The sequence below is a fragment of the Macrotis lagotis genome, chromosome 5 (assembly GCF_037893015.1).
Source record: "Macrotis lagotis isolate mMagLag1 chromosome 5, bilby.v1.9.chrom.fasta, whole genome shotgun sequence".
NCBI lineage: Eukaryota > Metazoa > Chordata > Mammalia > Peramelemorphia > Peramelidae > Macrotis > Macrotis lagotis.
Genome location: NC_133662.1, coordinates 215147060 through 215219148, shown reverse-complemented (window position 1 = coordinate 215219148; position 72089 = coordinate 215147060). Strand labels below are relative to the sequence as shown.

General features: G+C 37.2%; 1 protein-coding gene and 1 pseudogene across 1 annotated transcript; both read right to left on the bottom strand.

Annotated features, from left to right (window-relative positions):
* Nucleotides 1–25331: 25331 nt before the first annotated feature.
* Nucleotides 25332–54856, bottom strand: LOC141490053 (acidic mammalian chitinase-like; annotated as a pseudogene).
* LOC141490052 (large ribosomal subunit protein uL11-like) lies at nt 29649–30169 on the bottom strand. The gene has a single exon (XM_074190325.1). The coding sequence runs from the start codon at nt 30159–30161 to the stop codon at nt 29664–29666; it is 498 nt and encodes a 165-aa protein (XP_074046426.1). The 5' UTR covers nt 30162–30169; the 3' UTR covers nt 29649–29663.
* Nucleotides 54857–72089: the final 17233 nt, after the last annotated feature.

Genomic DNA, 72089 nt, shown 5'->3' with positions numbered 1-72089 from the left:
TTCAGTGCTACCTATAGCTTGTCTCTTTTTTAGGTACTGAACTTCTGGCCTAGATTTCCTCTTCTGAGGACAGTTTTCAGTTTTTAAAATCAATTCCTTAGATTTTGTTTTATCAAAAAAAAAATCTGGAATTGGCCCAGACTGGTATTGGTTTACATTCAGTTGGATCCTGATGTTGACACAGTCTTTCTCACTTCAATAAAATTCTCAGGGGGCAGTTAGGTGGCATAGTGGATAGAGCACTGGCCCTGGAGTCAGGAGGACCTGAGTTCTAATCCAGCCTCAGACACTTAATAATTACCTAGCCGTGTGGCCTTGGGCAAGCCACTTAACCTCATTGCCTTACCAACCCCCCCCCCCCAAAAAAAAACAAAACAAAGCTTTGAAAAATTCTCAGAAGGGTATTTTCCTTATCTAGTCCCAATGCTTAATTAACAAGCCTCCCCACTGGAAGACTATTGCAGAATTATCTGACAGATGACTGATAATGATTGAACTGCATGTTCAGAAAACTTCCTGGAGAGAATTAGAGAACAAAAACCTTTATGACCTCCTGGAGCAAATATGAAGGAAGAAAATGTGGTTGTGGGCATTGTGTTTCCTACCTTGAAGGAAGGAAGTTGTAGTGAGTCACCCTAGCTGAAATTCTCTATAGAATTTTCACTAAGATGTTTTGAATTCTTACAATATCTACAGTTCTTTTTCTCTGCATATTCACCACTAACCAGACTAAGGTGGTCTTTATACCACTGTACTATCACTGTACTATCACTCATCTCCTAGATAAAAACCACATTTCCCCATGCATAAGACACACCTTTTTTCAAAATATTTGAGGTCTAAAACCTGGGAGTGTTTTATACAGTGGTTATAGAATTTTTAACTTGTATTTCCCACTTTTTTTCATGCTTGTTGTCTTTGCATTCATTGTTTTGCATTTGTTACCTGTATATTAGGTGACATTTTGATGCCTTCTGACTGTTTTGACACTTTTCTGCTCAGAAAATATTTTCATACAGTACTGAATTCAAGTTCAAAGTGAACTAATTTTCAAAAGTGAATGAAAATCATGCTGCTGAACATAAGTCTGGTCCTCCTCCAACTGAGAATAACAATTGAGACTGGCTACTGGAGGAAGAATCCCACCTGAAAACACCCTAGCCAAAGAAGTCCATGAGAGACAAGTCAGTCAAGTGGCCTGAGTTTGAGAGGGAACTGAAGAGATGGATTGAAGAGCAAAGGGCCATTGGAATACCTATGTTCACCAAGTTGGTTCAGCATGAGGCCAGAAGAATTGCTGATGAAAAAGAAGTTCCTGATTTCAAAGGACATTAATTGGTGCTTCAGGTTCATGAAATGGAATGGACTAAACATGTGTCCACACACACTAAGCTTGCCCAGGGAGAGCTTGTGGTCAACCACAGACCAGAGCACAGGCAGGAGAGCAGTCACAGCCTCTCTTAATACAGAGATTCATCATCAAACACAGATGTGGACAAGCTAAAGGATGGGAGTTTTGACAGCAATGTGGAGTTGTATGAATTTTAGGATGAATAAAACTTGAGTTCAATAACTTTTTTTTTCAAATTTCAGCCCCCTAAATTAAGGTGCATCTTATACATGGGAGCATCTAATACATGGGGAAATATGTTATCTCCATTTAGGCTCCTTTGAGAATCCAAGGGGACTAAAAATCCCATGACTAAAAAGATTCTTGACTTAATATTTGTGATATCTATGTTTAATATATTTCAATTCCTGAGAAACTTTCTTCATGCCCCTAAATGCTGAGATCTTCCTTCTGTTGATTATCTCCAATTTATCTTTTATGTAACTTGTTTATTTATATTTGCTTGATCCTTGTTTCTGTCTTCAGATTGTAAGCTCCTTGAGGGTAGGGGCCATCTTCCCTCCCCCTTTTTTTGGTATCTCAAATGATAACTTCAGTGCCTGACATGTAGGAGACATTAATGTTTATTAATTAAGAAGGGGTCCATTTGCCAGGCTGCCAAAAGTGCATTCATGAGTTAAAAACAGTTCAGAACCCCTGAATCACAATGATTATAAAATAGTCATGTCAAAAAATTGTTTCTTCATGAATTTCATATAGCATTTAGATTGCTCATACAACTATAAAGTTGTTGCCCACAACCTAGAATCTGTTTTTTAGTGCATACTAGCAAAAAGGTTGAAACCAAGGAAAAGAAGTCATGACACAGTGCCCCATGAACTGTACTATCCAAGACAATCTATGACTTATTGTTAAAATGGGATAAGAAATCTGTGCTTTGTAAACATTTATGTCTGTGGTTTTGTATTTACTCTCTAGGTTAGGGTTTGAAAAGGTTTAAAAGATTTGAAAAGGTTTTAAAAATTCTCGATACAGTTCAGTCATTTTAACCCTAAGTCTTTGTGTCCCCCATTTGAGGTTTTCTTGGGCAAAGATACTAATTTGATTTGCTATTTCTTCTTCCAGATTGTTTTACAGATGAAGTCACTGCAGCAAAGTGAAGTAACTTACCCAGGGTCACACAGCTAGAAAGTGTCTGAGAGTGGATTTGAACTCAGGTCTTCCTGACTCCAGGGCCAGCACTCTACCACTTGCCCTTGAAAGACTAATCTTTTTTGAACTAAGTGGAAAAGGTGTTCTTCCAAGAGATTTATCTATATCTGAGTTGGGATAGGCAGAACAATCAATTCTTCGAGGTCAGGAGTGGTGGCATCTATAGCATACTCAACTTTTGAGGTTCCCCCAGCCTTAAAACTGAGATCACAAAGCAGCAGATCTCCTCGTCTGGGGCCCTGACCATGGTATGACATGCTACCTCTTCCTGGATCCCAAGGCAAAATGGGATTGGGATGGTGTTTTGTCCTTTGTTGTTTTGTTTGTTTGCTTGTTTTAGTTTTTTTTTTTTTTTTGCAAGGCAATGGGGTTAAGTGGCTTGCCCAAGGCCACACAGCTAGGTAATTATTAAGTGTCTGAGGCCAGATTTGAACTCAGGTACTCCTGACTCCAGGGCCAGTGCTTTATCCACTATGCCACCTAGCTGCCCCTTGTCCTTTGTTCTTGAAGAAGACTGTGACATCATGGAGGTGATGCCATTACATCTATGTAAATTAGATTTGAGTGAGGGGGATGCTGTTCTAAGTCACCAGCCTCCCTTTCTCTTCCAGAGTCATCTGGGTCCAGTGGTCAGATATGAATCAGGAAGACTGGACATGCTCCTGAATGCAAGGGAATTGGGGTTCAGTGACTTGCTCAAGGTTACACAGCTAGTAAATGTCTAAGTTCATATTTGAACTCAGGTCTTTCTGACTCTGGGGACAGTGTTGCCTAGCTATACTTGGAGATCCCTGCATGGAACCAGACCTTCAGGGCACCATGTTACCTGTCCTATAGCCTTCACTCTGATTTCTCACCCCCAGATCTCTCCTAGCATTCCTGCTCCAGCAACCTCAATCTCTCCTATAGTAACTGATAAATGAATTTTTCCTTTCTCTTGCCCAGAGCCTGAACTCCAATGACTTTGTAGTCATACTTACACCATGCCTTTAACATTTATATAACTCTTAACGATTTCTCTACCTAATTTACTCTCTCTGTCTCTCTGTCTATCTCTGTTCTCTTTCTCTGTCTCTCTGTCTCTGTGTCTGTCTCTCTGACTTCCCACCTACCTACAACTCACTTCCCACCTACCTTCTTTTGAACTCTTAGATCAGACCTCAACTCTGGTAGTCCATTTTTGTAGTACTTCACTTTGTCCACCTAGCCCAATTTCAGTTCAATTCATTGAACATTTTATTAAGGCATATTCTGCAGATCAGGGATTGAAAGATAAAAAGGAAACTGCTCCACCCTCCAAGAACTGACATTTTGCCAGGGGTTACAATGTATACACAAGAGAAAAAAAGTATCTAAAGGTAACAATTTCAAGAGGGATCAAGAGTTATGAATTATCCCAGAAGACAAGATTGTCTACTGCTTGTGCTCCTAATGGTGTTGTATTCACACCACATTCTGTCTTCTATCCCAGGTAGACCCCTGACAGACCCTTTATTAACTGCTTAACCTGCATCCTGAAAACCTGTTGTATGAATGGAAGTGGTGGGAGTCAATGTATCTTGGAGGATATTATGCTTGGCTTCACAGGCAGGAAGGCAGTCAGAGAGATAAAGAGATCCTCCCCCCCCCCCGCCTCCCATTTTCCACAAATGCTTAGGTTATTTTCAGGACACCTATGGGATACAGGACTCTCCCTCCCTCCCCTTCATTTCCCTTCTCTCTCTCTCCTGTCCCCTTTTTTCCCCATTCCATATTGAAAAGTGAGTGTTGAAAAGACAGCTGAACTCTAAATAATATTAAAGTTAAGAAGAATCAGAACTGACTGATTTATTGTTCCTCCCCCAAAATAGTGATTTGTTTTTGACCTTTGTCCTCAAAAAAAGACCAAAGTGGCATCACCCTGTTTGAGACAAATTGCAATGTGTCTGAATATGACTGATCAGACCAATACAAGCTCGGAATGCTCTACCACAGGTTGGGCACAAATAGCGTGCCCATGTATACACCTGGGGGGGGACTCTAAACTTAGGGTGTCACATTTCTTTTGAGCTGCTTCAATTCTGCCTTCCTCATAGAGTGCAGCCCCCTCACTGATGGGGGCACACCATGCTGGGTGGTCCTGAGCCAGTGCTGTATAATCAATTCTAAAGTTCTTCAATGAGACCTTTAGGGTGTCTCAGTGTCGCTTCTTCTGACCTCATTGTGAGTGCTTGCCCATGTGAGTTCTCCATAAACCAGTTTTTTGGGCAAGCATATATCTGTCACCCTAACAATGTGTCCAGCCCATCATAGTTGCCCCCTTTGCAGTAACCTTTGAAGGCTTGGCAGTTTAGCTCGAGAAAGGACCTTGGTGTCTGGTATCTTCTCCTGCCAGGTGATCTTCAGAATCTTTCTAAGACAATTTAAATGGAAATGATTTGGTTTCCTGACATGGTGCTGGTTGACTATCCAGGTTTCATAAGTATATAGCCATGAGCCCTGCAAAAGGGCCCTATAGACCTTCACTATGGTAATCAGTCTAATACCTCTTCTCTCCCATACTTTCTTTTGGAGCCTTCCAAATACTGAGCTAGCTCTGGCAATGCAAGTGTCAACCTCATTGTCAATGTGTACCTCCCTGGAAAGGACACTGCCAAGTCCACAGTCCCCAAATTTTCTCCATTTTCTGTTATCAATGGTTCTACATATAGATGGTGTGGTGCTGGCTGATGGAGCACCTGAGTTTTCTTGGTTTTCAATGTTAGACCAAAATGAGCACAAACAGCAGAAAAATGAACCATATTTTGTTGTATCTCAGTTTCAGAGGCTCCACTGAGTGAACAGTCACTTGCAAACAGAGGATTATGCACCAACACTCCCTCCACTTTGGTCTTGGCTTGTAGCCTTTCCAAGTTGAAGAATTTACCATTAGTGCTGTAGCTGACCTTGAGGCCATGTTCATTCTCAGTGAAGGTGATTGATAACATGGCTGAAAACATCATGCTAAAAAATATGGGAGCAAGGACACATCCTTGTTTCACTCCATTGATGACTAAGAAATCTTGAAAGCATTGTCCACTATCCAGAACACAGGCACGCATGAAATTGTACAATACTGATTATCTTCTCTGGGCAACCAAATTTTGACATGATTTTCCATAAACCTTTACAACTGGCAGTATCAAAAACCTTGGTCAGATCTACAAATACTATATACAGACTTCAATTTCTGTTCCTGGAATTTTTCCTGGACTTATTAGGTTGCAAAAACCTTATCAACTGTTCCTCTACCTGCTCTGAAGCCACACTGGATCTCCTATTGAGAAGAACTCTGGCAATATCTTATCAGCAATGACTAAAAAAGAAATACCCCTGTGATTATCATAGGACAAAGCTATTCCCTTTACCTTTATAGAGATGTACAGTGGAGGCATCCTTGAATTCCTGGGGGATAACCTCTTCAAGACATATAATTTGGAAAATTTCAGTCATGTTTTTGGATGAGTAATGGACCTCCCCCCACACACACACACCTTGCAGAGCTCAGCAAGAATTGAATCAGCACCAGGTGTTTTGACACTAACAAAGGACCTAATGACATCCAAAACCTCTTCTTTAGTTGGAAATTCAGCTAGGGACTGTTTGACTTAAACTTGAGGTAAATAGTCAATGACTTCTGCATTGATTGATGATGTTAAGAACATTATGCAAATGTTCAGCCCATCTCTCTAGGATCACATCCCTATCATTAATTAAATGTGGATTCATCAGCACTGAGTAGTTGAGATGCACCATATGTTTTTGACTCATAAATAACCTTCAGGGCATCATAAAAATATTTTGATTTGTTACTATCTCCAAAAGATTAAATTTCATCTGTCTTCTGTCTGATCCAACAGTCCTACATCTCTCTAAACTTTACTTGTACTTTACTTTTGATGGAATTAAATGCTGCCTTCTTAGAAATGGATGAACTATCCTGTTGGTAAACCCTGTAGAGTTCTCATTTTTCATTTAGCAGCTTCTATGTTTCCCTATCATTTTCAACAAACCAGTCTTGGTGTTTGCAAGTGCTCTGGCCCAAATGAGCAAATGTAGTGCTGTACACTAGATCTCTGAAAGCTGCCCACTCTTTTTCTGCTCCCCTATTGCCAACTATGTTTTCATTTAGTTTTCCCTCCAAGTTAACAACAAACTGTTTTCACTCAGAGAGACACTCTAATCTCATGACATTAATTTTTCTAGTAGCCATTTTGCCTTTTATTGAATGTGAATATTTAGCTTAGAGAGGATGTGTCTGTGATCAGTCCAGCACTCAGCACCACACATTGCCCTTGTCACTCTCACATCTCTTCTCCTTACAAACAAATAGTCTAATAGATGTCAATGTTTGCCAAGAGACTGAATGCATTCATGAAGTTTTATTGCATTTAGGTAAATGGAAGACAGTATTTGTGTTGAGAAGGTCATGAGACGTGCAAGTCTTCAGTAGTAGGTGACCATTGCTGTTGCTGTTTCTAACGTCATTCCTTCCAAGGACTCCCTGCCATGTCTGGTAATCTGAGCCTCCTCTTGCATTAAAGCTACCCAGAATTATAAGGTTATCCTCTTTTGGTACATTGATGATAAGGGTCACCAGGTCTACATAAAATTTAAATTCATTAGTGTTCCTCATGGTGGGAGCATGGGCACTGATGATGGTGGCATGGCATTTTCCTGGAAGTGGCAATCGCATTGTCATGAACTTCTCATTCACTCCTTTTGGTGGGCATTCAAGACTGTTGACTAGATTAGTTTTGACTGCAAAAACCAGCTCAACTTCTTAGCATTTTCCTTTACTGCACCACTCCAGAAAAAAATACGTATCCAGCTCCAACTTCAGTAAACTGGCCTTCATTTGCCAGTCATGTTTCACTCAGGGCTGCTATTTGGATATGATACTTGTTGAGTTCTTTTGTAACTAGAGTTAGTCTTTTAGGTCTATTTGATCATGTATTGTCTATGAGCATGTGCATGTCCCAGGCACCAATGATGAATGGAATCTTTGTTGAAGAAGGTTTTGTAGATTTTTTGTGTCTCTACTACACTGTGGAATCCCTGGCTACTGCCAGTTAATCAGGCTAGGGTAAGCAGATGGTTTTTAGAGCACCTTTTCCTCTCATCAGAAGGTCAGTAGTGCAATCCTTAAAAGGACTACTCAATCACCAGGGGGCGATGGAATCCCACTGCTGCTTCCAATGGGGAAACATTGCCTTTGTGCAGAGTTATGATGACTGCTCCCAATGTTCTGTACCTGCTACTTCATCAGTTGCCTGTCACCACAGGTTTTTGAGAAATGATTATAAGTGATGTCTTTTTTGTTGTTATGCATAAATTGGATTTAAGTGAGTTAGAGCTGCACGAAGTCATCCATCTTGCTCTCTCCTCCAAAGTCATCATGATCCAGCATAGCAAGACAGAGTCAAGACAAATGACAATGCCTCTAGATGCAGTGGATGACCTTGGATTCTTTCACGTCTAACCAAGCTCTAAGCATACAGGCAGCCCATAACCAAAAGATCTGCTATAAATATATACTCTTTTGTTTCTTACCTCTTTGGAATACAGATCAAGTTGCTGAGTCAGAGTATGCAGTTTCTATAGCTCTTTGAGTATAGGTACAAATTAGTTTTTAGAATGTTAGATCAAGGGACGGCTAGGTGGTGCAGTGATTAGAGCACCAGCCCTGGAGTCAGGAGTACCTGAGTTCAAATCCGACCTCAGACACTCAATAATTACCTAGCTGTGTGGCCTTGGGCAAGCCACTTAACCCCATTTGCCTTGCAAAATCCTAAAAAAAAAAAAAACCCAAACAAACAAAAAACAAAACAAAAAAAAAAGAATGTTAGATCAACTCACAACTCTACCAACAATGCATGTGTCTCAATTTTCCCACAACTTTTCTTCTATTTGTCATTTTCTTTTTCTGATAGATGTGTGGTGGTGCCTCAAAGTTGTTTTATTTGCATTTCTTTAATCAACAGTGATTTAGAGAATTCTTTGTCTGTAAACTCCCTCTTATCTTTTCACCATTTATCAATTGGGGAGTGACTTGTATGTTTATAAATTTGAAAAATGAGACTTTTATCAGAGAAACTTGCTGTAATTTTTTCCACAGTTATGATTCCTGTGTATTTCCCTTCATCCTACTGCTCCCCACTCTGTTTATTCTACTCTTTCTTTTTAATGTGTCCATCATCAAAAATGTTTGCTTTAGTTTACCAGCCCCCTCAATCCATCTTTCTATTTATACCCCATACTCTTCTCTTATCCTCTTTCCCTCCAACTTTCCTGTAGTGAAAAGGGAGATTTCTATACTTAACTGTGTACATTATTCCTGCTTTGAATCAATTTCAAGGACACAAAGGTTCAAATACTCCCCTCCTATTTTTTCTCTTCACTGTACACGCTTTTGACCATTTCTTTCATGTGATATAATTTGTTCCATTTTACCTCACCTTTCCCCATTCTTCCAGTGCATCCTTTTTTCTCATCCCTTAATTGAATTTTTAAAAATATTATGCCATCAACTCAAACCCATGCCCTTTGTCTATGTATTCTCCTTCTAACTTCCCTAATAATGATAAAATTTTTAGGCATTATGACTATCATTTTCCCATGCAAGAAGATAAATAGTTGACACTTATTGAACTTCTTATGATTTTTTTTCTGTTTACCTTTTCATTCAGTCTTGTCTTACCATGCAGCCTTACCATTTCATCAAATCTTGTCTTTGAATGTCAGATTTCCTATTTAGCTTTGATCTTTTCATGACAAATGCTTGAAAGTCCTCTATTTCATTGAAGATTTATTTTTTGCCCCTGAAGTTCTATTCAATTTTGCTGAGTACATGATTATTGTGTGATGGTTCCTTTGCTTTCTGGAATATCATAGTCCAAGCCTTCTGATCTTTTAATGTAGAAGTTGCTAAATCTTGTATTCTCTTGTCCATGGCTTCATGATACTTGAATTGTTTCTTTCTGGTTTCCTTGAAGTATTTTCTTTTTGACATGGAAGTTCTGGAATTTAATTATAATAGTCCTTGAGGGTTTTTTTTGGAATCTCTTTCAAGAGGTGATTGGTGGATTCTTTCTATTTTAGAATTTAGAATTTTCTGATTCTAGAATATCAAGGCAGTTCCCTTGATAATTTCTTGAAAGGTAATGTCTAGGTACTTTTTTTAGGGTTTTTCAAGGCAAATGGGGTTAAGTGGCTTGCCCAAGGCCATACAGCTAGGTAATTATTAAGTGTCTGAGACCAGATTTGAACCCAGGTACTCCTGACTCCAAGGCTGGTGCTTTATCCACTATGCCACCTAGCCACCCCCTAACTTTTTTTTTAGGTTTTTGCTAGGCAATGGTGTTAAGTGGTTTGCCCAAGGCCACACAGCTAGGTAATTATTAAGTGTCCGAGGCCGGATTTGAACTCAGGTACTCCTGACTCCAGGGCCGGTGCTCTATCCACTGAGTCACCTAGCCACCCAATGTCTAGGCACTTTTAAAAAAATGCACTTATTTTTGAATTTTATAATTTTTCCCCTAATCTTGGTCCTTCCCCCACCCCACCCCCACAGAAGGCAGAAGGCAGAAGGCAGTCTGTTAGTCTGTTTCTATGCTATACATTGATCTAAATTGAATGTGTTGAGAGAAATCATATCCTTAAGGAAAAAAGTAAAATATAAGAGATAGAAAAATTACATAATAAGATAATTTAAAAAAAAATTAAAGGTAATAGTCTTTGGTCTTTGTTCAAACACTACAATTCTTTCTTTGGATACAGATGGTATTCTCCATCACAGATACTCCAAAATTGTCTCTGATTATTGCACTGATGGAATGAGCAAGTCCATTAAGATTGATCATTAACCCCATGTTACTGTTATGGTGTACAATGTTCTTCTGGTTCTATTCATGTCACTTAGCTTCAGTTCATGCAAATCCCTCCAGACTTTCCTGAATTTTCATCCCTCCTGGTTTCTAATAAAACAATAGTGTTCCATAATGTACATATACCACAATTTGTTCAGCCATCCCCCAAATGGTGGACATTCACTCAATTTCCAATTCTTTTCCACCACCAACAGAGCTGCTATGAATATTTTTCTGCAAGTGATATTTTTATACTTTTTCATAATCTCATCAAGATAAAGACCCAGTATTGCTTGATCAAAGGGTATGCACATTTTTGTTGTCCTTTGGGCACAATTCCAAACTGCTCTCCAGAAAGGTTGGATGAGTTCACAGTTCCACCAACAATGCATTAGTTTCCCAGTTTTCCCACATTCTTTGCAATGTTGATCATTGTCCTTTCTGGTCACGTTGGCTAGTCTGAGAGGTGCCAGGTGGTACCTCAGAGATGTTTTAATTTGAATTTCTCTAATAAGTAGTGATTTAGAGCAATTTTTCATGACTATGGATTGCTTTGATTTGCTCATCTGTAAATTGCCTCTGCATATCCTTTGACTATTTGTCAATTGGGGAATGTCTGGCTTTTAATAAATTTGACTAAGTTCTCTATATATATTTCAGAAATGAGTTCTTTGTCAGAAATACTAGCTGTAAAAATTGTTTCTACATTTATTTTGATCTTGGTTACAGTGGTATTGTCTGTGCAAAAGCTTTTTAATTTTTTAATTAAATTAAATTTTTATTTAAATATTTAATTTATTTAATATTTAATTTTATTTAAATATTTTATTTATTTTGAGCTTTATAATTTTCCCCCTGATCTTACTCCCAAAAGCTTTTTAATTTAATATAATCAAAATTATCTAGTTTATTTTTAATGATATTCTCCATCTCTTCCTTGGTCATAAACTGCTTCCTTGTCCATAGCTCTGACAAGAAATTGTTCCTTGATCTCTAGGTACTTTTGAAAAATCAAGTCATTTAGGTAGTCTGATAATTTAAAAATTATTTTTCCAATGAGATATTTCAAATTTTCTTCTATTTTTTTCATTCTTGGTTTTGTTTTATTGATTCTTGATTTCTCAAAAAGTAATTAATATCTATTTGTTCAATAATAATTTTTAAGAAATTATTTTCTTTAGTATGCTTTTGTACTTCCTTTCCATTTGGTCAATTCTACTTCTTTTTCCCCCCTGCCTTCTGATTTTTATTTTACTTTATTTATTTTGAGTTTAAAAATTTTCCCCCAATCTTCCTTCCCCCCCGTCCCCACCAGAGAAGTCAGTTTGTTAATCTTCATAATGTTTCCATGGCCTACATTGATCTAAGCTGAATGCAATGAGAGAGAAATCATATCCTTAAGGAAGAAAAATAAAGAGATAGCAGAATTACATAGTAAGATAGCAGTGTACCCCCCCATAAATTAAAGATAACAGTCTTTGGTCTTTTCTCAAACTCCATGATTCTTTTTCTGGATACAGATAGTATTCTCCATCTCAGACACCCCAAAATTGTCCCTGCTTTTTGCACTGTTGGAATGAGCAAATCCGTCAGGGTTGGTCATCACCCCCATGTTGCTGGGGTGTGCAATGTTTTTCTGGTTCTGCTCATCTCACTCAGCATCAGTTCATGCAAATCCTCCCAGGCTTCCCTGAATTCCCAACCCTCCTGGTTTCTAATAGAACAATAGTGTTCCATGACATACATATACCACAGTTTGTTAAGCCATTCCCCAATTGAAGGAAATTTACTTAATTTCCAATTCTTTGCCACCAGAAACAGGGCCATTATGAATATTTTTGTACAAGTGATGTTTTTATCCTTTTTTTTATAATCTCTTCAGGGTATAGACCCAGTGGTGGTATTGCTGGATCAAAGGGTATGCATATTTGCTCTCCAGAAAGGTTGCATGAGTTCACAGTTACACCAACAATGTATTAGTGTCCCAGATTTCCCACATCCCTTCCAACATTGATCATTGTCCTTTCTGGTCATACTGGTCAGTCTGAGAGGTGTGAGGTTGTACCTCAGAGATGCTTTAATTTGCATTTCTCTGATAAGTAATGATTTAGAGCAATTTTTTCATATAACTATGCACCTCTTTGATTTTCTCATCTGTAAATTGCCTTTGCAGATCCTTTGACCATTTGTCAATTGGGGAATGGCTTGTTTTTTAAAAAAATTGACTCAGTTCTTTGTATATTTTAGAAATGAGTCCTTTATCAGAAATACTAGTTGTAAAAATTGTTTCCCAATTTACTACAATTCTTTTGATCATGGTTACAAATAGTTTTATCTATGCAAAAGCTTTTTAATTTAATGTAATCAAAATTATCTAGTTTGTTTTTAATAATGTTCACCATCTCTCTTCCTTGGTCATAAACTGCTTCCCTTTTTATATATCTGACAGGTAAACTACACCTTGATCTTCAAGTTTGACTATGATAATGTTTTTTTTAAATGTCTAAATCCTGTATCCATTTGGATCTTATCTTGGTATAGGGTGTGAAGGGTTGGTCAAATCTAAGTTTCTTCCATACCAACTTCCAATTTTCTCAACAGTTTTTATTGAAGAGAGGGTTTTTATCCCAATAGCTGGACTTTTTGGGTTTATCAAACAGCAGATTACTATAATCATTTTCTGCTATTGCACCTAGTCTGTTCCATTGATCCACCACTCTATTTCTTAGCCATTACCAGACAATTTTAATGACTGATGTTTTATAATGTGATTTTAGATCTGGTAAGGCTAAGCCACCTTCTTTGCACTTTTTTTCATTGAATCCATGAAAATTCTTAACTTTTTATTTCTCCATATGAATTTACTTACAACTTTTTCTAACTCATTAAAGTAATTTTTTGGAAGTTTGATTGGTAGGGAACTAAACAGGTAGTTTAGTTTTGGTAGAATTGTCATTTTTATTATATTAGCTCCATGAGGAGTTGATGTTTGTCCAGTTATTTAAATCTGATTTTATTTGTGTGAGAAGTGTTTTGTAATTGTTTTCAAAAGTTTTTGAGTCCGCCTTGACAAATAGACTCCAAGGTATTTTATATTGTCTGAGGTTACTTTGAATGGGATTTCTCTTTCTAGCTCTTTCTGCTGTATCTTGCTAGTCATATATAGAAATGTTGTGGATTTATGAAGGTTTATTTTATATCCTGTGACTTTGATAAAGTTGCTAATTATTTCTAGTCATTTTTAAGATTTTTTTTGGCATTCTCAAGGTATACTATATATCTGCAAAGACTGATAGTTTTGTCTCTTCCTTCCCAATTCCAATTTCTTCATTTTTCTTTTTCTTCTCTGTTTGCTGAGGCTAACAATTCTAATAGGATATTGAATAGTAGTGGTGGGCATCCTTGTTTCACCCCTGATCTTATTGGGAATGTCTCTAGCCTATCCCCATTACATATAATGCTTGTTGGATGGTTTCAGATAGGTACTGCTTATTATGCTAAGGAACAAACCATTTATTCCTACACTCTCTAGTGTTTCTTAGTAGGAATGGGTGCTGTATTTGGTCAGAAGATTTTTCACTATCTATTGATATAATCATATCATTTCTGATAGGTTTGTTATTGATAGAATTAATTATACTAACAGTTTTCCTAATATTGAACCAACCCTCCATCCCTGGAATAAATCCTACTTGGTCATGGAGTATTATCCTAGTGATAACTTGTTGTAATTGTCTTGCTAAGATTTTATTTAAGATTTTTGCATCTATATTCATCATTGAAGCTAGGTCTATAATTTTCCTTCTCTGTTTAACTCTTCCTGGTTTAGGTATCAGCACCATATTGGTGTCATAGAAAGAGTTAGGCAGAGTTCTGTCTTCACTTATTTTTCCAAATTGTTTATATAGAATTGGAACCAATTGTTCCTTAAATATTTGAAAGAATTCATTTGTGAATCTACCTGACCTTGGAGACATTTTCTTAGGGAGTTAAATAATGGCTTTTTGAATTTCTTTTTTTCTGAGATAGTTTTATTCAGGTATTTAATTTCCTCTTCACTTAACCTGGACAACTAATTTTTTGTAAATATTTGTCCATTTCACTTAGATTGTCAAATTTATTGGCATAGAGTTGGGCAAAATAATTCTGAATAATTACTTTAATTTCCTCCTCATTGGTGGCGAGTTATGATACTAGTAATTTGTCTTTCTTCTTTCTTTTTTTTAATCAAATTAACCAGAGTTTTATGAATTTTATTGTTTTTATCATAAAACCAACTTTTGCTTTTATTTATTAGTTCAATAGTTTTCTTGCTTTCAAAATCATTAATTTCTCCTTTCATTTTAAAAATTTCTAATTTGGCATTTCATTGAGAGTTTTTAATTTGTTCTTTCTCTAATTTTTTAGTTGCATATTTAGTTCATTGATTTCCTCTTTCTCTTATTTATTCATGTAAGCATTTAAAGATATATCTTCTGACAGCTGCCTTGAGTGAATCCCATATGATTTGGTTTGTTATTTCATTATTGTCATTATCTAGGATTAAATAATTAATTCTTCCTATAATTTGTTATTTGATCCACTCATTTTTAAAATGAGGTTACTTAGTTAACAATTAGTTTTGGGTCTGTATCTCCCTGGTCCAGTATTGCATATGATTTTTATTGCATTATGATCTGTGAAAGATGTATTTACTATTTCTGCCTTTCTGCAGTTGATCATTAGGTTTTTAATGCTCTAGTACATGGTCAATTTTTGTGTAAGTGCCATGTACTGCAGAAAAAAAGCATATTCCTTTCTATCCTCATTCATTTTCCTCCATAAGTCTATCATATCTAGGTTTTCCTAACAAACTATTTATCTCCTTAACTTCCTTCTTGTTTATTTTATGGTTAGATTTATCTAAATCTGAGAGTGGGAGGTTGAGGTCTCCCACTAGTAGAATTTTGCTGCCTATGTCTTCCTGTAGCTCTTTCAAATTCTCCTCTAAGAATTTGTATGCTATACCATTTGGTGCATACATATTTAGTATTGAAATTACATTATTGTCTATGGTACCTTTTAGGAGGATATAGTTTCCTTCCTTATCTCTTTTAATGATATCTATTTTTGCAGCTGCTTTGACTGAGATAAGGATTGCTGCCCCTGCTTTTTTCACTTCAGCTGAAGCAAAATATATTTGCTCCAACCTTTTAACTTTACTCTATATGTATCTCTCTGCTTCAAATAAGTTTCTTCTAAGCAGCATATTGTAGGATTCTGGTTTTTAATCCACTATGTTATTTGCTTATGTTTTAAGGTAGAGTTCATGCCATTTACATTTTAAAGTTTAATTATTAACTCTTTATTGCCCTCCTACCTTCCTTTTTGTATTTTCCCTCTTTTTTCCCTTTATCCATATTCCCCAGTATTTTATTTCTGAATACCACCCCCTTCAGTGTGTTTGCACTCCTATATCAACCCCCTCCCCTTTCTTTCCCCTTTCCTTTTTCCTCTTCTTCCCTCTCTTCCCTGTTAGTTCCCCCTTTTTCTCCCCCTCCCCATCTCCTCTCTCCCCTTTCACCCTTTTAATACTTGAAAGGTAAGATAAGTTGCTTAACTGAGTGTTTGTGTAAGTTATCTTAAAGCTAAGTCTGATGCGAGGAAGATTCAGGTGGTTATCACCTCTTCCCTTCTTCCCCTCTATTACAATAGGTCTTTTGTACCTCTTAATGTCAGATTTCTGTTAAGAAGTTTGTTTCATATTATATATGAGGGAAGATCATGAGAGAAGATCAGGAGACTAGCACTGTGCCTGTCTTCTCTCTGCCATCTTGGCCATCAAATCTTCTTCTTAAGGAGTTTTTCCTTCAGTAAATTTTTTGCTTCTTTTCCCCATTTGGTCAATTCTGCTTGTTAAGGCATATTTCTCCTCATTGACTTTTTGTACCTACTTTACCATTTGGCCTAGTTTGCTTTTTTTGCTCTAAGGTGTATTTTCTTATTTTTTGTGTTTCCTTTACCAAACGTTTTTGTGATTTTTTGCATCACCCTTATTTCTCTTCTGAATTTTTCCTCTACCTCTCTTACTTATTAAAATCTTTTTCGAAATCATTTGTGACTTGAGATCAATTCATATTTTTCATGGCAGCATTGATTTTAGGAGTTTTGACTTTGCTATCTTCTTCTGAGTATGTTTTTTATCTTCTTTGTCATCATAGTATCTTTCTATGGTCAGAAGTTTTTCTGTTGTTTGTTCATTTTTTCAGTATATTTCTTTCCTTTTCAGTCTTTGTTAAAGCTGGACTCTACTTCCAAAGTAGAGATAATGCTAGGGAACTGTATGTTTTCAGTTCTTCAAGGTGGTATGATCTAAGGAGAGGTGTGTTTACTACTTTTCTGTCCTATGAGTGACCACAAACACTCTTTTCTAACCTGGAACATAATGAGGATCCCTGATTCCCTGTTGCCACAAACTCTGGTGTGTAAGTGCTCCCTCTTGCCCTGGGACTGCCATTCATGATTGTGACCCATATCTGAGTATGGGCAAAGCAATAGAGTCCTGATTTAGTGCTAGCCAAAGAGACCCTATAATTTCAACTCCCTTACCATCTGGGAGCTTAAAACTCCAAAAGGAGCCAATGCCACTGCTGATTCAGTCACTTCCAAGTTTATTAAGGCCCAGTTTTTGCTGGCATAGTCTACTCTGACTCTCACCCAAGTGCAATGGACCTTTCCTGCTGACTTTCTAAGGTGTCTTTGACTAGAAAATTATTTTACCCCATCCTTTGTGGATTCTGCCTCTCCAAAAATTGTCTTACAGGGGCAGCTAGGTGGTGCAGTGGATAGAGCACCGGTCCTGGAGTCAGGAGTACCAGAATTCAAATCCAGCCTCAGACACCTAATAATTACCTAGCTGTGTGGCCTTGGGCAAGACATTGCCTTGCAAAAAACCTAAAAAAAATGTCTTATAGTATTAATTAAAGGTGCTCAGTGGGATTTTGGAGAGAATTTGGTGAATCAATTTTTTTCCCACCATCTTGACACACCTCCTCCCTATTCTAATTTTTAAGACATTTTCTCCAGTGAATTTTTGTACCTCCTTTTCTGTGAGGTTAATTTTACATTTTAAGGAATTATTTTCTTCAGTCAATTTTTGTACCTTTTTTCCTATGTGGTCAATTTTGTTTTTAAGGCATTTTTCAATTCAGTTGATTTTTGTGCCTCCTTTATCATTTGGCCTATTCTGTTTTTTGAGCTGTTATTTTCTTCAACATTTTTGTGCATCCTTTACTAAGGATGCTGACTCTTTTTTCATGATTTTCTTGTATCAGTCTCATTTATATCTCCAGCTTTTCCTACTTTATTTATTTCATTTTGAAGATCTTTCTTTTGCTCTTCCATTATTTCTTTTTGGACCTGAGACCAATTCACATTTTTCTTTGAGATTTTGGATGTAGTAGTTTTGACCTTGTTTTCTTCTGAGTTTGTGTTTTGATATTTTCTGTCATCACAGTAATAATAATGATAATGATAATAATAATAATGATGATGATGATGATGATGATGATGATCATTCTCAAAGAAAGCCATGACATCAAGGAGGTGATACCATAAAAAGCACATGAATTGGATTTGCATGAGGGGATGCTGTACTTAGTCACAATCTCACTTTCTTCTCCAGAAGATCCGGATTCAGTGGCCAGATATGAATCAGGACAACTAGAGATAACTGGAGATATGAGGCAGTCAGGGTGAAGTTTCTTGCCCAGATTCACACAACTAGCAAATGTCTGAGGCTGGATTCGAGTCCCTTTCTTCCTGACTCCTAGGCCATGCCCTAGATTCTATGTTGTTGTTTTCTCATTTTTCCCAATTATTTCTTAACTTCTAACTTTATGTTAAAATTTGACTCTGTTCCTAGGGTAGAGGAGACATGGTCCAAAGCTTCAGGGTTTTTTTAGCTGCTTTCAAAGTTAGTTCTTCCAAGGAGGTGTGATCTAAGGACAGTCTTCTGGCTCTATTCTGTGAACAACATAAAACTCTCTTTTCTGCCCTGGAACTGTGACCAGGTCTATACTGCATGTGGTTGCAAATTGTAGTCTGCTAGTGCTCCTTCTCACCTTGGTGTGAACCAGATCCATGTATAGACAAAGCAATAGAGTCCTGCCCTCTAATATCAGGAAAGAGATCCCTTTAATCTTTTTTCTGATTAGTTGCTTTATCGCTTTACAATCTGTGGACTGACAGCTCTGGAAGTCTCTGTTGCTGATTCAGTTGCTCCCAAATCTTGCTTTATCTCTTGTCTTCTTTGGTTTAGCCTCAGTCCTTTGGATTTGATGTTTCTGAGCTTATACTTTGATTTCTGCTTTGGATTCCAATTTGGAGTCCTTACTTCTCTCCTGGAGTGAGAGGCTTTCCTTCATGAATAATATTTATCCTAATTATTTTCATGTTAGTCTCCTGAGAATATTCTTACATAAAGATAAATATGAATTCCTTCATTTGGGTTTTTGAAAAAAATCATGTGTGTGACTATCTAATATGAGATAATCATCATGTTGGACAACAGTTCTATGAAAAAGTCTAGAGAGTTTTTTAGTGGGCTCACTATGAGTCAACAGCATCTCTTGGCTGTTAGAAAAGCTGATTCAATCTTTGACTACATTTTGAGGGGCATAGTGTACAGAAGAAGAGTATTAGTAAACCTGGCTTTGTCTTGAGTTCTTTTATCTACCATTGTTGATTAAATTAATTAAATCTTATAGCCCTAATCTGTACACTCCACAACCCCACTAACTACAGATCTTAATGGAAACAGAGACCTTAGTGGCCTTAGAAGTAAACAAATATATGAAGATCTGCAGAAGTGAGGGAAAGATGGGTAGATCTAATAAAATTTTATTTTGGAATCAGATTCTATTCACTTATGTTTTTATTTTACACAAATTAAAACGTTTGTGTCTTCTTTTCCATCCTTATCCAGTGGTAATAGACTCCTTATCTAAGGAGTCAAGGAAGTATAGGGAAGTATCTGAAAACCAGAACAAGGAAAAACAATGTATGTGGATCCCATTGTAAAATTGGATTTCTGAATGTGGATAGATTTCTAAAGGACTTCATGGTCTTCAGTCCCCCCCCCTTCTGCTTCTTACCTTAAGTGAACAGAATTGGGAAAATTGATTAAATTGCAGGTGATTATCCTGTAAATTGCATAGAATGTTGAAGTTGAAAGGACACTTAAAAACTCTCTAGTCCAATGCCTTCATTTCTCAGCTGAAGAAGCAGAGACCCAGAGAGTACCACGCAAAGTCATGAAGTAAGTACTAGAATTCAGATGTCTCCCCAGATTCCCTGCAGATGCTATCAGTTGCTGATAGACTTTCTGTTATAGCCCTGAAGCATTTTTGTTCCATACATTCATCAAATAAAGGCTTTCTACTTCGGCAGAAGTTCCTTTGTTAATGTTCTACATGCTTGGATATAATATAATCCTGTAGATGGCATTAATGCATTACCTTTTATGTCCTTCTGGAAACAGAGCCCTCTGATCTCCAGATATTTCTGGTTTTAAAGAAAACCCTTTTAAGTAGTTGCTTGTTTTATCAGCTGTTACACTGGTCTTTTTTTCCTCCTCCTAAGGCTTCTTTAGATCAAAGTGTCTAGCAACCCTGGCTTCTCCAAAGTACTCTAAAAAGGAGTACATAAAGAATGGAGACAGAATAAAGTTTAATCTTGCTTCTAAACCAAAAACTTTTACTGCTTTACCAGTCATATTGAAAGCTCCTTGCTAATTGAAAAATTATATTAATATTTCTAGGACCTACAATTTTCAATGAGATTAATGTAGGGAAAAAGATGAAGAGAATTGTGAATGTAGAAATTGGGTGGAGATGTGAATTGACCACCACCTACTCTTGAGCTGTAAATTGACTAGAAGTAGAGAATTTTGATTGTAAGAGAAACAATTTGTAACCTGCTCAAATTGGGTGGAGATCTCCATTCTGGATGTACCAATGATTCATTGTTTAATGTAAAATTTGTATCCTGATCTCCCTAGGCTTTACCCTTTACCCAGTTCCTGGTCCACTAAGAGACAGGGAGTTCACCTTTTGCACTCTGGATGAGAGGCAAGACAGAAAAACCTGGGTTGGACTTCGGGTCATGACTGCAGAGTTCTCTGAACTACTGACCCAGCCAATGCTGCTTGACTGTTCTTTTCTCTCTCTCTCTCTCTCTCTCTCTCTCTCTCTCTCTCTCTCTCTCTCTCTCTCCCTTCCTAGATATTATAACTCCTTATAATAAATTTTTGTTTTATTTCCACCCTTGGTTTCCCAAGTCTGAATCTGAATATTGTAGGCAGAACCAAACTCAAGTAGTCAGTGGCAACAAGAGCACTACTGCCACAGATTCAGTCAGTTCCTATTTTCCTTCTCTTCCTACTGTTTTATACTCTGCCATCCATCCATCTATCCATCTTCAACTCCTCCTCTCACTCATAAAGATTTATTATTCTAGAGTTAGCAGGGACCTCAGAGGCTATATATTCTACATTTTTTATTTGACGTATGAGAAAGCTGAAACCCAGGGAGATTTAGTAACTTGCATGAGGTCACTCATGTAGTAAGTATCAAAAGAAGAACTTAATAATAATAATAATAATGGTTGCCATTTATGTGGGTTTTAAAGGTTTGCAAAGGACTTTATAAATATCTCATTTGAGTTTCACAATGTCCCTAGGAGGAAGGTATTATTATTATCTCCATTACAGTTGAGGAAACTGAGGATAGCAACAGTTAAATAATTTATTCAAGACGCCATAGCTAAGAAGAGTCTAAGGTGGGATATGAACTTTGGTTCTTCCAAGGCTTTGAGCTAACCTTATATACTCCAGATTCTTCTTCTCTAACTCTAATATTTTTTCTTTCTCTATATTTTAAAGTTTTCAATATATTTTACATATATTGTCTCATTTTAGTGTCACTGCTTCCTAGTGAGGGAGGTACTTTGGTTATTATTGCTTTTATTTGTAATTGAAGAAATTGAGGCAGAGACTGGAAAACTCAAGTTAAATCTTATATTACTCATTGTGAGAACTTAAATCATTTAATTTCTGTTCCTGAAAAGTGAAGGAGTTGAACTAAATTATTTTTAAAATCCTTTAAATTATTTCAATATAGTAGTCTACTCAATCCTGAAGGTATTCAAGTTCTGATTGAATAATCACTTGTGGAGATGCAATAGGAATAATGACTGGAAATTATAGGGAGACACATTTAGGTTTGAGATGAGGAAAAACAACCTAGCAATGAAAGCTGTCAAAATCTGGGAAGGGTAGCCTTGGGAGGTAATGGGCTCCCCCTCACTGGAGATCCTCAAGTAGAGACTTGACTCACCACTTAGTAATGATATGGGTTAAGGAAGAGATTGGTGACCTCAGAGGTTCCTTCTGTCCCCAGGAGCCCATTTCTAAGATTCCTTCAATCTCTAACTCCTATGTGCTGCCCAGAATCCAAATAGGTTGTAAAGTCAGTTTGGTTACACATAAACGGTGTTAGTTGAATCATATATGAATAACTCAGTAATATTCCAGACCATTCAAGAGAGATCAATCTAGTCTATTTCTGTACCTAGGAAAAACAAGGTTATTGACCAGATTATATAGAATTCTATAGTAATCTCTTTCATGCTTTCGCCACTATGGCACTACATAATTGGCAGACAACTATAAAGAGATAGATAGATGTTTCTATTTATTTCTTGCCTATGGCTCCTAATACAATGCATATCATAAAATAGGAGCTCAATAAATGTTTGTTGATTTATTGTGATTCCCAATATATAGTACCCATACTAGATATGTTCAACAGACCCAATGCATTGGTAGCTAGGGCAGTGGCCACGGAATACTGCAGATGGTTTGGCTTAAAAGTTTGCAAAAACTTTTGCATTAAAAGTTTGTCAAACCTTTTCCAAAGTGCAGAACAAAGGAAACAAGTATTTATTAATTATCTACATTATGTCCTGTGCACAGTGATTTACAAATATTATCTCATTTGATGCTAGGAAGTGCCATTATTATTCTCATGTTACAGCTGAGGAAGCAGAGGCAATCAAAGGTAAGCTGATTTGCCTGGGGTTTTACAGAATCGAATTCAGGTCTTCCAGCTTCCACTTCATCAGGAGGTGTCGTACTATTGTGGAAAGCACAATGGATGAGCTCTTCTAGGTTATTCATCTGGCTCTACTAGACTACATATTAGTTATGTCTTTGGGTCAGTAATTCAAAAGCTTTTGCTTCTATGTGTTGACTAGATGATATTTAAGTCTTGAGATTCTCTGATCAGGAACTTAAAGCATGATAAGGAAGGGAGAAGAGGAACTCTGGCCAGTGTCTTCCAAGCCATCCCATTTGCAAGGAAGTGAGTTCCAACCTTCTACCTGACCCTTCCTATATGTCAGCTGGGAGATTAGGGGAGTGGAGGGCTAGCCATAGTAATTATAGGAATTTTTGTGTCACTCATGCTAACTACTATGTAGAACAAGCTAATTGATCTGTATCAGAATAACTTTGCTATAGACTCCATTTTGATTTTAGCATCAAACTTTCTTCATGCTCACAAAGCCTGCTATTCTTAGAATCATTGAGTGGGTTGTAGTGCAATAGGCAGCTGATCTTGAAGCAAGTAAGTCTTTGAGGTACTAGGTATGTGATCCTGGGCAAGTCATTTGCATTTTCTCTGCCTTCAGAAATTCTCTGAGACTGCAACTTGTAGTTTGAAAGTCTATGGGGAAGGCACGGGGATTTCATTGTCAGATCCAGAGTTTCCTGTGCCAATGAAATCTTAGGATTAGTCCCTATTCCATAGGCTGTGACAACTAGGACACTCCTTAGAAATTGGATAGAGTGTGAAACTTAAGAGTCAAATCCAGTTTCAGCCACTTTCTAAATGTGTGGCCTTGGGTGTTGCTTAATCTCTATTTGCCTCAGTTTCCTCATAAGGATAATAATAGCTATACCTTCTAGAGTTGTCGTGAGGACAAAAGGAGTTAATATTCTTAAATTGCATTGGAAATGATTATTGTTGCTGTTCTATTGTCATCACCATCATCTCAACTAAGGACTACATCGGACAAGGCATTTACGGTTATCAGGACAAACAAGGGCAGGTTACCTGACTTCTCAAAGAGAGGGAAAGAGAAGGAGGGAGAGATAGCTTTTCCTGGGCAGGATACGGTACAACATGATGTTCACATTGAGTTGGCTTGGTCAAAAAATAAGGAAGTCATTAATGCCTTGGTACTCTTCTTTGGTTGGATAATATCTAAGATATCATGCTTGGTTTTGGGCACCACATTTTAGCAAGGGAGACTTTAAAAAGTTGAAAGGTCTTGTGTTCATGAACATTACCTGAAAGACTTGAAAATATTTAACTTGGAAAAGAGAAGATAAAGAGAAGACAGGATACTTGCTTTTAAATAATTGAAAGGTGATAGTGGGGCATAAATTAGTTACCCTGATCCTTGTTGAAAAAATAGAATTAGCTTATGGAAGTTATTAAAAGGCAGCTTTAGGTTTCATGTCAGGAACAAGTTCCTAACAATTAGTCATCACCACACAAAGGGATGGGCTGCCTTGGTAGATAGAGGGATCCTCCTTGAAAAGAAGTCTCCAAGTAAAGTACCTATTATGTACCAAATATTAGAGAAATATCAACTCCTTTGATCCTTTCTACAACCTGTGAGATGGGTTCTATTATTATTCCCATTTTACAGTTGAGGAAACTGAGGTAGAGAGAGATGAACTAAATGGTCCAAGGTCACACAGTAAGTGTCTAAGGTCAGATTTGAAGTCTGGTTTTCCCGACTCTAAGTCCAGGGTTCTATCTACTGTGTCACCTAGCTATATGAAAATTAGTTGAAGGCATTGGGGATATTTAGTGTGTAGACTTGAGGAAAGCATAGCAGTAAATGATAGATGTCTCTAAATACTGAACGGCTGTTCTATGGAAGAAGAATTACATGGGTTTTTCATGGTCCTAGAGGTCAGAACTTCAAACAAATAGAAATAGCAGAAAGGAAGTTTTTGGCTTGATGCAAGGAAAGATTTTCTAATAATTAGAATTAGCCAAAAGTGAAATAAGATTCCTTCCAGGAGCAGAGGGTAAATAAGATTTATTCAGGGGCAGCTAGAGATTCAGAACTGGAGTTGGGAAGACTGCTCTTCAAGAGTTCAATTCTAGATTTGGCCCTGTGCAAGTTACTTAGCTCAGTTTGACTCAGTTTCCTCATCTGTAAAACAAGCTGGATAATGAATGGTAAACTACTCCAGTATCTTTTCCAAAGAACTTCCAAATGGGGTCACAAAAAGTCAGACCCAACAGAAAAATGACAAAAGAGCAAGGGGTGGTGGGTGTCATCTTACTGGGGGTCTTTAAGTTCTGAAAAACTTCGTTTTGGAAGTACAGGGGATTTTTATTGTTTTCAGTCTCAGAGTAGAAAATACAGTTTCTTATATCCCTCCTAACTTGCAATAATGTGAAAAATCTGATGTTTGGTTCTATTTGTGGACAGGGATCTGGAACCAAGTAATAAGTCTAGAATCATCAGGCTACTAGAAGTAGCTGATGACAACCAAGCTTAGATTGGGCTCCTTTAGCCTTTGACCAGGCAACTTTAGGGTTCTTCCTTTCTCTCCCATCAGCAATAGAAAATCAGAGTAGTGGCCAATGTTCTTTAATTCACTAAGAGTAGGAAGCTGACTGTCCATTTCTTTGTCATGGCCATAACAAGAAGTTAGTTTTGATAACTTCTAAGGTTCTTTCCTATTCTAAGAATGACTGGTGGAAAGGTGGATTAGAGACCCAAAGTCACAGAAGACTCGGCAAAGAAACAGAGACCACAGAACATTAAAGTTTACTATTTTGTTGCATATTTCAGGTTACAACTTGGGTGACCCTGAACTCTATGAATTCATGGCTAGTTGCAACAGGTGCATTCAGTATGAAAGACTAGGCTGGTCTGGCAGAGTTGCTTGTAGGTCTTTCCATTCATGCAGTTGTAGAAGGAGTTCTACTGCCAGGGACAGGATAAAGGCCTGTGACTCTGTAAGCACAGAATCCACTGTCACCAGAATTGCCTCCAGAGCTGCTGCTGCCACCACTGCTACTGCTGCCACTACCACCAGTGGGACTGGTGGGCTCAGCCCCTATTGGCCTGGCAACCTAGGAGGGAAGGAAAGTAGGTCATTAGTTCTCTCTGCTCATGGCCTGAGATCCCTCTCAGATCCTGCTTCTGGTTCCTTCCTCCAGGTTTCTACATGATCATTCCCAACTGGCTGGGCATGCTCTCCTCATGTTCCCATGCTGACTTGGCTGATCTAACTCTGAAACATACTTCAAGGTCTTGTTTAGCTTCCTTTTTTTTACATGAAGCATTCCTTGACCACTCTAACCCTCATTGATTTCTCTCTCTTAGGACCACAAGAAATTCATAATCCTAGCCAAAAACTCACCAATCCATCATATCCTGCCAAATATAAAACTGCTTGTATTGTAATTTAAATTTTACTATGTCCCTGAGATAACTCAACTGGTCTGAAATCAGTAGTGATTCTCACATTTTTCCCTCTCAGGGCCCAGAATTATTTTTTCCTGAATGATTCAAGACACACTCCTTGAGTCAGGGGATTAGTGTGATTGCCTTGTGTACATTCTCAAAAAATTCCTTCAAGATCTAGTTGAGCCACCAGGCCTGGCATGTAAAATCCACTTCCCACTAGTATTTAGCAGACATCATGTTCTTTTTTTTATTCTTTGTATGAATAAATGGATTAGTGCTAGATGACAAGGGACTATCTCTGACATGCTACCCTGATTGACTTGGCAATCATTTGTCGACTCAGGGCTCTCACCTAATTCTGAATTGAACAAAGACTTGGAAGATTGTAATTTGGCCATACTTCATAATTTCCAGACAACCTGAGACTCTGGGGACTAAGTGGTCCATTTATCAGTTGGAAAGCAATCAAATATTAAAAGTTTTTGTTTGAGTTCCTATCTCTCTCCAAATACTTTCAAATTACAGGGATTGGAATGGATTCCTTTTCTTGGTATTGTTTTTTTAAAAACAAGTATTGAGAAAGGGAAAGGACATATTTCCAATTCCCACTCACTTGCACTCTCCAGACCCAGGGTTTTCTTTAAGGTGCTGATCAGGGGGTATTTTCCTTGGTTACAGAAACTCCCAGTGAAGTCATCCAGATCAATGGCCCAGACCATGGCTCCTCCAAACTTATTCTTCTTTAGCCACTCAGCCTGTGGAGGCAAGATGGATGTATATTCTAGGCCCAATCATGGACTCTTCTAAGGTTTGGAGCTTTAAATAGGAATGAATTGATTCAAGAAAATCTAGTGAATTATTCTACCTTGATTTGGAAGCTCTTGGGGTTGTCATAGCCAACCCACTCATTTCCTTTGTAAGCATAGGGGACCTCCTCAGATGCTTCCCATGCCTGAGTAGCACCCTCCTTCAAGAAGGAACAGATCTGAGAAAAGAAAATGATGAGATCAAAAGGTTAACAAATATTTTCAGGAAAGACACTGAGTATAAATTTTAAAAAAATATTTTTAAAATTATTAAGAATGTCACAAATAGGAGCAGCTAGGTGGCGCAGTGGATAGAGCACCAGCCCTGAAGTCAGGAGGATGTGAGTTCAAGTCAGAATTCAGACACTTAATAATTACCTAGCTGTGTGATCTTGGACAAGTCACTTAAACCCATTGCTTTGCAAAAAAAAAAGAATGTCAGGAATAAAAATGTGAGCATTTCTATTTCTATAATAGGACAGAAAGGAGTTATTTAGTCACTCAGCAATCATTGTGTTCCCATTGTGCTTTAGGACTATGCTAAGAGCTGAAGATAAAAGGAGGGCATAATCTAGACTTTGTTCTCAAAAAAGTTCACCCACTGATGGGGAGACATCATGCAAAGAACTATGTAAAAGCAGAATATATATATATATATATTATAAAATGGAGATAATTCCAAGGAGAAGGCACCAAGGCTAAGGACTAGAAAAGGCTTATTGCAGGAGGTAGGGCTTAGTTGAGACTTAAAAGGATACAGGAATGGTAGAGGTGAAGAGGGAGAGAGTCAATCACTGGGGATAGCCAGTACATTATAGTATGAATTAATGTAAACTATTTCAAAGGGAAAGTACGTAAACCTGTCTGTGAGCTTAATTAACAAATATTGGAATTCTAAATTCTGATCCTTTTTAGATATTTATTTTCAGCAATTAAAAGGATGATGGGAAGTTTAAAGTGAGGGTCTTAGACTGGAAGATTTCAACATCTCTTTCAACTGTAGTATTTACTTATGGCATGATTAAGCTGCATTGGAAGGAAGAGGTGCCCTTCTCTAGATGTAGGGAGGCCCTGTGCTGTTTACAGTAACTGCTTACCCCAGGTCTCCAAGAGTGGACTACAAAAAACCCTAATGAAATCCAAATAGACAAATAGTCACATACTTCTTACCTCTGATCTGAAACATTTATTCCAAGAAGCCCTGATATCACTTATGTAAATACTCCTTTTTCTGATGCAGATGGAAACCTTTTATTCCTTAAATGGACAGTTTCATTACTGCTGTAACCAAAAGCCATCTCTGCTCACTGGCCAACCCACTACTCAAAATTTCAATACACTGGTCCTGAGTCAATAGAACATTATTGGACCTTTCTTAGATTGATAGAAATTGCCAAAGTTTGTCCTCTACTGCCACAGTTTGGAGAATCTGCTATCAACTTCACAGCATGGCATCCAATCAAACTAGGACTTCGATTGTAGTCTTCCTGTGAATTATCCCTTTGTAATAAAGTCAAATTTTCCAGCTCCAAATATTAATCAAATGAGAAAAAAGAGAAAACCAAGCATTGTTGGGGGAAAATGTCACCTTTGTATTTTTATCTTTCAGGAGACATCACAAATAACTATTGATCATCCTTATATAGCTTTCAAGCTACATACCTCATAGTAAGTCAAGAATCCAGCCTCCTGGTTGTAGGCTCCAGGAGGTCCGGGTCCAACTGTGGGTGCACCGATGCCATGGTTAGAGGGGTTTTGCAGCTTGAAATTATGTCCATAGGCTGGGAATCCAACAATGAGCTTCTCAGGGGCAGCTCCATGGTTTTTCCAGTAGTTCATGGCATAATCCTGGAAGAGAGGCACATTAAATAGACCTGGGACCATTTCTCTTTCCTCCTCCTGTCTCCTTGCCTCTCCAGCATTTAAGGGATCTTGCCCTCATCTGGTCTTAAGACACGATGCATTTTTGTTATGTACTTTTCTACCTAGTATGCTAGTTATTTGTGTCTAAGGGCAGCCAGGTGGCACAGTGAATTGAGCATGGAGACAGGCTTCAATTCTTACTAGCTGTGTAACATTGAGCAAGTCACTTAATCCTGTTTGCCTCAGTTTCCTCATCTATAATATGAGTTAAGAAGGGAATGACAATACACTCTACTTCCTTTGCAAAGAAAACCTCAAGAAGACTGGGACACAAATGAAACAACAACAAGAAATGTCATGCTTTTCCTTTTAGATTGTTAGCCTAAGAATGGTAACTCTCCAATATGACTTTCTTATCATTATATTTTCCCTAGTACTTAGCACTCTGCCTTGTTTCTAAATGTTTGATCCCCAGTTGTTAAAAGAAAAGGGTAATGCATGGCCATGAATTGATATTAACTCCACGCAGGAATCGAACTGATCTATAGGTCACCCTCTCTTGTCCTAACCAATAAGGCTCTCAGCACATTCTTTTTTTTTCAATTCTGATAAACATTGCTTTATTTTAATATTTTGTGGAAAGGTAACCATCACAATTGGTAGCATTTTAAGCATTCTAATATCTGAAACTTCAAGTTAAAAAAAGGACATTTTAAAATGTATGGACCTTCTTATGTTCATTGCATTCAATTATGGTGATGACTGTAAAGAGATTTTGAACTTTATGTATTTCACTTTTAAATAAGTGTGTGAAATCAGTTGTAACTCCCATGATTCAATGTAAAAATCACACATATCAAAGTGACACCACAGATTGCCTCCAGGAGTATATAATAAATCAATAAATTATCCGAGGAGCTCAAATCCAGGACAGTTGCCCAAACTCTATCCACTGATCAGATTTGTCACAACCTCCTCAATTTCCAGCTTTGAAGTGATGAATCTTCATAATGCTGGGCATTCCACTGCTCCACTATTGATGTCATCAATGACATCATGAGGATGTCTGCCACCAATGTTGCAGCCCACAGACTGGACTGTTTCAAGGATCTCTTTAATAGTTCCAGAGATTTCTCTTGCCAAGGATCGGTGCCTCATCTGTCTAGCAATGTTGACAATCTCATCAAAAGTGATGTTTCCACTGTGTTTAATATTTTTCTGCTTCTTTCTGTCTCGAGGAGGTTCCTTTAGAGCTTTGATGATCAAGGCTGAGGCAGAAGGCACCACCTCAATCTGGGCCTGTCTGTTCTGAATGGTAAATTTCACTGTAATCCTAAGCCCTTTCCAGTCACCAGTTGCCTTGGCAATGTCATCACCAACCTTTTTTAGAGACAAACCCAAGGGACCTATTTTTGGAGCCAGAGCTAATGTGGCACCAACTTCACCACCAGTGCACCTTAAAAACATGACTTTGATTTCATTAGAATCAAGCTTGGGAGGCATGGCGGTGAAGAAGGTGGAGGCTCGGTCTTGATGCTGCGGGGTGGTTGCCGGTGTCGGATGAACCCAGATTCGGGACGACCAAAAGAAGTTGAACCTTCACCACCACAAGCTGGAGCCAAAAGACCGCCTTTCAGAACATTCTTAATGATTTATGAATTAATTAATTTCCTATTAGAAGCAATGAATCAGCCTATGGATCTGGAATCAGGCATCAAATACTTCTTCATTGTGCATTTCTGTGTAAATAACTTAATTTCTTCTGTCTCTATATTCTTAACTCTAAAATGGATACGATAGACTTTACCTCCCAGAGTTCTTGTCAACATCAAATGAAATTATATTAGTTATGATAATAAATATAAGAAAAGTCATTAACTGAACAACTTCACTATTTTTGTTGAGGCATCACCCTCAAAGTTCAAAATACTCTTGATTGAAATCCTAGTGTTGTTATAGATGTTTCCTTCTTCTGTACCTAACCCACTCCCTTATCTATAATGAATTCCTACTAATTTAACTCTCTTGTTTAATCCTCTGTTCTCCACTCATTCTGTTTGAGCTACCATGGATCAGGCCACTCCTTTCTAACTAGTCCCTTGCTTCCAGCCTCACCCCTCTCCAGTGCATTCTTCATGAAAATATTAAAATAATCTTCATATTGTACAATTCTAAAACCCAGCTCTCTACTGTTTACCAGATTAAATTCATATTTTTCTACAAATTATATAAAATTGGCCATAATCTGACTCCAACTCTCATAAAATCATGTCATTCTTTTCATATAGTTATCATTTCAGATAATCTGCAGTATTTAACTATTCTTCCTCTTCTGTTTTGTTTCTTTGCTGATTCCCTGTTCTTGGCCAGAAGTCATTTTCTAGATTCTCCTTGACTAATGTTGGTCAGTCAATAAACATTTTTTTAAGCTCCCGGTGTCAGAATTTTCCACATGACGTTTCTTTATGCACATTTTGGAAATTCACTCTCTCCCCTCACCATATTAGAAAGCTAGTTCCTTGAAGGAAGACACTAGCTTCTTTTTCACCTTTCCTTATTGACACTTCTCTCTTTTCAAAGTCTCACTCAGATGCTACCCCATCTATTAAACTTATTTGGAAGCTTCCATCTGTGGTAATCTCATCTGTCATATTTTTTGATAGAACTTTCTCCTAAACATCTATTTGACTTCTAGTATAGTCTACATTGAATTGTACTTATTTTGAAAATATTGCTTTGTGATTCTACCCATGATACTGCAACCAGGTGATGTGCTGGGTTTGGAGGAAGGAAGACTTGAGTTCTGATCTCCCTTTAGTCCTCTTAACCTTTTTGATCATTGCTTTTGAAAATTGGTTTACATATCTGTAAAATGAGGACAATAAAGTGCTGTCCTCACAGAGATGTTGTGAGGATCAAATGAGAAAGTATCTGTAAAGCAACTGCAAATGTTAAGATGCTTATGGAAATGTTAACTATTATTATTATTATAATTTCTTCAAAGCTGTGTTTTTGATGTTCTACCCTGAGAGGTTACTAAAGTTCCTTACACATAGTAGACATTTAATAAATTGGGTGGAATGTAATGACATCTCTCAGTTATATTGGTGATCTTGATGTATTTCAGACCGACCATTTCAGTTCTCTGTAGCTCTCATGGTGTTTAGGGGACTCACCACATTGAGGTAGGCATTATCACCAGTATCCTTGGGGTTTTTGTAGAGGGGGCTGTTCTCTCCAGTGTGGCCCTCCCAAGAGCCATGGAGATCATAGGTCATGACATGGATAAAGTCCAAATACCTGGAAAGAAAAACAGGATCAAAATCAAACTCTGATCATTGCTTTCTACCTGGTCTGAGGAATATGATGGTTTGAGGATTGGTTTTTCCAACACAAATGATAAGAGATATTTGGAGGATAAATTACAGTACTCACCGAGAGAGCTGGGGGATGTCATAGGCAGACTTGATGTCAGAGATACCAGCAGCTACAGCAGCAGTGACCATCAGTCTGGGTTTGCCACTCTGTTTGGCTTCCTGCTCAAATGCTTCATGTGTTTCCTGTGGGGCAATAAGTGAAAAAAGCCCAAAGTCAGACTTCTCTGGCTGCTTTCTGGATTCAACCTGAATCTTTCACTGATGATACTTCATTGTATACTGATTCAATTGAGTTCATTGGATTAGAATCCAGTTTGATGACAGATAAGAAGGTACTAGTTTCATAAAATATTTTTACTTGATTGATTACAAGGGGACACAGGGATCATCACTTATTTATTAAGCCTTAATCACCAGGGATAAAAACAAAATATTATAAACCCCACCCAAATCAAAACAATTAAAAAAAAACCCAAAATGAAGTGGTCCCTGATCTCAAGAAGCTTTCATTCTATATGTGATGGTGAAGCAAGGTGTTATGATGAGTGTATAGTGGTGGTAGAATATAAACATTGTTAAGTAAATAAAATTTCATATTGGATAAATCCAAAGCAATGTGGGGAGTATGAGAAGCACTAACAACTAAGGAAATCAAGAAAGACCTCTTGGAAGTGTTGGTACTTAAACTGAACCTTTAAATACACCAGGGATTTCAAAATATGGAGACAAACAGGGAGGATGTTCCTTGCCAATCGCATGGAATTGGAAGAAGGAATATCATGGAGAAAAGCAAATTTGACTGGAATATGGAGTCTCAAGAAGTTATGTTATCCATCCTGGAAAGAATAATTTGGAGACAGATTGTGAAGAAATTTAAATGTCAAACAGAGGTGTTGGTATTTTTTTGCCTATAGGAAATAAGGAACCATTGAAGTTTACTGAGTAAGAGAGTGATATGGTGTGTGGATGTTGGTTTAGAAAGGGGCAAGGCTGAAGTAAGGAAAATCGATTAAGAATGTTTTGCAGTAACCTAGGCAGGAGGTTTTAAGAGTCTGAATCAGGATGCTTCTGATGTTGAGTTGACTAAAAGGTAGAGATGTAAGAGAAGTTATGGAGTTGAAATTAACAGCACTTGGAAGTTGGATGATTGGATAAGAGGTTTGCATTTTGACTACTAAAAAGTCAGTGTCAGAGTGAAAAGGCACCTACATTCTCTCCATTGCATTATTTTTATTGGCTATATGCTTTTCAGTCATACTCAAAGAAATCCAACCTACTTTGACCAGTACAGCAAAAAGGTTCTTGTCCTGAGGAGGGCTGCCACGAGAGCCAGGGTATTCCCAATCGTAGTCCAGTCCATCAAACCCATGCCGGCGCAGGAAATTGATAGATGATTTGATGAAGGTCTTTCGGTTCTCAGGAGTGGAAACCATGGTGGTGAATCTGAAGGAGAAAGAAAGATGAAGTCAGGAAATTCTTTTTCAGATAACACCAATCTTCTTCATCTTTCTGAGGAACCTATAATGCTCTGTTGAGAAGACTTCTCAGACTTGTGCTAATTTCCGGTTCACTCCATCTCATTTCCCCCACTCCACTGCAATCACAATGAGCTGGACATTATTCTCAAATTGGGAATGTCTAGATCAGGGATTAGGAAACTACTGCCTCGTATTCAAATTTGGACCACCATTTTGTTTAATATGTGTCCATGTAAGAATAGTTTTCCAGATCCTGGACAAGATGGTGGGGAGAAGACAGGCAGAGTTCTAAAGTCTCCTGATCTCTTCCCCAACTATCACATGAAACAAACCTCTTAAAAGAAATTGGAACCACAAAACCCAGAAAGAAAAGCCAGGAGAAAGAACATCTACCTCAGGATTTTTCTCTGGCAGCAGCACTGGATGAATTTGGGCCATGAGTCTGGGCTCAGAGGGAGGATTAGCCCCGGATCAGCCAGATTAGCAGCTGAATTGGAACTGGGAGTCTGAGGGCCTGAGAGCTGGACCTGCTGGATCAGAGGTGGGGCTGGATGAAAGGGGCTTGGGTCCATGGGGAAGCAGAGGCTCGGGTGTTGGTGCTGTCCCTCTGGAGCTTGGGGAAGGGGCTGCAGGGAGAGGTCTGGTGCAGGAGAGCTGCGGACACTATCTCTGGGCTCCTCGGGTCTGAGAAACTATGAGTCCACACCTCCATTGCACTGAGGCCTCCTCCAAAACAAACAATTGCTAACTACTTCTGCCTCAGGCCCAGGTGTGTGAGCAAAAGAACCAGCCCAGCTGAGGAATGACCACAGGCCAGGGTAAAGCCCACCACTGATTGAAGGCAAAAGAATTCAATAGCTCCAATTCCTTCCCTCAAGCAAAGGGAGAAGGCCTCTCAACCAAGGTCACAGACACTCCAGAGAAAGCAACCAGCACCTCCTACTGGCCAGCCAGAGAAACTGCAATCAGTAAAGCCTTTAGAGATCCCAAGCCCAGGTGAACCAGCCCCTCCCCCAACTCAAGGTCTTAGCATAATGAAAAAGGGCCAGCAGAAAGCTGGATCCATAGAAAAATTCCTGGAAGGGAAAGACCCCAACTCAGAAAGACCTGGAACCTCTGAGGAGAATACAATCTGGTGTCTAGCACAGAAAGACTTCCTTGAAGAAATAAGGAAGGAGCTTAAAAATTTGGGAGAGACAATTAATACCTTGCAACAAGAAAACAAAACCTTAGAAAGTACAATTGCACAAACACAAAAGGAGAATAAATCTCTCAGATCCTCAGATGAGCAAATGCAAAAAGAAATTAATTCTCTCAAAAGCTCAATTGGTCAAATGGAAAGCTCTTTCAAAAGTAGAATTGACTAATTGGAAAAAGAGTTGCAAAAGGTTAATGAAGAAAACTCCTCCCCCCAAAAAAGAATGGAGTCTACAGAAACTAATGACTCCATGAGACAGCAAGAGTCACTTAAACAAAATAAAAAAATAGAAAAAATAGAAGCAAATGTAAAATACCTCATCAACAAAACCACTGACCTAGAGAATAGATCAAGGAGGGGCAACCTGAAAATTATAGGACTTCCTGAAAACACTGAAGAGGAAAAAAAGACTGGACTTAATATTACAGTATCTAATGATGGAAAACTGCCCTGATATCATGGAATCGGAGGGCACAGTAGTTATTGAATGAGTACATCGAATTCCAACTAGAAAAAGATCCTAAAATGAAAACACCAAGGAATGTTGTGGACAAACTCCAGAACTAACAGATAAAAGAGAAAATCCTGCAAGCAGCCAGAAAGAAACAATTTAAATATCAAGGAGCCACAGTAAGGATCACACAGGACCTGACTGGATCAAATTTAAGGGATCGAAGGGACTGGAATGACATATTTCGAAGAGCATGGGAGCTTGGAATGCAGCCAAGAATCTACTTTCCTGCAAAGCTGAGCCTTCTCTTCCGGGAAAAAGATGAACATTCAATGAAATGGAAGAATAACAAAAATTTCTGATGAAAAGAAAAGAGGTAAACAGAAAATTTGGACATCAAACAGGAGGTTCAAGAGACACATAAAAAGTTAAAAAAAGGAGGGGGGGTAAAAGGAAAAGAAATGCAATCCAGTAAGTTGAAACTGGCTATATCCCAGCATGGGGGGGGAAAACCTCTCACAAATCCTGAGAAATGTAATTCTAACAGAGAGAATATACCTAGCCAGAAATGATGGACATTCATGACCTATCCATGAGACTGCTATCTAATGGGATGTAACTGGCTTTAACCCCACTTGGGAGAAAGACTCTAATAACTCTCAGGAATTTTGACTCTATTCAATAAGATATACTGAACTAGAAGGGACAGACACTCAGAATTTTCTATGACTTAGACAGAAAGATCTAAAAAAATACACTACCTCCCAAAAAGGGGGAGAGGAAAGAGCCAGGAGGAGGGAGGGGATTGAATGGGACAAATCTCAGTACACTAAGAGGTACAAAAAACCAATGGTAATAGAGGGGAAGAAGGGAGCAGAGGAGAAACCCCTGAATCTTCTTCTCATCAGACTTGGCTTAAAGTCAACCTACACACACTCAATTAACTTATAAAACATCTAACCTTTCAAGTATTAAAAGGGGAAAAGGGGAGGGGGGATGGAGAAAACAAAGGGGAGTGGGGGAAATAACAAAAGGAAGGGAAGGGAAAAGGGAAAAAGGGAAAGGGGAAAGAAAGGGGAGGGTATGATATAAGATGGCAAACACACTGAAGGGCATGGTATTCAGAAACAAAATACTGGGGAATATGGATAACAGGGGGGGAAAGGGGAAAAAATAAAAACAGAGGGAAGATAGCACAGAGGGAAATAAAGAATTAGTAATCATAACCTTGAATGTGAATGTGATGAACTCTCCCTTAAAACTTAAGCAAATAGCAGAGTGGATTACAAACAAGAATCCTGCAATATGCTGCTTACAAGAAACTCATTCGAAGCAGAGAGATACATATAGAGTAAAGGTAAAAGGTCGGAGCAAAATATATTTGCTTCAGCTGAAGTAAAAAAAGCAGGGGTAACAATCCTTATCTCAGACAAAGCAGCAGTAAAAATAGATAGTGTTAAAAGAGATAACAAAGGAAACTTTATCTTCCTGCAAGGTACCATAGACAATAAAGTCATTTCAATATTGAATATATATGCACCCCGTGGGACACCACCCAAACTCTTAGAGGAGAAGCTGAAAGAACTACAGGAAGACATAGACAGCAAAACTCTACTAGTGGGAGAACTCAACCTCCCGCTATCAGATCTAGAAAAATCTAATCATAAAACAAACAAGAAAGAAATTAGGGGAGGTAAATAGATTGTTAGAAAAATTAGATATGTTAGACTTATGGACGAAACTGAATGGGGATATAAAGGAATATACCTTTTTTCTCTGCAGTACATGGAACTTATATAAAAACTGACCATGTACTAGGACATAAAAACCTAATGATCAACTGCAGAAAGGCAGAAATAGTGAATACATCTTTCTCAGATCACAATGCAATAAAAATCATATGCAATACTGGGCCAAGGAGATACAGACTCAGAACAAATTGGAAACTGAATAACCCCATTTTAAAAAATGAGTGGACCAAAAAACAAATTATAGAAAGAATTAACCATTTTATTCTAGATAATGATAATAATGAAAAAGCATACCAAAGCCTATAGGACTCATTCAAAGCAACTCTCAGGGGATATATTATAGCTCTAAATGCTTATATGAATAAATTGGAGAAAGAGGAAATCAATGAACTAAACATGCAACTAAAAAAATTAGAGAAAGAACAAATCAAATATCCCCAATCAAATACCAAATTGCAAATTCTAAAAATTAAAGGAGAAATTAATAAAAGCAAAAGCAAAAAACTATTGAATTAATAAATAAAACCAAAAGTTGGTATTATGAACAAACCAATACAATTGATAAACCTCTGGTCAATTTCATTACAAAAAAGAAAGAAGAAAACCAATTTCTAGTATTATAAATGAAAATGGTGAACTCACCAACAATGAGGAGGAAATTAAAGCAATAATTCAAAATTATTTTGCCCAACTCTATGCCAATAAATTTGATAATCTAAGTGAAATGGATGAATATTTACAAAAATGTAAGCTGTGCAGTTTAAATGAAGAAGAGATTAAATACCTAAACAACCCTATCTCAGAAAAAAGAAATTCAACAAGCCATTAGTGAACTCCCTAAAAAAAAATCTCCAGGGCCTGATGGATTCACAAGTGAATTCTACCAAACATTTAAGGAACAAGTGGTTCCGATCCTATATAAACTCTTTCGAAAAATAGGGAAAGATGGAACTCTGCCTAACTCTTTCTATTAAACCAATATGGTACTGTTACCTAAACCAAGAAGAGTTAAAACAGAGAAAGAAAATTATAGACCTATTTCCCTGATGAATATAGATGCAAAAATCCTAAATAAAATCTTAGCAAAATGACTACAACACGTCATCACTAGGATAATACATTATGATCAAGTAGGATTTATTCCAGGAATGCAGGGTTGGTTCAATATTAGGATAACTGATAGTATACTCAATTATATCAACAACAAACCTATCAGAAATCATATGATCATATCAATAGATGCTGAAAAAGCTTTTGACAAAATACAGCATCCATTCCTATCAATAACACTAGAGAGTGTAGGAATAAATGGACTGTTCCTTAAAATAATTAGCCGTATCTATCTGAAACCATCAACAAGCATTATATCCAAAGGGGAAAGGCTAGAGGCATTCCCAATAAGATCAGGGGTGAAACAAGGGTGCCCATTATCACCACTACTATTCAATATTGTATTAGAAATGTTAGTATCAGCAATTATAGAAGAAAAAGAAATTGAAGGAATTAGAATTGGGAAGGAAGAGACAAAACTCTCACTCTTTGAAGATGACATGATGGTCTACCTAGAGAATCCCAAGAAATCATCTAAAAAACTACTGGAAACAATTAGCAATTTTGGCAAAGTTGCAGGTTATAAAATAAACCCCCATAAATCTTCAACTTTCCTATATATGACTAGCAAGAAACAGCAGGAAGAGCTAGAAAGAGAAATCCCATTAAAAGTAAGCTCAGACAGTGTAAAATATTTGGGAGTATATTTGTCAAGACAGACTCAGAATCTTTTTGAAAACAATTATAAAACACTTCTCACACAAATTAAGTTAAAATAACTGGGCAAATATCAACTGCTCATGGATAGGTAGAGCTAATATAATAAAAATGACAATTCTTCCAAAACTAAACTATCTGTTTAGTGCCCTACCAATCAAAATTCCAAAAATTACTTTAAAGAGTTAGAAAAAATTATAAGTAAATTCATATGGAGAAATAAAAAGTCAAGAATTGCCAGGAGCTTAATGAAAAAAAGTGCAAAAGAAGGTGGCTTAGCCCTACCCGATCTAAAATTACATTATAAAGCATCAGCCATCAGGTTTGTTATTGGCTAAGAAATAGAGTGGTGGACCAGTGGAATAAACTTGGTGCAAAAGCAAGAGATGATTATAGTAATCTGCTGTTTGATAAACCCAAAGAGTGTGGCCATTGGGATAAAAACTCCCTCTTTGATAAAAATTGCTGGGATAATTGGAAGTTATTATGGAAGAAATTTAGATTAGACCAAAACCTCACACCCTTTACCAAGATAAGATCCAAATGTTTATAGGACATAGACATAAAAAACAATACTATAAGCAAATTAGAAAATCAAGGACTAGTCTACCTGTCAGATCTATGGAAAGGGGAACATTGTATGACTAAGGAAGAGTTGGAGAACATCAGCAAAAACCAATTAGATGATTTCGATTACATTAAATTAAAAAGCTTTTGCACAGATAAAACCAATGTAACCAAGATCAAAAGAAAGGTAGTAAACTGGGAAACAATCTTTACAACTAATGATTGTGACAAAGGACTCGTTTCTAAAATATACAGAGAACTGAGTCATATTTTTAAAACAAAAAGCCATTCCCCAATTGACAAATGGTCAAAGGATATGCAAAGGCAATTTACAGATGAGGAGATCAAAGTAATCTATAGCCATATGAAAAAAATGCTCTGAATCATTAATTATTAGAGAAATGCAAATTAAAGCTTCTCTGAGGTACCACCTCACACCTCTCAGATTGGCCAGTATGAGCAGGAACGATAATGATCATTGTTGGAAGGGATGTGGGAAATCTGGGACACTATTACACTGTTGGTGGAGCTGTGAACTCATGCAACCCTTCTGGAGAGCTATTTGGAACTATGCCCAAAGGGCAACAAAAATGTGCATACCCTTTGACCCAGCAATACCACTACTGAGTCTATACACTGGAGAGATGAGGAAAGAGGGTAAAAACATTACTTGTACAAAAATATATATAGCAGCCCTGTTTGTGGTGGCAAAGAATTGGAAATCCAGTAAATGTCCTTCAATTGGGGAATGGCTTAGCAAACTGTGGTATATGTATGTCATGGAACACTATTGTTCTATTAGAAACCAGGAGGGACAGTATTTCAGGAAAACCTGGTGGGATTTGCATGAACTGATGCTGAGTGAGATGAGCAGAAGCAGAAAAACACTGTACACCCTAACAGCAACATGGGAGTGATGTTCAACTTTGACGGGCTTGCTCAGTCCATCAGTGCAACAATTGGGAACAAGTTTGGGCTGTCTGCAAAGGAGAGTACCATCTGTATCCAGATAAGGAACTGTGGAGTTTGTACAAAGTACAAGGACTATACCCTTTAATTTAGAAAGAAAACATATCTTATTGTCTGATCTTGTTGCCTATGAGAATTATATTTTCTTTATGGATATGATTTCTCTTTCATCACACCCAATTTGGATAAAGGTACAACATGGAAACAATGTAAAGACTGACTCAATGCTATCTGTGGGGTGGGGATGGGGGGAGGGAAGCAAGATTGGGGGAAAATTTTAAAACGCAAATAATATCTTTAATAAAAATAAATTAAAAAAATAAAAAATAAAAATAAAAAAAGAATAGTTTTCCAGTAGAAAAAATCTAAAAGTCATGGACTTCATTAAAACAAGCAGTTAGTGCATCTGGCTTTCACTGTTATTGGTTTCCATCATCACCTTATCTTTGTCCTTCACATTTTCCTTAAGTCTTTTTTCCCAAAGTCTTATTGTTTTCTTATCTCAACATTTTTAGAAGTTAGTTGCCCTCCTTTTCCAATCTCTAATTTGCTTCTTGGTTTTTGTACTCCCCTTCTGTCTGTACTCTTCTCCTACAATGGGATTCTTCAGATGATTCCCTTGGATAAACCACTGTGGCTGTGTTTTTGACTATGGTTCAGCAAGTCCATTTTCTTCACAATTTGCTTAACAACTCTTAAGATTCACCCCAGTCCTGACCTTTTCACGTCATTTAATTTCTCCTACCTCTGCACCCATAATCTTTACTACATCTGACCATACCAACACAATGGGTCCTTTTTTGTATTCCTTCCCCTCCTATCTCTGATCTTTTTTCCCTAGATGTATTTGATGCTAATAACTTCCTCCTGTCCCTAACTCATCACTCTCCTCTATCATTTAGACAGTTCCTGAGATCGTACAATCTATCCAGCTAATTGAATGTAAAATGGTGACATCCTCCTCTTTAATATAGAGTCTTTATGACCTCATTATCACCACCTAAATGCATTTATAGTATATCCACATGCCAAAGATATCATTTTATAACTAGATTCTTAAAATAATAGAATCAGAAAACTGGAATGTACCTCAGAGGTCATCTAATGTTACCCTTTCTGAGCAATAATCCTTTCTATTCCATTCCCATCAAGAAATCATTCATCTACTCACTTGAATACTTAGTCTTTGAGGTAACTCATTCTCCTTTTGTACAACCCTCATTTTTCCTTAGGTGCAGTTAAAATCCTTTTCTCTTCCTACTGGCAAATGAATATCATGTCTCTCCTAAGTGGTCTCTTCTTCAGGCTAGATATCAACAATTATTTTTCAATAGATCTTTGTATGGCACCATCCAAGAGCCCTCTCTCATCCTAGCTGTCCTCTTCTGTATGGTACCTTTTAACTACTCTTCTTTTATATACCTTGATTTATCTCTTCCTTCATTGTACTCTTCATTCCTGTCATGTCATTTCATATCATGTCAAGTCATGTATAGCCTCAAATATGATATCTAGAAATGACTAGAATATGCCAGATGTCATTATAAATTATTGAATCTAGAAGGGCCCTCAGAGGTTCTCTTTGCAATTGGGGAAAGGGGGCCTTGAACTTGATTTTTAAAAGATTTTGGTAATTATATTTCAATATAATTGGCATCCTTGACAATCCTCTGTATATTTATGTTTTAAAGTATTCTTTTGAGAAGAGGTTCATAGACTTTCCCAGAGTGCCAGAGGGCACAAAAAAGAGTGACGAATCCTTGATCTGGTCCAGACCCCTCATTTTTCAGTAGAGGGATCCAAGGCACAGAAATGTTTGAGAATGTTTTTAGGACACATTGCTGGCATTAGGACATTGTCTCCCATCACCCAGGCCAATAAAAGCACCTTTGAATAATACTTAAGGAAGAACCTCTATATACTGAATTCATTTCTAGGGCAAGAATTCTAACAATATTACTTTAAAGGGAAAAAAAGCCTGAATCTCCCTATCTTACCTTGGTTGGAAGCATAAAGGATATTCATGGACTCCCATCCCTCTAATCCATCCAGGAATTTTGATCTGTTCCATGTCTTATCCAAGTAGATTTGCCTCAAATTAGTCATGCTTCCATTCCAAGGGGGCTTGCCATATGCCAGATTGACTCCTGATAGGCTTAGCATGCTGCAGTTCAGGACTCTCCAGCAGAGAAAAACTGCTAGCCTCCACCTCCCTAGGGATACCACTACCATTATTCCCAGCCATAATTATGTTATACACATGTTGTATACACATTACAATCTCAGTTATAGAGTCAGTTTTATGTTGGATGGTTCCTTAAGGAAAAGGAAAACTGAATTTCATGGTTTTTGCTTCATGTTGCCCCTTACAAAGAAATTCTTAATCAATTATAATAATAATCTTAACGAAAGACTTACGGGGCAGTTCCAAAACTCCAGCCTCCAATTGCCAGGAGAGTCTTCAGCTCTTTGTTCCTATAGAGACAAAATTAAGAAGGAATGTTAAAACATACATGGATTAACTTGTTAGTCATAACTTCTCAAGGTGAGAGAGATTAACTAAGTAGGAATGTCTTTGGAATAGATCTGATGTGATGCCAAAGAGTTTTTGTTAGATTGTTGTACATGTTCCTTGAGGGGTTAACATGGTCAATGTCTCTGAGTCTTTTAAGACTAAGAATACAAATTTCATTTGTGGAAACAAAAGGCACTGTCAGCATCTTTGGTTACCTGCCATGTACCTAATTTACAAATTTAACTATCTTATTAGAAAAAGGTATGGATTCTGTTCCATGAGAGGAAATTGAAAATCTTAGCATGGAAAAAAAGTTGGGTAGCTCTTTAGTTGCACCACCTCCCTGTTGTTGGAGCTGGCCTCTTAGGTTCTGTGATTTTCACCTTCATCCAAATAAACTGAATTATGAGTCATGCCCAAAAGAAATTTCCTCTTGGCATTTAGTGATTGAAATTAGTGATCTCAACTAATCCAGCTATCTCAGGTAGCTAGATAGTGCCATATTGCATAGATTGCTGGGCCTGGAGTCAGGAAGTCTTAACTTCTTCAGCTCCAATCTAGTCTCAGATACTTTGGAAGTGTGACCTTGGACAATTCACTTCCCTATGAGGTAGGTATTATAAGTATTATTATCTCTATTTATCCGTGAAGAAACTAAGATGCAGAATGGTTCAATGAGTTGACCCTGGTCACACACAGATCTAGAGACCTTGGTCCTCTTTCCCTTATATCAAGTCATGTAATTCCATTATTTGTAACCAAAGAGATGGTGGTACCACTTAGACTAACACATTCTTTCCAGGCTAAGAGAGAAGAGATGTTAAGATACCTGATGCAAGTAATTGTGCTTTTCTCCAAAAGTAGAAATCTTTATTTAAATAGCTGAAATTAAATTATTGATTTCTATAAGAAATAAGTATGAAAAAGATCAAGAATTTTTTTCTAAATCGAATCTTTAGGGACAGAAAATTCCTTCTAACTCATTGTAAATAAAATTTGTTTTTCTTTTATTTAATCTTAATCTTCCTTTTAACAATCATACCTTCAACATTTGTGCATCTTAGCACAGATGATCTTGTCATACTCAGTCTCTTACATTTCTTGCATAGATGCAATGTCTTGGGTGAAATCTGATAATGAGTTAACTGCCTTCAGTGGGCTTGTTCACCATAAGTGTCCTCAATAATTGGGGCCAAACAAGTGGAAATAGGAGCACTAAACTCTACATAAAGGTTCATTATTGTATTATTTATTGTTGTAAGCATCCCAGTGGGATGTATTTTGACTGAGTTTTAAAATGTAATGTTAGCTATGTTTTATTGTATTTTTACTTAATTTATTAAATATTTCCCAAATGCATTTTAATCTGGTTTGTTTGGCTCCTGGGAATATTATGGGTTTTTTCTTTGATAACTCTATTCTAGTCAATATTTTGCAAGAGGATCTCAGTCTTTGTCTTCTGCTTTTTCACTCTCCAGCTTGTCTTTTACTACTTAGTCTTTCCATATCTATACCCTCTATGCACCATTCTTCCTGGATTTTCTCTCTAATGCTGTTATCCCCAATGCCCCAGACAGAGATATCTGAATAATTCAACTGTTAGCATAGATAATTCCTTAGCTTGGATCTCTGATTCATCCTAGGTGTTCAATGATTTGTGCTTATTAGTCTTTCAGTTTCTATTAAATATCATTTATAAACTGGGTCATACATCAACATCTACCCTGTTTAGAGAGATTATTTTTTGTTTCAATAAATGCTGGAATATTTTCCTTTATTCATTATATTCTCATTATTGTTAGAATGGAATTTCTTTGAGAGTGGAGTTTGTTTCACTTTTTTTGTATTCCCAGCACTGATATATAGTATGTGCTTAATTGTGCTTCATAATGAATTGATTGATACGCTCCACTGAAGACCTACTCTGATGCTACTCTCATCTTTTCCTCAAGAATTTTTGAACAGAAAAGTACTTTTAAAATACACAACTTTATAATCTCCAAAGAAGACAATGATGCTTAAGAAACATTTAGTGGGCTACATGGGATACTTTTACTGACCTCTTGATGTGGACAGATCTTTGATGATCTAAACTGAAAGCAAATTCCTAGAGTAAAAATTCATGACAGTCTCAAAACCAATAAGACTTTATCAAAAATCCATGTAACTTGCATGCACCTCAGATAGCTCTACTCCTAAATACCAAGTAAATTGGGTTTATGTTTAGTATGGAAAGAGTGTCTTGGAATCTTGTTTGACTTGAGGGCATAAACTATCTGTTGACTCTTTTTGTGTCTCCACAACTTAGTGCAGTGTCTGATTAATAAATATTTATTGATTGATTATTGACTGATTGACCATCATTGGACTAGCCTAGAGGATTCTAGCCCAGTGTCAACATCCTAGTCTTTTCTTCCACCTTACTTCTTTTTCAAACCATTGAAGGATTTGTAGAGGGTCTCATCATTCCATTCGATGGTGGTAATCTGATTGTTCTTCATCCCAGCAAAAGCATAGATTAAGTGAGTACAGAGACAGGGGTCGATGTTCTCAGGCGTGAAGCGCCCCAAGCCTGGCCTGTACTGGGCCCAGTTGGAGAAGTAACATGTTAGATGGTAAGCAGAACCTGTTGGCAGCAAGGAGCAGATATCATAGTGAGGCACAGCAGCAGAGCCTCCTCATTCATTTGTTCATTCAATAAGTATCTACTAAGTATCTTCTATGTGCCAGACCCTGGGAATACAATGATAAAAATGAAACAGTCCCTGCCCTCAAGAGCCTACATTCTACGAGGGAAACTATATATATACAGATATGAAGCAATTTCTGGGATAAAAGAGGGTACAAATAAATGAGAATGGGGAAGTAAGAGGCTAATCAGGCTAGATCTACTGTGACATGTAGCACTTAAACTGAATTTTGAAAAATAATAAGTTTAACAGGCATTTGAGTAGGAGAAGCAGTTTTTAACATGCATCTGATCCTCACAAAACCCTGGGTAATAAATACTAATATTATCCCCAATTATAGATTGGTAAACTAGGCCTGAGAATGTAAGTGACTTGCTTATGACCATAAAGTTAGTAAATGTCTTGGGCAAGAGTTTCATTGTTCATGATTCAAAGTCCTTTGTTTCATGAGCCCTGCCACCTTGTTGCTTAATGATTTCTTTTTTTCTTTTTTTTGGGGGGGGGGGGAGAAAATTGAGGTTAAATGACTTTCAAAAAATTCCCTAGATAGTAAGTGTTTAAAGTTAAATTTGAACTCAGGGTCTTCTAACTCCTGGGTTGGTACTCTATCCAAGGCACCATCTATTGCCTAAGGATTTCAATAGCTGGGGATAAGTAGAGAGAGCATTTGAGCATGGGGTACTGCCTGGAAAAAGACAAGACAGAGATGGGAGATGGAATGCTATGTATGGAACAGCCAACTTATCTAAAGCATGATGTGTGTGCAGGGAAAGAACTGTGTAAGAGCCTTGGGAAGGTAGGCTGGAGCTGTTCCTCAGATAGCTCCATCACAGTAAGGTTTCGGACAAAGCAGTCTCTTTGTATTAAGTCTTTGGGGGTGTCAAAAGCCTTATAGTTGAGTTCTTAGCTTTGTAACTTCCTCTCTTAGCTTGCCTTGGCTTAGCTTACTTTGATGAGCTAACTGTCCAAACTTTCAATGAAAATCTTGATCAAAGTAAAACAAAAGGAGGAAAAATCATGATCAGAGTCAAGGAACCTGGGTTCAAATCCCTACTCAGACATTTGCCGGGTGTGTGACTTTGGGCAACATTTACTCTCCCTCAACATCAGTCTTCTCATCTGTAAAATGGGGATGCCATTACATTTACTAGATATTGTGAAGAAAGTGCTCTGTCATAACAGCCTATAATAGGAGTCAGTACTTTAAAGAGCTTCACAATTTCATAAATGTGAATAGCCCTTCCACAGATGCAAATCATAACTGAATCTATGACCTTGATAAATTTTTTTGGTCATAATACCTCTCAAAAATCATTTACTAACTTCAATGATGAATCTTTGTGAACTTAATTAAGAGAACTGGGATAATCCCTATGCAAGGATACTCTAAGGAACAATAAAAGAAGGACTGAAATAGAAGGGATAGTGAACCAAGGAAAATATTCATATAAATGAAAAAATAAACAGCAGTATCTTACAGGAGCATAAATGTCCCAGACCAGAAGCTTCTTTATCAATAAGAATCTCTTTGACTTTTATCATTCTCTTTTGGGAAAAGCTGAGAGAGAAAGGCTCCATAGGTGTATATCAGTCCTTAGTGGGAAAGAAGGTAATAGCTTTGGATAATTTGCAGCTAGATTAGTCACTGAGTAGGTTCAGCTACTAAAACAATTTGGCCTTCTCTGAGCTCATGCTATCTCTGAGCTAATATGGAAAGAAATTATCTGCATTTAGATGTTTGAGAAAATGAAGAAGACTATGATAATATTAGAAAAGAGATGAGTGAGGGGGATAAAGCAGAATCCTATGACTTACCAAGGTTGGCAAACAGCACCAGGGCCAGAGCTAGAGAAGGGGGAAAAAACATAAACCAATTAACAAATATCTATTAAGTATCTACAACTTTAAAATAGGTGGGGTAGGGGCAGGTAGGTGGTTCAATGGATAGAGCACTGGCCCTGGAGTCAGGAGGAACTGAGTTCCAACCTCAGATACTTAACAATTAGCCATCTGTGTGACGGTGCCTTGCCAAAAAGAAATAGGTGTGGTGGCAGCCAAGTGGCAAAGTGGATAGAGTCAGGAAAATGAGTTCAAATGAGGCCTCAGATTCTTACTAGCTGTGTGACCCTGATTGCCTCAGTTTCCTCAAGTGTAAAATAAAGTGGAGAAGAAAATGGCAAACCACTCCAGTGTCTTTGTCAAGAGAATCCCAAATGAACCCATGAAGATTCGGACTTTGCTGACATGAGGGAACAACAACAAAAAGGATACAAAAGAAACTCAAATCTCCCTGCCTTAAGAAACTTTTATTCTATCAGTAGCACGCGGTTTGGTGTTAGAGTTTTAGTGTCTGCTCTTATGAATATTTAGAGCTCAACTTATCTCAGGTCTTTTAAGTGGATTTTCAGAGAAACTGAATGGGGATATTTTGTGGTAAAGAACGAACTGTAAAAATAATAGAAATGAAAGTCACACTGGTGAGTTCTCAGTCCTATAGATGTTAGCACTCTGTAGGCTGCTCTGCCACAGAATTTTAAAGAAAGAGACCTCAGAGACCCTCAGGCTTAACCTGTACAGGAATTCTCTCTATAAGATACATGTTTTGTGTTCCTCCAAATTCTGTTTGGAGATTCCCAGAGAAGGAAACCTTCCAATTTCAGTTACATGGACCAGTGAACAGATTGGATGTGGGATCAGAAAGAGCCATGCTCAAATTCTGCCTCGGACATATGAGCTCTATGACTCTGGATGGGTAACAATCTCTCCTCAACCTAAGTTTGCAAAATGGGGTAACTGCCAGAGTTGGGGAAATCAAAGGAGATACCACAGGGGAAATATTTTACAAACCTTTAAGTTCTATAAAGAGATTCAATTTTATTATTATTTCCAGCTTGGACAGGTCTAGTTTTGAAGAAATCTTTCCTTAAAATGAGAAAATAGAACCCTCTCCAGCTTCCACCCAGCACCCCTTTTTCTGCCATCTGGAGCCAACTGGAATAAGACTGAATAATCCTTCTTGTAGACACCATTTCCATCCTTGAGGAATTCTCTCCTCTTCTCCTTCCTTAAGCAAAGTCCTGCAGGGACATCCCCAACAAGTTTCTGGATTCTAGGTTCACTTGATGAATATTAAGATCTCACCTTCTCATGTCAGAGACAGACTCTTTAGGAGCCCAGAGGTCTTATTTGGGGGCCCAGAACTTTGCAGTCAATGAGGTAGTTATTATCCAGCTCTCCCCAGGAAATTATCTAAATTTTCCAGAACCCACAGAGGTTCTATCTACAGAAGCCTCCCTTCCCTCTACCCATTGTCTACCTTAGGCTGGGACCAATCATTCAGGTGATTTACATCAGATCCTATTTGAGGAGAATGGGCTAGATGGCGTCTTTCAAATGACTATGAAAACAGTGCAAATTCCATGATGTATGTCACGAAAAAAATTAAGGTCAAATGTCATTGAGAAGTCAATATGAAAAAAAGTGTGTTGCATGTGTCTGCTTGTCTGCTTTCACTTCTACAAAGACCTGAACCAATGCCTCGTTCTGACCCTTCTCTGTACCCATCTCTACTGTACAGGTTTACTTGCTTTTCAATTTTTCTTTTCTTCTCCTGGCTGTTATAATTGTTTTGGTAAAGAAAATTTAAAAAAACCAAGGAGGTGTATCAAGAGTGGTAGTTAAAATTGTGAAAAACCTAACAGGTAGGGAAAGAAGGAGGTGGAAGTAAACAAGGCACTCCAGGATATGGCTTTGTTAGCTTTAGGAGTAAAGAGTGAAGAGGTCTTGGGATAAGTAAAGAAGTCAGTTATGGGAGCAGGACATTTCTGGACCTCAAAAATCATTGAATTCATTTTAACACAATAAGTATTTACTAATTGCCTCCAATAACTCCCTGTGATAATAGTAAGAGGTAGCATTTTAAGATAAAGCACTTTACAAATATTATCTTCTATTATCCTCATTACAACTGTAGAGCTGAGCATTATCCGCATTTAACAGATAAGGAAACTCAGGCACAGAGAATTTAAGAGACTTGCACAGTTTCATACAATATGTATTTGAAGTTGGATTTGAACTCAGGGTTTTCTAATTTTAGGCCTGTTGATGTAATCATCACCTACTCAGTTATAGGGACTTTTACTTTCCTCTCTGTTCCCTTTGGCTAACACAGTGGTTGTCAACATTTTTTGTTCTTTGAATACCTTTCAACAAAACCGAAAAATATATATTGTGAAAACCCAGGGTAATTCATATATTGCTCATTATATTCCTTATAATTGTTCCTTGTTCAAATCACCATTAAATAATTTTTAGAACAAAACCCTTGGATTGTCACCACAAACCACCTAACGCAATGTCTAGCACAACCATATGGGGCTCAATAAATGCTTGATAAAACTAATAAAACATGTGGATGTTTTCTTAAAATATTTTAAATAAAAAAATAATGAACTATTAAAAAAGGAAAAAGCTCAAGGAATCTCTGTTATAGAAGGATGATATCATAGAATCAACATCCTAGAGGTAGAAATGACTTTACAGGTCATTTGGTCCACTCCCTTTCCCCCATTTCATAGGTGAGGACATTGAGACCCAGGGGAAATTATCTTCTATAAGCAGTAAACTATCAAGTATTTTGTAGAAGAAAAGATGTATAGTGAGATTAAATTAGAAGAAATGGAGGTATAGGTGGGCATGGGCTTGAAGAGGGGAAGACCACTTCAGATACCTAGTAACTGTGTGATCCTTGGGCAAATCACTTAACCTCACTGTCTCTCATTTTCTTCAACTGTAAAAATAATGGATTGGACTTAATACTAGTTTCTTTTCTAGCTCTAAACCTCAGAGTCTATTATCATACCTAGAGATTCTTTTTAAAGCACCAAGAAAGAAATGAGAAGGAAGAAAGTCACCAGGGATTGAGTTTTCTTTAGAGCATTCACTCACCAGTGAGGAGAGAGGCCTGTACTGGTATAGTAGGAGTTGGTCTCCAACTTTAATACCCCTGACACAAGCTTTATTGGGAGGGCTCCTATATATGAATCATCTAACCTGGGAGTTCATGTGACTAATCAGTAGATCAATAGACCTGCCCCCAAATCCATATAATGAAAGGAATAGAATGAAATGATGCCTTCAAAGGATAGTGATGCCATGCAAGGACCAGCTTACTAGCTCTTGAGGAGGTTTCCAGAGCTGATATCCTTTTGGAAAGAAAGTCTAGTTGGGTCTATTCTATGGGCATATTATGATTGGAATCAAAGCATGATTTTCTCAGCATATAAACAACCAGGTTTTTGAAAAGTTGTCCTCAGATGAACAAATGTTTTCTCTAGAACTCTAGCTTCACTTGGTCTAACTTAGGGATCAAGGAAGTTTTCTTTCCTCCATAGGATGATTGTATTGATTTCTAAGCACCGAATACACACACAAATTCTTCAGAATAACTCCAAGTCTTGTTTTTCTGACAAAGCTGTCTAGAGATCTCTAGTTCTCAAAGTATGAGACATGAAGGTCCCCAAATGTTCTGTAGTCTAGCACAGAGTCTATATCTATCTATATCATCTACATCTATATCTATATCTATATCTATATCTATATCTACATCTATATCTATATCTATATCATCTATCTCTATATCATATATATATATACTTTCTTTTCTTTCTTTCTTTTTTGATTTTTACAAAGTAATGGGATTAAGTGACTTGCGCAAGGTCCCACAGCTAGGTAATTATTAAATGTCTGGGGTTGGATTTTAACTCAGGTCCTCCTGATTTCAGGGCTGATGTTCTATCTACTGTGCTACCTAGCTGTCCCTATATCTACTTTCACAAAATATTGGCTAACAATGAAAATTGTAATCTCTTTTGTTATTATTTATAACATGATGAAATCACTTTTTGTGCCTGACATAAATAAATTCCTTCTTGCTTCTCCAAAGTAATATTTATTACTCCTTTCTTCTAGGACCATAATTATGGCAAAGAAACCAGGGCTTTGTCCCAAGATATCAAAATTTAGAGAGCCATTCAGTATCTTCTTCAGTAGATAGAAACTCCTGATCTTAGTACTTATTTAGCATAAAATAATAAGTTAAAAGAGTACTTCCTTTTATTCTTCTCCCAAAGCTATGCTCTAGGTAATTCCTTATCAATAACATGGATGCTGATATTTCCTTTTCTGCTGATTGCCCAAGGTTGATTTTTAGGTCTTTTCTGAACTTTCCAGCATTGTTAATTAAATTGCTTTCCAGTAAAAACTGTTCTCCATACATACTTTGCACTTTCCCACCTTCATACTTTTGTTCATACTTTCTCCCTTACCTCAAAAGCCTTCTCTTACTTCTCTCTGCCTGTTCAAATGTGAAGGATGAAGGGTTAAGTTGAGATCTTCCCTATTGGCTATTATGGTCCAAGAATAAGGAACTTCCTGAGCACACTGAACCAAAGTATGATTGATCAAGGCATGTTATGAAGCAGGGAGAGCTCGGGAACACTCTTAGTAAACATTTTTTGGAGTCCATACCTGGGGACTTGCCCCCCTCCTGGGGCCTAGAGAAAGTTATTGTATTCAGGATCTGAGGATGTTTAGGCTGAAACAAGTTCACTGAATTCGGTATAGAGCCCATTGGTCAATGAGTCCATTCTCGTAAATCCTTGGACCTGTGCCAGTTTTGTGAGAACACTCTAAAAGTCTTCCTTGGGAAAGTGGACTTTGGAAGTCATCCCCTTTGGAGAAAACTCTCTACCAAAAGGACTTCCCCAATTGACAACTCATAGACTGCTGTGACTTGACTTCCCTAGTTAAAGAGATCTCCAGATGCTGGAGCCTACTTCATTGGGTAACTTTTCCCTTCTTTATCTTTTCCTTTTCCTTTTTCTATGCTGATGCTTTTCTTCATATGTGTATATATGTAATGGTATATCTTTTGAGTTATAAGTATGCTAATCTGTATAATTTTGGGTTATAAATATATTAATCATCAAATTCTCATTTAATTACTTAAGAGAGTGAACAGTCTGCATAGCACATAAACTTTTCTATTACAAAGTGCCACTCAACCTTCCAGACTCAGGTTAGGTTTACTTTCCCCTAGGAAACCTTGTTTGAGCAAGCTACCACTTAGCAATTCCTCTTTTGGATTCTCATGGTACTTTTTGTTTTTACTACTCATTTAGCATTACCTAGTGACACAATATCCTGTTTATCAACAGATATCATATGGACTGGCTGAGTGATTCAAACAGGAATTCACAGGATGACTGTATTTAGGTGGAGTCCCATGCCTACAATGAATGTCATGAAAACTCAAAAATACAATATTGAGGACAGGGACTGTATTTTATCCTTTTTTTATTTCTCCAGCTTTTTACCACAGTGCCTAACACATGTGAAAAACTTCATTAATGCCTGTAGGATTATGGATTGACTGAATAGTTAAGGGTTTGTGAATTTGGTTACCTTAAACAATTTCATAAGATATAGGTCTATAAGTCAGAGTAGGAATTAACTAATTGATTATGGAAAAAAATTCCAGGTACATAATTAATGCCAATCATTTGTACTGATTGACTTACCCACCCAGGAGAGCAAAGTTATTTAAATAAGAAAGTATTTTTGGTTGAGCAAAGAATCAGAAAAAAAGGAGACAGAGTGTTGCTACAAACTAATATAAATTTGCTTTCTATTCTGCAAATACCGGTCTTGTGAAAAATAATTCATTTTAACCCCTATTCTATTTTAATCAATTTGATATATATAACATAAATCACATAGTGTTAGGCTCTTACAGTGGATCTCAAACTTTAATGTAATCTTCACTACTTGTTTACAGAGTTACAAAGTTCACTTGCTCAACCATAAGAATTCTGACAAAGATATTTCCATCCTGCTTTGCTAAAATTCTATGACCAAACCTAACATGAGTAGAATGTCCTGATGTTTTGGAAAGTTCCCCAACTTATTTTTGTACCTCCTGACCTTTCTAGCATGAGCACTCAGTGAAGATAACTACGTTTCAACAAACCTATGAGCCTGATGATATCATTACTGTTTATTTTAGTTTATGTTTCACATGTCAATAATGGAGATTCTGTATTATATACTTGCTTTAGAAAGTCAAGGTAATAAATGATGCCAAACCCTATAAACATAAGATTCTATGAAAGGGTTATCTCAGATCATGAGAAAGATCCTAGTTCCACTTCATTAGAGGATACTATATATCCTTTAATGAAGTGTCATTGGCTCAGATTTCTGTCCCAATCTCCTTTATTATAATTTGAACAATTTTATTCTGCATAATCTAAATAAGTTGTATAGATCAATAAAATCAGATCCTCCTTAGTCTTGGAAAGCACTGGAGAATATGAGGCCTGCACCTCTGAAGTGATGGGCTAAGGGTCTAGAATGAGACTTTTTATATTTTTGGGACACTCAATCCAGAAAAGTATCTTGTATGACTAGCTATATTTATTACAAGCATCCGTCCTTCCTTTTTTCAGTGGGAATAGGGGTGAGAGGTGGTAGGGAGATAAAATGGTCCATTTGTCAACTGAAAAAATATATATACATATATATTTTTAAAGAGTGAATGTTAGAGCTGTAGTCCAAAGCAGATTTAAAAGTTTCACAGTGTTATATTGATAGAATTAAGCACACTTCAAGGATTCTTAGTACCTCAGAAACTTATTCTTTTATACTATTGAATTTTCTGTATTCCCTGAAGATAGTGGCTTACTAGAATACAAAATTTTGAGATGAAGATGTTGAAGACATTCATTAGATCTGATCCCACATTTGAGCCTAGATCTCTGAGGTCAGGGGACACTGTTCCTTCAGGAGTATGCTTTCCTAGAAGACCCAAGTTGCTTGTTAAAGAGCTATCCTTTACAGCAAGACCCCTTGGGAGGACCTTTTCCTTCTTGAAAGGTCCTTAGTTTTTGTCTTTTCTCCAAACTCAGTACATTACTTGATTTGCTATCATTCTCCCCCCAATTCCAGGGCTTTCCTGGTTGTGATAGGTCAGGAACATACCCAGAGGATGTAATTTGTAACCATGCTAACATATCTGTGTGATTCAGGAGCAGGGGATAGCCACAGTTTGGGGAACATAGCCTGAACCTGAAAAAGAATCAACTTCCTATGACAAAGAGGATATCATGGGACAAAGAGACTACAGACAGGAGGAGACTTCCCTTTCCTTACATGTAGAGAGAGGGAACTATGATGAATATAACAACCCCATGGGTTTCAGTTTCAATTACACAGTTGGAAGAAAGATAAAGGGATAAGTTATAGGAAAGCAAGAAGAATAGGAGTCATAAAATATGAAAGTCTAGATGGTCACTTACCACTGAGCAGAGTGAGCCTGGCCATCTTTGCCTCAGTGATGAATGAATGCTGTCTTCACTTGCCTTTTATACCCCTTCCTTCCACCCCAGTGACCTTCCTGAGTTCTCTTTTGTCACTCCTAGTTCCAAGGTAAATGTTGATATTTGTAACTGTTACAATGCTCAGCTCTGTTCAAAGCTCTAATGATCAGGAAACACCACATCATAGTTTTACTTTTAAAGAAAACATTGTTCTCCAAATTGATGCCAACACCAATAAGTATAATTATTATGCAACAGTTAATTTAACTCCATGATTTATGGAATTGAAGGGATCATATATATCCGTGTTTAGGTAGCTCTCTAGCTAACTGGATGTTATCCCTCTTGTTCATCCTTTGAAATATTGGTCCAGTGGGTGTTCATTAGGTTTGTTCATTTTGGACAGAAATGGAACTCCAAAGGATTGAGATAAAACTCTATTGCAATCACCAGCTCAATTTCTAAAGAACCATTATATCTTAGAAAAATCATGTTCGATTGCTGTCTTGACTGACAGGTATAGTATCCTTCTTGAAGAAATCATGGCTCCATTTAAATATTGAGAATCTTACAGTTGAAAATTGATGACTTTATTGTTTTTTCCCTTTTCTGAATGTTATTTTATTTTTTCCAGTTATATTTCCAGTTAATTTTCAGCATTCATATTTTTGTAAACTTTTTGGTTCCATCATTTTCTACCTCTCTTTCTTCTTTGCCCCCTCCCCATTACAGCAAGTAATCTGATATAAGTTATACATGTAAAATCCTGTTTAACGTAGTTCCAAAACTCATGCTGTGATTGGAGAATCATAACTTAAGGGAAAAGAAACCAGGAGAAAAAGAAAAAAAACATAAACCAAGTTTTTAAATACTGAAAATTGTGTTTTGATCTGCATTCAGAATCCATAGATTTTTTTCTCTGGATGTGGATGGCATTTTCCATCAAAAGTCTTTCAGTATTGTCAGAATGGTCCTTGATCATTGAACTAATAAGAGCAGCTAACATCACAGCTGATCATTACACAATGATTCAGTTAATGTGTATAATGTTTTTGTGGTTCTGCTCATTTCACTCGGCATCAATTCATGTAGGTCTTTCCAGGTTTTTCTGAAGTCTGTCCACTCATGGTTTCTTTGTTTTCTTCACATTTTGCAAGTCAATGGGGTTAAGTGGCTTGCCCAAGGCCACACAGCTAGGTAATTATTAAGTGTCTGAGGCCAAATTTGAACTCAGGTACTCCTGACTCCAGGGCTGGTGCTCTATCCACTGCGCAATCTAGCCACCCCACACTCATGGTTTCTTATAGAACAAAAACATTCCATCACATTTATATTCCATAATTTGTTCATCCCCTCATTTTCCAATTCTTCATCACTATAAAAAGAGCTGTTATAAACAGTTTTGTTCAAGTGAATCTTTCCCCCTTGTTTATTATCTTTTTTGAGATACAGATCTAGTAGGGACATTGTAGGATCAAAACATATACACAGTTTCATTGATCTCCAGAACAGTGGGCTCAGTTTACAACTCTACCAACAGTGCATTAGTGTCCCAATCTTCCCACATCCCCTCCAACATCGATCATTTTCATTTTTTTTTCATTTTACCCAATATATTAGGTTTGAGGTGGTACTTCAGAATTGTTTTTATTTGCATCTCTCTAATCAATAATGATTTAGAGCATTTTTTCATATGACTATAAATAGCTTTAGGAAATTGATGACTTAGAGCAGAGATTCTCAAAAAGGACCTATGGGTCCTTGAAAGTCTTTCAGAAGTCTATGAAGTTAAAACACCACCAGTAAGGATGAGAAGATAGCCCATTACACAATTGGTGGTTTTAATTGTTAAAAAGTTGTTTATTAAATGGCACAAAAACTTGTCTCTTTTAAAACTTCCTCTTTAGTTTTTAATCTCCAAAACAAAGCAAAGCAATTCCAATCTTTGCCTAATGTGACAACCCCTCAAATATCTGAAGGCAGCTCTTATTTGATTTCTAAATCTTGTTTTCTCAAGGTTCTAGGTATTTCTTTCAGCCAACCCTCATGTGACACATTTCCCATTCATATTTCACCATTTTTGCTGATATAGATATGCTCCTGCTTCTCAATAACTTTTCTAAAATATAGCATTCAGAATTGATTACTGTATTCCAATGGGTTCTAAATGAAATGGAGATACTTGTATTACTCTTATGAATATAACTATAGTTAGAATGGAAGATGGGGAAAAGATACACAGATCTTTCTTCCTGTTTGTGTCCAGAGGAAAATGAATGAATGAAAAGGTATATTTATTAATCCTTTGTTATGTGTCAGAACTTAGGCATATGTGCGAAGTTGTGGGGAGACCCAAAAAAAAAGAGAGATATAGTCCCTGTCCATAAAGAACTTATATTTTCATGGGGGGAATCAGGGAGGAATATTTCAGTTTGGGAAGTCATATCAGTAGTAAATGAACTTGTGGTGCAAATGGCTGATACATTCTTTTTTTAGGAGTAATGGGAGGGAGGGAATAAATATTTGTATACACCTGCTATATGCCAGACCCTGTTAAATACTTTGAAAATATTCATTTGAGGAGCAGCTAGATGGCACAGTGGATAGAGTCAGGAGAACCCCAGTTCAACTTCAACCTCTAGGTACTTGATGCTTACTAGCTATATGAACTTGGGTAAGTCACACAACCCCGTTATTCCACCAAAACAAATTCATTTGCTCATCAGATCAGTCTCATGAGATAGGTACTGTTATTATCCCATTTTACCATTGGCGAAACCCTGACACACAGGGCTGAGTCACTTGTTCAGGGTCACATAGCTAAGAAATGTCTTAGGCCAGATTTGAACTCAGGAAAATGATTCTTCCTGGCTTCAGGAGCAGTATTCTATCCACTATGACACCACCTAGTTGTCTGTTCTTCCTTATATCCCCACCTCTTCTCCAGACAATTAAAGGAGGAATGAACTTTGTCACCAGAACCTAGAACTCTGCATTAGATTCCTGGGACCCTCCATCACTGAGTCCCTTAGGTTCCCACAGTGAAGTATGACAGTAGGGTTTCCCCTTCTCTCATCTTGGGAAGTAAGGAAGAAGGGGTCCTGTGAATTCTTATTCATTCAACACTGGAGATAGCTATTTTTCTTTTGAAAACCTCTGAGCCTCATTGAATGAGGCTCCAAAAAAGCTTAAATGGTTGAGCTTGTCTAATCCGTGTATTGTTTGTTCAAGAGGAATCCTTCAAGAGCAGTAAGGAGGAGGGACATTTGTCTCCCACTGTGGGACAGAAACTACATGACTTCAGCAGTGGAAAAATACAGATTCAAGCCACATTACTGTGTCCGAATAGGGTCTTGGGGTCAGGAGACCGGAATTCTAGCTCCAGCTCCTTCACAAACTCTGTGTGAACTTGGAAAAGGTCCATTTATCTCAATGTCTCAGTTTCTTAAACTTTTAAATAAAAAGGGGAACTATATCTATTGCTCCAGTTAACAACGTTTCTAGGGACAAAGGAGAAACTCTTTGAATCTGTGTCCTCACCTATAAAATTAGCAGATTGGATTAACTGGTCTCTAAGGTCCTTTAGAGCTATGCAAGCCTAACTGAAATCTCAGTGGGAATGTAAATCGTTGTGGAGATTGAAAGAAGGTGTCATGGGTGTTGAAGGTAGGGAGAAGACAAAGTGCACTAGGGCCTGAACAGTTCTGTTCTCACCATCTACTGTTGTAGTTCTAAAACAGCAGTTTGCTCTTTCAGGTTAGGTCTTCCTTCTCATTGTTGAGCCTGTGAAAAGTTCTTGACAGCAGTCATGGAATATGTGGAGAGAAGCAGAATATAAAGAGACTGGAAAGGCAGTTGAGGGATATGTTGTTAAAGACTTTAAAAAATCAACCAGAGAATTTGATTTTCAATCCTGGATGTATTAGGGAGTCACTGAAATTTATTCATTTTGGGAGTGACATGTTCAGACTTTTATTTTATGATAATTCCTCTATTCAATAAGCTCTCTATTGCTTTTGGGATCAAATAAAGATTCCCTGCATTCTATGGTCCAATCAAATTGGCCTCCACTATGTTCCTTCTATAATGTATTCAACCTCCAATCTCTATTTTTGTACTGACCCTCCCCCATGCAATAATGCACTCCTTTCTCATATTTGACTCATAGAACTACTGTCTTCCTTCAAAATTCTGGTCAAGTATCACCTTCTGCATGAAATCTTTCCTCCCTCACATGCCATATTACCCATAAATCTTCTCCCATAGAACCACCCATTATAGAATGATTCATATCTTGAGTGAACAAGAAAGGACAGAGTTATGGGTCTATATTAAGAAAAATATGAACAAGACTTTTATTTGGTTATCGTGATGACCATCAGGTATGCTACTTTGTTTTGCCTCTTAGAAATAGGGATGGCTACAACCATGGGTTGACTAAATGGTGCGCAATCAAATGATGAACTGATCTTGCTACTTGTACATCTCATTTCTAGAATTCCTGGAAGAATACAAAGGACTTCTTTCAACACTAAATTGCATTTGTGTGTGTGTGTTTGTGTGTGTGTGTGTGTGTGTGTGTGTGTGTGTTTGTTGGTTGGATGTCAGTGTCTATTTTTAACATTAATGATGCTTCCCAGTAGCATTAAATGAGTCAATCAAAATCAAAAGTTATAGGCCCTTTAGTTTGTTGTGTTTAAGGGAAGGTCCTCAAAACAAGACCACTTATTTAACAGGCCACAACCAAGAGAGCTAGAAAAAAGAAAACGAAAAGTGCACCAAGATATCTCATTAATCACCTCAGAATAGATGACCCTAACTGGGGCATCCCATTGGCCCTCTCACACTGTTTTGGAGCCTGCTATCTCTACCCTGATTCTAAGGTGATACAACCAGAAATACCATCAGGGAGATTTGCCTATGCCAGACTTTAGTCTGGAGCAGGAGAGGAGATTCCACAATGATCTTTTGGGGTGCTTCTCTCAAGACTAGATAGTTGACCATATCAAACTCTTGTTGGTACTCGAATCCATACTTGAAGGCAACTCGAAGATCAAAGTTCTTCCTGGTTCAGAGTAACTTGCATGTTTTTTATGAAGGGAGGAAAACTACTCAAGGGAAAGTAATTGGTTTCCTACACCTGAGGTCATAGCCAGGAAGACTCCAATTAACCTAAAAAAAGATGGTTCCAGTCATTGGAGATTCAGAGTGGAAAGGAGGGGATTATCGTCCTGTCAGAACTCAAGATGGAAGTGATAAAGGGTAGATAACCTTCTAAGAATCATTTGTATGTCCTTTGGACTGGCCGATATCCAATAACATTGAAGAATTTAATTATGTCTTTGTGGGACTGTTGGATGAGTTTAAAGTTGCTTACCTGGATGATGCCTTAATATTTATGCATTGTAAGTTAAAACATCATAATACATGCAATTTATCCTGTTCTGGCATCATGCTTGTAACACAAGATGAACAAAGAGATACCTTTCCTTTCCCTCCAGTAACCTTTTGGAGGATTAGTTTTAGGTACGATCTATCCATAATATCTGCTAACCATGTGCAACTGGCTGTCACGAGGAGGAAATCCCTGCTTCAGTTGGGAAATTCTTGGCATCTTCTGCCTCCTTTATGCCTCCACATGTTAGATATTAGGAGACGTCTTATGTTCTTTAGACTCAACAGGCCCTCAATGCAGAATCTTTTCATCTTTAGGGAACTAAAGAGAACCAGATGGCATAGTCCATACAGTCCTGGACTTGGAGTCAGGGACACCTGTGTTTGAATCCTGTTTGTTATTTTCTGACTGTTTGACATGCCCAAATCACTTAATCTGCCTCATTTTTTGGTTCCTTATATGTAAAATAGGGTTGATAATAGTACCTACTTTACCAGGTTACTGTAAGGACCAAAGGAGATACTCTATGTGAAACACTTTATAAACCTAGAAGTGATAAATAAATGGTAGTTGTTATTATTAATTCAGTCAGCTAGGTGGAGCCATAGTGCACAAAGAACTGGACCTGGAGTCAGGAAGACTCATCTTCCTGAGTTCAAATTTGGCCTCAGACACTTACTAACTGTGCGACCTTGGGCAAGTCACTTAATCCTGTTTGCTTCAGTTTCCTCATCTGTAAAATGAGCTGGAGAAGGATATGACAAAGCATTTCTGTATCTTTGCTAAGAAAATTTCAAATAGATGATGACTGAAACAAAAATAAAAATTATTATTATTATTATTAATAGCATCAGTAAATAATTATAAAATATATAAATAGTAATAAATTTTTATTAATAAGTGAGTTTCTATCTTATTACTCTCAGCAACTATGTCTCTTCAAGCTTCCCACACAGTTCCTACACCTAAGTCTCCCACTGAAGATTTCACCTTTTATTTTGATAAGAAAATAGAAGTTATTGGCTGAGTTCCTTCTTCTTCTCCCCGATGTTCATCCTTCATTTTTGAAGATATCCAATGACAAGATGATGTCTTCACATATACACAAATTAGATTGAAATGAAACAGAGCTGTCAGAAGTCAACCTCTCTCTTTTTCTTTGAGAATGATGATAGTGCCATGAAAGGACCAGCTTAATAGCTCTTTGAGCAGCTTCCAGAATTGGTAAGTCTTTGGAGAAGGAGTCTGGTTGAGTCCTATTGTGGTCTTTTGTGCTTGAAATCAAAGCATGTTTGTCTTGGCATAGCAGCAACCACCACCTTGGAAAGTAGTCATTAGATTAACAAATGATTTCTCTTATTTAGCCTCAGTTTATCTATTTGAGGGACAAGTGAGTCCTCTTTCTTCTATTAATTTTTTTTTAAAAAAAGGCAACATCAAGATTGGTGTCTATATTAAATATTAACTAACAAAATATGACAGGAACAAAATATTGACACTTTCAAATATCTGCATAAATGACATTATGAAAGACCGAAAAACTGTAAGACTCTTGTGGATGTTACTTGGAGAAACACTTTTAAAAAAAATTATTTATTTGAATTTTACAATTTTTTGCTCTAATCTCACTTCACTTTCTCCATTCCTTACAGAAGGCAGTCTGTTAGTCTTTACACTGTTTCCATGGTATGCAGTGATCTAAGTTGAATGTGATGAGAGAGAAATCATATCCCAAAGGAAGAAAAATAAGTATAAGAAATAGCAAAATTACATAATAGGATAACAGGGTTTTTAAAAAAAAATTAAAGGTACTAGTCTTTGGTCTTTATTCAAGTTCTGGATATAGATGGGTATAACAAATACCCTAAAATTGTGCCTGATTGCTGTATTGGTGGAATGAGAAAGTCCATTAATATTGATCATCACCCCCCATGTTGCTTTTAGGGTGTACAATAGTCTTCTGGTTCTGCTCATTTCACTCAGCATCAGTTCATGCAAATCCTTCCAGGCTTCCCTGAATTCCCATCCCCCCTTGTTTCTAATACAACAATAGTGTTCCATAACATACAAATACTGCAGTTTATTAAGCCATTCCCCAATTGATGGACATTCACTCAATTTCCAATTCTTTGCCACCACAAATAGAGCTGCTAATGAATATTTTTGTACAAATAATGTTTTTACTCTTTTTCATAATCTCTTCAGGGTATAGACCCAGTAGTGGATCAAAGGGCATACACATGTTTTTGCCCTTTGGAAGTAATTCCAAATTACTCTCCAGAAGCTTGAATGAGTTTACAGCTCCAGCATCAATGCATTAGTGCCCCAGATTTCGCATGTCCCTTTCAAGCATTGATCATTGTCCTTTCTGGTCATATTGGCCAGTCTGAGAGGTGTGAGGTGGTGCCTCAGAGATGCTTTAATTTGCATTTCTCTAATAAATATTAATTTAGATCAATTTTTATGTGACTATGGATCACTTTGATTTCCTGATATGTAAATTGCTTTTGCATATCATTTGACCATTTGTCAATTGGGGAATGGCTTATTTTTTTAAAAATTTGACTCAGTTCTCTGTATATTTTAGAAATGAGTCTCTTCTCAGAAACACTAGTTGTAAAAATTGTTTCTCAATTTACTACATTTCTTTTGATCTTGGCTACAGTGGTTCTGTCTGTGCAAAAGCTTTTTAATTTAATGTAACTGAAATTATCTAGTTTGTTTTTAATGATGTTCTCCATCTCTTCCTTAGTCATAAACTGCTCCCCTTTCCATTGATCTGACAGGTAAACTATTCTTTGATCTCCTAGTTTGCTTATAATACTGCTTTTTATCTCTAAATCCTATATCCATTTTGATCTTATCTTCGTATAGGGTGTGAGGTATTGGTCTAATCCAAGTTTCTGCTATACTAACTTCTTTTTTGCAGGGGGTGGGGTTGTTTTTTTTGTAAGGCAAATGGGGTTAAGTGGCTTGCCCAAGGCCACACAGCTAGGTAATGATTAAGTGTCTGAGGCCGAATTTGAACTCAGGGACTCCTGACTCCAGGGCCGGTGCTTTATCCACTGCACCACCTAGCTGCCCCCATACTAACTTCTAATTTTCCCAACAGTTTATATCGAAGATAGTTTTTCCCAAAAGCTGGACTCTTTGGGTTTATCAAGTAGCAGATTATTATAATCATTTCCTGCTATTGCACCTAGTCTATTCCACTGGTCCACCACTCTATATCTTACCCAATTCCAGACAGTTTTGATGACTGATGCCTTATAATATGATTTTAGATCTGGTAAGGCTAAGCCACCTTCTTTGCACTTTTTTTCATTGAATACCTGGAAATTATTAACTTTTTATTTCTCCATTTGAATTTACTTACAACTTTTTCTAACTCATTAAAGTAATTTTTTAAAATGTTGATTGGTAGGGCACTAAATAAGTAGTTTAATTGTGGAAGAATTGTCATTTTTATTATATTAGCAGTTGATATTTGCCCAGTTATTTAAATCTGATTTTATTTGTATGAGAGGTGTATTGTAATTGTTTTCAAAAGGTTTCTGAGTCTGCCTTGGTAGGTAGACTCCCAAGTATTTTATATTGTCTGAAGTTACTTTGACTGGGATTTCTCTTTCTAGCTCTTTCTGCTGCTTCTTACTAGTCATGTATAGAAATGTTTTGGATTTATGAGGGTTTAGTTTATATCCTGTGACTGCTAAAGTTACTAATTATTTCTAGTAGTTTTTAGATGATCTTTTGGGATTCTCTAGGTGTACCATCATATGGTCTGCAAAGATTGAGAGTTTTGTCTCTTCCTTCCCAATTCTAATTCCTTCAATTTCTTCTTCTCTTATTGCTGGAGCTAACATCTCTAATACAATATTGAATAGTAGTGGTGATAATAGGCATCCTTGTTTCACCCCTGATCTTACTGGGAATGCCTCAAGCCTATCCCCATTGCATATAATGCTTGTTGAAAGTTTCACATGTATACTGCTTATTATTCTAAGGAACAATCCATTTATTCCTACACTGTCTAGTGTTTTTAGTAGGAATGGGTGCTGTATTTTGTCAAAACATTTTTCAGCATCTATTGATGTAATCATATGATTTCTGATAGGTTTGTTATTGATATAATTAATTATACCAATAGTTTTCCTAATATTGAACCAACACTGCATTCCTGGAATAAATCTTATTTGATCATAATGCATTATCCTAGTAATAACTTGTAATTGTATTGCTAAGATTTTATTTAAGATTTTTGCATCTATCTTCATCAGGGAGATAGGTCTATAATTTTCTTTCTCTATTTTAACTCTTTCTACTTCAGGTATCAGCACCATATTGGTGTCATAGAAAGAGCTAGGCAGAGTTTCATCTTCACCTATTTTTCCAAATTGTTTTTATAGAATTGGAATCAATTGTTCCTTAAATGTTTGATAGAATTCATTTGTGAATCCACCTGGCCCTGGAGATGTTTTCTTAGGGAGTTCAATAATGACTTGTTGAATTTCTTTTTCTGAGATATGGTTATTTAGGTATTTTATTTCATCTTCATTTTACCTGGGCAACTTATATTTTTGTAAATATTTGTCCAATTCACTTAGATTATTAAACTTTTTGGCATAGAGTTGGGCAAAATAATTCCAAATTATTACTTTAATTTCCTCTTCATTGGTGGTGAGTTCACCTTTTTCATTTATGATACTAGCAATTTGGCTTTCTTCTTTCTTTTTTTTAAATAAATTAATCAGAGGTTTATCACTTTTATTGTTTTTTCCCAACTCTTGCTTTTATATATTAGTTCAATAATTTTCTTGCTTTTGATTTTATTAATTTCTCCTTTAATTTTTAGTATTTCTAATTTGGTACTTAATTGGGGGGGTTAATTTTTTCTCTAATATTTTTAGTTGAATGCTCAGTTCATTGATTTTCTCTATGTAATTCATGCAAAAATTAAAGAAATGATCTATCCCCTAATAATTGTCTTAACTGTATCCCATAAGGTTTGGTATGTTGTTTCACTTTTGTCATTGCTAGGATGAAATCATTAATTCTTTCTGTAATTTTTTGTTTGAACCACTTATTCTTTAAAATGAGGTTATTTAGTTTCCAATTAGTTTTCTCCTTTGCCTGTTATTGAATGTGATTTTTATTGCATTATTATCTGAGAAGGAAGTATTCACTGTTTATGTCTTTCTGCATTTGATTATGAGGTTTTTATGCCCTGGTACCTGGTCAATTTTTTGTAAGTGCCATGTACTGCAGAAAAAAAGTATGTTCCATTCTATCCCCATTCCATTTCCTCCATAGGTCTATCATGTCTAGGTTTTCTAATAATCTATTTACCTCCTTAACTTCTTTCTTGTTTATTTTGTGGTTAGATTTATCTACATCTGAGAGCAGGAGGTTGAGGTCTCCCACCAGTAGAGTTTTGTTGTCTATGTGTTCCTGTAAGTCCTTCAACTTTTCCTCTAAGAATTTGGATGCTGTACCATTGGGTGCATACATATTTAGTATTGAAATTATTGTCTATGGTACTTTTTAGGAGGATATAGTTTCTTTCCTTATCTCTCATAATGATATCTATTTTTTGCAGCTGCTTTGTCTGAGATAAGGATTGCTACCCCTGCTTTTTTCACTTCAGCTGAAGCAAAATATATTTGCTCAAGCCTTTTACCTTTACTCTATATGTATTTCTCTGCTTCAAATGAGTTTCTTCTAAGCAGCATATTGTAGGATTCTGTTTTTAATGCACTCTATTCACTTACGTTTTAAGGGAGAGTTCATCCCATTCACATTCAAAGTTATAATTACTAACTTTATTGCCCTCCATGTTATCTTCCCTCTGTTTGTAATTCTCCCCTTAATTCACTTTATCCATATTCCCCAGCATTTTATTTATTAAAACCATCCTCTTCAGTGTGTTTTCCCTCCTATATCCAGCCCCCTCCCCCTTTCTTTTCCATTACCATTGCCCCCTTCTTCCTTCCTGTCCATCTGTTAGTTCCCCTTTTCCTGCCCCCTTCCCTTTTCCCCTTTTAATACTTGAAAGGTAAGATAACTTAACTTAACTTAACTTAACTGAGTGTATGTATTTAACTTTAAGTCAAATCTGATGAGAGTCAGATTCAGGCAGTTCTAACCTCCTCCCTTCCTCTCTATTGCAATAGGTACTTTTTACCTCTTAATGTAATGAGATTAACCCCATTCAATCCCCTCCATCCTCCCATCTCTTTACTGTCCCACTTTTTAAGGAGGTTTTGTTTTTAAATCATTCTATCTGAATCACAGAACAGTCATGAGTGTCCAACATTGCTGGCTAAATATATTCTCTTTGATAGAGTTACAATTCTCGAGAGTTATGATAATCTTTCCCCCAGGTAAGGATATAGACAGTTTCATCTTATTGGATAGCAATTTCATGGATAAGTCCTGAGCGTCCATCACTTCTGGCTAAGCATATTCTCTCTATAGAGTTATAATTGTCAAGAGTCATTAAAGTCTTTCTCCCAGTAAGGATATAGCTAGTTTTATCTTATTGAATAGCAGTTTTTTTACTTTATCCATTTTTTTTACCCTTTCATGTGTCTCTTGTGTCTCCTGTTTGAAGTCCAAATTTTCCATTAAGCTCTCTTCTTTTCATCAGGGAAAGTTGGATATCTCCTATTTCATTAAATGTCCATGTTTTCACCTGGAAGTGATGGCTCAGTTTTGTGAGATAGTGAATCTTGGCTACTTTCCAAGCTCCCTTGCTTTTCAGAATATCACATGCCAGGCTCTTTGATCCCTTAATGTTGATGCAGCCAGGTCCTGTGTAATCTTTACTGTGGGTCCTTGGTATCTAAATTGTTTATTTCTAGCTTCTTGCAGTATTTTCCCTTTCATCTGATAATTCTGAAATTTGGCCACAATATTCCGTGGTGTTTTCATTTTGGGCTCCCTTTCCATAGGGGCTCTGATGTATTCTTTCAATAACTATTTTGCCCTCTGGTTCCATGATGTCAGGACAATGTTCCATCACTAAACCCTGTAAATCCTGTAATATTAAGTCCAGATTTTTTTCCTCTTCAATATTTTCAGGGAGACCAATGATTTTTAAGGTGTCCCTCCTACTTCTATTCTGTAAGTCAGTAGTTTTACTGATGAGATATTTTACATTTTCTTCTATTTTTTAATTTTTTTTGTTTTTAACAGATTCTTGTTGTCCCATGAAGTCATTAGTTTCCACAGACTACATTCTTTTTTTTAGAGAAGAATTTTCTTGATTTGCCTTTTGCAACTCCTTTTCGAAATCATCAATTCTAATTTTGAAAGAGTTTTCCATTTGACTAATTGAGGTTTTGAGAGAATTATTACTTTTTTTTGCATTTGTCCAGTTGTATTTCCCAAGGAGTTTTTTTCTTGTTGCAAGGTGTTAATTGTCTCTCCCAATTATCCCAAATGATTTTTAAACTCCTTCCTGATTTCTTCATGGAAGTCTTTCTGGGTTGAAGACCAAATCATGTTCTCCTCAGAGGTTCTAGATCTCTCTGAGTTAGGGTCTTTACCTTCTAAGTATTTTTCTTTGAACCTTGCTTTCCGCTGACCTTTCTTCATTTTCCTAAGATCTTGTGTTGGATGTGAGGCTGGTTCACAGAGGTTTGGTGCTGGGATTAGTAACTCCAAGTGGGCCAGTCAGTAGAGGGTACTAGAGGCTTTACTCACTGAATTTAATAACTCCACTGTGGGCCAGCCAGTAGGGGGCACTGATTACATTTCCTGGGGTGTTTGTGACCTTGATTTGAGGCCCTTTCCCTTGGCCTGGAGGGTGTGGGGTGGCACTACTGGATGCTTTTATCATTGAACAATGGTGGCCTATGCCCTGGGATAAGATAATTAATCTCCCTCTTCACAGCTAAGGGAGCTCTGTTGACCATTCCTGAGTCTGGGCGGTGTGGGCTGTTACTGTGTTTATTCTGGGAAGCAGACTCTACTGAAATGAGAGTATGGAATCTGAAGTCCTCCACACCAGAGGAGCCCAGCAGATTGATGTCTGTTACTCTCCACTGGCACTCACCCTCCAGTTCTGCTGGGAGCACCCCAGACTGTTAGTCCTGCAACCAAAGCCTCCATGCCCCAGTTGGTTCTTGGACCATGACTCCCACAGTCAATGCCTCCATGGCTGATCCCAGGCTAGTCTGGCTCTCACCCCTCCTGGCAGGCTCTCTGCTTTGTGCTCTGGCTTACCCACAATCCCTGAAGACAGACCTTGAGGTAGATGTTCTTCTCCTAGCTTCTTTTTCTGGGTTTTGTTAATCAATTTTTTGTTAAGAGGTTTGTTGCATATTATATATAAGGGAAGATCAGGAGACCTTAGCACAGTGCCTCTCTTCTCTTGGTCATCTTGGCCAGAAATCCTCCTCTATTAATTTCTAAGCATTGTACAGACATTTGTTCTTTGGAACAACTTCAAGTCATAATTTTGTGATAAAGCTATCTGGAGACATCTGGTTCTCAATGTGGGGGTCATGAGGTTCTCCAATTGTTCTACAGTGTAGTACAGAATCTACTTTCAATAAATTATGGTTGATAATGATGAAAACAATCTTATTATGCCAATATTTGGATCTTTTGATCTCCCCTCTACCTAGACCATAATTAGGACAGGGAGGCCAGGACTTTGTCCCAAGATACCAAAATTTAGAGAGTACTTTTTCCTTTCAATAGAGAGAAACATCTTGTTATATGGAAATACATTATAGATGATGTATATAAAACACATAACACATATATAATACATTTAGGAAAAAATAATGAGCTAACCTAGGAAACCAATAGATGATGCTATATCTTCTTCTAAAGCTACATTCCAGGAAAGTTCTTAATAACAGTGGCTGCTGTTGTTTTTTTGGATTCCTTACCCCAAGTCCACTCTGTGGTCTTTATCCTAGATGTTAGCATTGCTGGATAAAATCAGAAAAATGATTCCCCAAATACATTTTGCATTTTTCCACCTCCATACCTTTGCCCATGCCTTTTTTCTTTCCTTAAATTCCCTCTTTCACTTCTCTGTACTCGTTCAAATACTTATCCTTTGAGGCTTTCTGGTCCTCTTCCCTAGCATTTATTAATTTGTACCACTTATTTGGAGTTGCATAATGGTGTAATGTCCTTTTGAATCATGTGTTTTATATATATATATATATATATATATATATATGTATATATATATAGTTTCACCAGTTGCTTCAAAAAGGATTCCTCAAGGTGACTGTATCTAAGTGGAGTCCCATATGTGTAGTATGTGTGTTCAAGATTATGACTTTGTGCTCATGGACTGTGCTGTTAATTTTTTATCCCCATCTCTTACCCCAGTGCTGACACATAGTAAATACTTAAGAAATGTTTTTGACTGACTTATTTTTTAGGGTTTGGGGAGTTGGTTATACTCATGATTAATTTCACAAGAGATAGATATATAAATTAAGGTGCCAATTTATTAGCAGTGAGATATAACCCTGACAGCATAGTGCCAATCATTTGTTTTGGTCAATGTGATGAACCTCAGAACTTCCTGGAGTCTAAATAAAGCCAAACCAGAAGAGACTGCCCCTACAGGAGTAGAATTTTTCAGGACGCTCAACTGTGTATTTAAGAGGAATCTTTCATAAGAATACTCCATAGGAAAATACTTCCTCCTTGAATATTCTTCAGTTCCTTTTACCATTCTCTGCCACCATGCTTTCCTGGCATAACTGGGTCAGGAGAATACATGAAGGACCTAGTCTATAGATGTATCAACCTCATAGTGCCAGGAAGTAGCTGAGAATATTCATGGTGTCCCCAAGTATTAGACTAGCCTTAAGTTTAACTCCCCATTAAGACTTTTGGGATACCTCATACCTATTTTTGAGGGAGACAAATTGTAGCTTACAAAGTCAAATTTTCCATTTTATTTATTTTTTCCAATTACATATAATGATAATTTTCTACCTTCACCCTTTTGCAAACTTCTGAATTCCATATTTTTCTACCACTCTTCCTTCCCTCTCTGCCCCATGACAGTGAACAATCTTATATAGATTGTCCATGTAGAATTGAGTTTAATGTATTTCCATATTAGTCATGTTGTGAAAGAGAAATTAGAACCAAGGGAAAAGTCATGAGAAAGTAAGAAAAACATAAAGGAAAAATTTTAAAGTGAACATCAGACTCCATAGTTTTTTACCCTCTGGATATAGTGGATATTTTCCATAACAGGTCCCTCAGTATTGTCCTCAGTCACTGAACTGCTGAGAGGATCAATGTCCATCAAAGTCAATCATCTCACAATATTGCTGTTTATGTGTATAATGTTTTTGTGGTTCTGTTCACTTCATCCAGCATTACTTCCAAAGTCTGTTTTCCAATACTACCTATTAACTTTTGTCTTTTTTAGGTACTGATATCCTCCTCTGAGAACAGTTTCCAATTTTTATATCAATTCTTTAGATTTTGCTGCTTCAAAAAAAAAGCTGGGATTGACCCAGATTGATCTTGTTTGACATACAGTTGGATCCTAATTTACACAGTCTTCCTTGCTTCAGTGAAATTCTAAAGAGGTTCTTGTCCCAATCCAGTTCCAATGCTTATTCAACAGCCCTCCCCACTGGAGGGATATAGCAGAATTATCTGCAGATGACTGATAATGACTGAATTCCTTGTTCAGAAAACTGCCTGGGGAGAGTTAGAGGCCAAAGACCTTTGTGGCCACTTGGAGCAAACCTGAGGGGAAAAAAGGTGACTGTGGGCATTGTCTTTACTAACCTGAAAGGAAAGAAGTTGGGGCAAGTGGTCCTCATAGATAATGGTCCCTGAAATCCTCTGTAATGCTTTCACTAAGATATCCTGGATTCTGGTATCATCTATGGTTCTCTTTCTCTCTGTATATTCAACACAAACCGGGTTAAGTGGTCTTTATGCCAGATGCGCACTGCACTACCATTCATCTCCTAGATCATATCTCCCTATAGGACAAAATAGAGGGGCTCCTTTGGGAAAACAAGGAGACTAAAAATGGGTACATATCACATTAATACAAAGGTTCTTGTCCTAGTGTTCATGATATCTGTGTTTCAATATACTTCTTGTTTCCTGTGAAGCTTTCTCCATGCCCCTTAATGCTGGGGTCTTCCCAGCTTCCCTAGCTGCCCTAATATCATTTTTTTAAACTGATTAATTTTTAAAAAAATTTTTGCTTTATATTTATTTTATTTTTGTACAAATGATGTTTTTATACATTACTAAAATATTTTGTTTAAGAATAAACATGATACCCCCTCTCCCCAAAACTATAGACCCTCATGAGCAATAAAGGAAAGAGGAAAAAATTTAAATTTAAATTTAAAAAATAATAATAATAGGGGCAGCTAGGTGGCACAGTGGATGGACCACCAGCCCTGGAGTCAGGAGCACCTGAGCTCAAACCCTGCCCCAGGCACCCAACAATCACCCAGCTATGTGTCCCTGGGCAAGCCACCCAACCCCATTTTCCCCACAACCCACCAATAATAATAGCAGTACTAATAATTAAAGATGTACTTCAGTCTATTTTTCAACACCACCAGCTGTGTTCTGAGTGGATCACATTCTTTAGGATAAGTCCATCACATATTTTTCCACTGTTGCCATTGCTGATCTCAATTCCCTCCATTCGTACTTCTCCACTACCATACACTATATTTTCTCTGTCCTTTCACTCTGTCCCACTTCTTAAATGTGCTGTAGGGTAGCTGATTTGTGCAGCAGACTGATCACAAGCCCTGGGGCCAAGAGGCCCAGAGCCCAGATACCACCCTTAAGGCTCAGCAACCACTCAGCCCTGTGGTCCTAGACAGGCCATCCAATCCCAGCCTCTTGCAAGAAATAAAAAAGAAAA

Coding starts and splice junctions, on each gene's coding strand:
- LOC141490052 (XM_074190325.1), bottom strand. CDS start 30,161: ATGCCTCCCAAGCTTGATTCTAATGAAATCAAAGTCATGTTTTTAAGG.